Genomic DNA, 60,948 nt, shown 5'->3' on the forward strand with positions numbered 1-60,948 from the left:
AATGGGTGTGTTGGGGTATATGAATTTTAACTTCATAATTACCCTGTTATTTAAAGCTAATGAATAATTACTACAGCAACCTTGCTGTCATACAGCACACACCTACTCATCCACAGCTCAGGATGAAACCAGAGAATCACATCTGGGGCCCCAGTCCTCCAAACACATCTTCTTGAGTTTAACACCTGGCTTGCCAGCATCTCATGGCATTACTCTCCATTTACCCAACCAGATCCTTCAGTGGCATTCATTGGTCTCCAAACAGTTTCATATCATGGGTGTTATACTTCCAGATTACTCACATTCACGTTTACATTCATCTTTCACCTCTTCCTTGGAATTACTTCTAGCATTTAAAACTTTTCAAGTGCTGCACTCTCCCTCAGAGGGGCTGCTGACAAGGAAAGAACAAACCCAAGCCCCTTCCTTTAGTACATGTGATCCATAATAACTGAGGAATCCCAAAAGTGAAAATAAATTCAATCAAGCTGTGACAAGAACTTTTGTAACTCTTCTAACACTAGAACTTTGAAAAATTAAGGCACTAGAGGTCTATATTCTCCTCTGCAAATGCTACTATACAGCCAGTACTGAGGAAGTTAAAATTGCTCTCCTATAAGCAAGCTTTATTTGCATTTGCAGTAAAATAAAACAGATTTTCTGACTGCTGTGGGTTCCTGTATGGAAATCAGAGTAAAAACAATGTTTGAAGAAAAAAAAAAGGTTAGAAAACACTAACCTCAAATGTGCTTTCCCTCTATTATCCCCTCTCCATGGAAAATCCAGGAGAAAGGCTGACTCTGGTACAGAGTGGTGCAAAAACAGATGAAATCCTACTACAACTCTGGGTTTCCACAAAGAAATAAATGCTGTATTGCCCTAATGGAAAGCAGGTAGACTTTATTCAGCTGCCTTATCAACAGCAAAATCACTGTTTCATACACCACAAAACCAGAAATAGGCCTGCTTTAGGCAAATGTGGGGTTTTGTAGGGGGAAGGGTTGGGTTTTTGTTTCAGGTTGGTTGGGTTTTTTGTTTGTTTGAAAGACAACCATGGAAGAGTACAGGAAAAGAATGCAAGCTGTCTCACATAGCAAAGTACTGACCCTAGCTCCCTTCTGAGTAGAGGGAAAAGAATGTGGGCAATGTTTGTGTGTGTCAGGAGGGAGGAATAGGCCAGCCCTTCCTTAGCACAGGAAGAGATGAAGAGACACATCCTGAGGAGCAGAACCCAACACACCTAAATTCACCCCACCTTTGATGGTTCCTGTCATAACAGTTCCAGAGTGCTGGCAAAACATGCCTATTTGTGCATTATCACACAATATAATCAGGGTGTTATTACCACTAAAATTGAAATGTGGATATTAACTAGGACTACCTATACTGTAAAAGAATTTAGGACTAATTTCTCACACTCAACACTTAAAATCTGTGTTCAGTACTCATCCCTCTTCTCCTCATCAATACTGTTTTGATGATACTTTTCAGCTAAAGTTACTATCTGTTGGTGTAATGTAAAAGAAAAATGATCAGCCATATATACACTGTACCAACATAAAGCAGAGTCAGTTAAAAGATCTGAGATTATATTGTTTTCTCAGTCAATCTCAGAAATATTTTGATATTTCTAACGTAACAAGCTCTACAGAAGAGTTGCACAAAATAGCCATTATGGACATCATAGCAGCCTGCATCACCTGCAGGCCATCCTTTCCAAGGTGGTTTGCTTATTTTTAGCAATCTTTCTAGAATCACCTTGACACAGATATCAAATTTTACATTAAAAATAATGACATATGATCCCCATTTTAATGCTGAGAAAGAGACCTGAGATTTCCAGAGACCAGAAAGAGAATGAACAAAAATTGGGCAAAATTCCTGGACTACATTACTACCATTTAAACAATTCCCTTTAATGACCAAATGTAGATCCAAACCTCCTCAGCTCTATTTCTCCAGCAATTTGAAGTACAGACTAAACATTTGCCATCTTTGGAACTAAAACACTAAGCACGATTTGCTATGGACATTGAATTTATTTGGTTCGCATACAACCCAAGCCATAAGAAAACTTTACCCTCAGAAGGCATTTCTTCCCTGAAATAACCTACTATTATTTTAAACACCAGAAGTCTGTTTGACACTAAACAGAGTACGTGAAGACAGGAAACATGCATAATGTTAAGTCAACTGTCTGCTTTGAAACCTTTATTTTCTTATCCTCTGTGTTAGGGAGTTCCAGTTCTCCACAATAACCTGACTGTCCACTGCTTTGCAGTCTGAGCCCCAGGACAGGATTAGCCAGAATCAGCTGGACAGACACAGGCCTAAACTACTAAGGAATGATATGTATATGTTATTTCCAGAATGCATAGCAATAATTCTAAGTGAAGCATTTGTTCTTGCTGTCCTCCCTTGACAGCTTCATAAAGAGCACGAGCATGACCATCATCAGTTCTCAGTTATATAAACTAAAATAAACCAAATCCCCTCTTTGTTGATGTGAACCAAGCAACTTAAAATTCAGGAAAGGATTGAAGTCCCAGCCCTTTAACTGGTATCACTTGTGATACGCTGAGGATGGCAGACAGGTGCTAGCATGGAGATAGGCAAGAAGTCAGCCAAAGCCAAGCAACTTCACATGTAGGTAACAAAAAAGCACCAAAACTTCCAGGTAGGGATGGGACACTGCTCTAGTAAAAAAAAAAAAAAAAAAAAAAAAAAAATTCCACAGGAAGTTTTTCTCAGTGAGGGAAGTTTTACCACTCTGAGCTGTTTTGCTTTTCAGAGAGCAAACAGAGCAAAAAGTCATTATTAGGGTGGAAATTGTTCTGCTCTTGGCCTCCTTTTAGGAGTGCTTCTCCCCCTAGTCTAGGCATCATGCAGATGAGCAACAGGTCCAAATAAGAGTCTATCACACCACAGAGCCTCTGTGCTGCGTTCTGTGCTACCTCTTCCCTGGGAACTCTTGCAAAAAAACACTTGTTGCTCTGCAACAGGACAGCGGACCAACAAAAGGAAGACCCCAACAGTTGTTCTGCTGTGGGCTTCATGAGGGAAAACACTATGTATCTCTTCACATACAACCTGATTTATCATGGTGTTAGTAGCCTCTGGGTTTCACCACCTCCTCCTCCCTTCCTTGGCAGGAAGAGGATGGAAACCATGAAGCGAATAACAAATGTAAGTCACAAAGACAGCAAGAGAGCCTTTTCCACTGAAGAACAGCCTGGAGGTGTAAGGAGCAGTCTAGAGCTTGTTTGCAGGGGAAGAAGGGTGAACTAAATGGGGAGAGCCAGAGCAGAGCTCCCACTGACCATCGAATGCCTCTTGGAGATGCTGTCTCAGAATAAAGCAGCACTGGCGTTTGCCACCTGACAACACACGTTTGCTTCCATCTGCTTTGGGCCCTGACACCCTTTGCATGTTTGATTCTCAGTGTTAGTTCCATACACACTGGGGTATCTCCTGAGATACCCTGTGCAGACACGGGGAAAGAGAGGCAAAGAAAGAGCAGGCAACTGGAGACAGCGATTGTGAGTCACAAGCTCTGGTTCTTAATTCACTTATGAGGGAAAAAACAGACAGTTGGATAGTACAAACATTGCTGAATCTTTGCTATTAAATTATTTCTGCACCTGCCTTGTAATTGTGACAAGCAGGGTAAATGCAAATGCATTCTAGTTAATATTAGTTTTCTGAAACCATATAAAAAAGAAACAAAATTTAGATTTGGAATATCCTCCACATTGAAACAAAGCTTTTTAATACCTTTTGCAACAGCTGTAAAACTGTTGCTGCATATCTAAACAATAAAAAGACAGCCTGGTGTGCATTAATGTGGCAGTATTACAGTACATTACACCTCTTAGCTATTTTTATGGATTTATATAAGAACTGAATTTCCCAGTTATTCTATCTTCCCACAGGCCCTGCTGTCATGGACATAAGTCATTCACCTATTGACTGTATGCAAAGTGTTAGATAATGAGTGCTCAGGACCAGACCAATTACTCCCATGAAGAAAAGGACCATGAACAGCTTCCCTGTGGATAAACACCCAGATTCAAAGCTATCATTTACTTCCCTTGATTCACTTCTTCTCAGAAAGGCAGAAGCTCTGACAAACCACAGAAACAGAAAGAATGAAGCAGCCAGTATTTAATTTCATAATAGATCCTACAATAACTCAGTACCAAAGGAGGTGGGCCTTAGAACTTGGATGAACAGTTTCAGAAGGGCAGTAAGTGAAAGGGGCCTGTAACAAGCCTTATGTTTACAGTGAGCAAATCCATTATTCAATATGCTCCATAGAATATGCTAGATCTCATGGATTTGGAGTTTTTATGAAGTCTTTGTAACATGTTCCCCTCAGCTCCATTTCTATCATTACTTTTTGTTTCCATGGGAGCTTTCCAGACATCAGCCATAGAAAAGTCACCTGAATTATTGAGAAACAGGGAATAAAATACCTGCAGGGATTTTACAACTGTGTCCAGAGGTTTAAAACATCGTGTACATTATTTTCAGATGACTCTCAGTTTCCAGGCATTTGGTCCACATGGGGGTATTCTGTTGATCCAATGTGTCTTTCAAGAGCCAGTTCCTTGGTCTGTTGAGTTTTTTAATTATCTGACAGGAACTTCTATTTATTTCTTTGCTGTGAAGCAGAAAATATCTCATGATTTAATGAGTCTATGGGTAAAATAATTTTAAAACACATGCAATCCTTGGAGTCCAAATAGACTTGCCACTTAAGAGCCTGTGTGGTTTATTAAGCAGAGAATAATATATGTCTAAAAAGACATTCAGTAAAAGAGAAAAATGCTATTTTAATGATTTGTGGATGGTCCGTCAGGGAACATGTAATGCGTTTCTGATGATGGAGCATTATTTAATCCATGTTCAGAAACAGACAAAAGTAGGTCTATAAAAAATATACTGGGAAGTCATCTGCCACCACAAGTCCTCACCAACAGAGAATTCTTGGGTGTTCTATGAGTGGAAAGTTTGGTGGCAGCAGAGTTTTAGAGTAATAGAAGCCCATGTCATAAAAATATCTTTTTGGGTAGTGCCTCTACGATAAAATTCAGGAAAAAAGCTACAGCAAATCTGTAATGAAGATTTTAGCATCCTTTCCCTATAGAGCAAATAGGAAGCCACCTTCTGACTCACCTGCTGCATCAAACCTTCAGCTGTAATCTCTGAAGCACCTGTTTTTTGAAAAGCCAAAAGAAATTAAGATGACCTGGACAAATGTGTGACAGCAATGGCAGAAAGTCCTGCAACAGTGGCAGACCTTGAATATCAGACTATTCCTAGGGCACAGGCTAAGACTTGTGCTGTTGTCAGAGAAAGCAGAGATGGGAAGGAAAAGGAAAAAGGAAAGGAAAAGGAAAAGGGAAAGGAAAAGGAAAAGGAAAAGGGAAAGGAAAAGGAAAAGGAAAAGGAAAAGGAAAAGGAAAAGGAAAAGGAAAAGGAAAAGGAAAAGGAAAAGGAAAAGGAAAAGGAAAAGGAAAAGGAAAAGGAAAAGGAAAAGGAAAAGGAAAAGGAAAAGGAAAAGGAAAAGGAAAAGGAAAAGGAAAAGGAAAAGGAAAAGGAAAAGGAAAAGGAAAAGTTTGGGAAGCAGAGGGGAAGTTGGAAACTGTAGCCAGAAGTACACAAAGGAATTCTTTTAGTATGATGCCGGGCTCCAGTGGAGTATTGGGTCAGGACTCCGTTTCTGTACATTCAGCTCCATTTTAAGATGAGAGAAAATGGCACAGATTATGTGCGGTATTTTGAGCAAGGAGTCCTGGTACTGGTGTGATCAGCAGGTATGATATAAAATTGAAGATGAAAAGGAATTTCTCAAGCTTCAGTCAATATACAAATACTTTAATATACAAAACCCAAGAAAGAAAAGGGTTCCATCCATTTCCCCAATTTACAGAGCCCAAATACTTAACAAAAATATGATCTTGTAGAATATTTATTTTTAAATGGAAACAACCCACTTTTCTAATCAGTTAATATAAACAAGTCTTCTGCCTTTTACTGTCTTTTTCTTTCCCCTCCTTCAATCTCATCTTCTACTTCTTTGTGACTGAGTAAAACTTCTCACTTTGCTGGGGCAAAGCTGAAAACTGTTTATTTGCTTGAAAAAGGAGAGTAACTGTCTCAGGAGTACCTGGAAAAACAGACCAGAAGCTAGATATGGGACTCAAAGAGAACTTGATCTGCCCCCCTCTTCTGAGTTGTCTTCTGCAAACTTGCCTTGTCAATCCTCTCTGTAACCCAGCCTGCCCCAGAAGGCTCTTGTACAGCAGCTGTGGTAAAGACTGAGGAATACTGAGGACAAGGGAATGGATGCCAGCAAGGAACTGTTCTGTCTGTGCACTCTGTTCCTTTCCCTTCAAGTTAATAGGGACTAGAGCAAACCCTTTTGTAATGAACATAACAAAAGATGATGAGTTAGCCTCAAAGCAGTAATAAAAAAAAAAGAACTCTTATAATAAAAAATGCATTCATATAACTGGGTTTTATTATTTCCCACAGTTTTATTTTAATATATGACTCAGGGTGTGGAGATGAAGGTGTGATTCAGAGGAATAATGGGACTTTAAAAGCTTGTGCCACAGGGGTGGGCTAGGCCCTCTGGTTGCCATTTACAAGAAGCCTCTAGTCAAACAAAACTACTACCCAGGTCCACTTATACTTTGTCCATGTAAGATAAAATGCACATAAGGCATGGTGGGTATACTGGGAGGAACAGACAGGAGATATGTATATGAAGAAAGAAAATAGTCTGACTAGAAACTAGCAGAAATGAAAGCACTAGCCTTTAGATGTTGTTAAGTACTGGTAGCACATAACATCAGATTCCAGAAAGAACACCTAGATGCACATTGGTTCTTAGACCTTGCAAAGTGTTTAACCATGCCTGTTAGATTTTAGGAGCCTGCAATCCTGCACCACGTGGTGCCATCAGCAATCACTGCTGGGTAACCAAAGAGAAGTAGGCAAAGCATGCAGGTGTTCATCTTGGCTCTGGCCTTCTGCACACACCTGTGATTGCTCCACTGACAATCACCAGCACAGCAGGAAATTATGCTTGCTCCCTTTCCTTCAAGAGTTCACCTTAGGAGTTTTCTGTGGGAAGAAGGAGATGTTGTTTGTGAATTAAAGGAATATATCAAGCCTCAGAAGCAAGTGCAGCATTCAGCAACAACCAGCTTAAACAAGATTCTTTGACTTGTCACTGGTTTCCCCAAAGCCCCAAAGATCTGGTGTGAGCTCAGTTTGAATGGCCAGCAGCACAGCTGGAAAAACACCATTTTGTCTCAGTTGTCAGCAGCTTCCTGAGCTAGTCCTAAAACACTATGGGACTTGACTCAACAATTTGAGATTTTCCAGCTGAAAAAGTTCCATGTGCCACTGTATGGACCATGGTTCCAGTTCAACAAAGCACTTAGGTATATTTCATTAACACCACCTGCCGAATAGTCTGTTGTCCTACAGTTCCACAGTTAATACAAGGTCTAAATTATCAATATTTTCAACACTGTGCATCCTGTAGTACCAGATTCCTGCAGCTCAGTACTTTAGGACTAACTGCTCTTGAATACTTTTGAGCAAGATTTCCCAAGAAAATGAGGATTTGCAGCCATGCTATGTGTATGCCTGTCTGTCCACATCTTTCAAGTTTCAAAGGAGTATGAAGATGGTCAGGAGGCATGTAAGCACATATGCAGGGTATCCAGAAAGGAGTACTAAAGGCAGAATACTGAAGAAAGCAGAAAGAAGCCACTGAAATTATGATGAAAAAGCAGCAGTCTTTGCACTGTTAACATACAGAATACTGGAAGACAGATCTGTGAGATTACCAGTAAAGGAAGATCTCTAGATTCTAGTCCTCCTTTCTATTAGAGACACAATATTTCAGAGTTTAAAAATTCCCCTTCAATTTCCTTACTCTGATGTACCATTACCATATGAATACCAACACACAGCTGAAACTCCATATTTCCACGAGGCTGATGTGATCACATGAAGGATCCTTAGCCATGTGCACACACACACAGAGAACAGCCCAGCTGTTTCAAACATAATCTTCTTCTCTATTGCCGAGTTGCTCCAGAAAGAAGAAATGTGCTACCTTGGACAATCTTCTGATTCTACTTGCATTCAGGCATTCTTGTATTCAGCAAGAAGGATAAAAATCTAACAATCAAAAATGTTTGATGCACTCCACAGCAAATCCCCTACCCCTGCAATGATTCTGTCAAAGCCTAACACAAAGAAAAGGCGTCCTGTGCCTCCTCATCTTGAAAAGGCCTCCACTGATAATACCAAAGGATAATGTAGTACATACAGCTCTCCAGGCAGATTGCAACAGGAAGAAAACATCTGGTTTAGAGCTAGGCAACCAAGTCCAGAGAGGTAAGAAAGCAGATCACATTATGCACCAGTATCTGAGCTTCATTCACTGTTTTCTGGGCTGGTGCACGTAGCACATGTGAGTGAATGGGCTCACAGGCAATCCTACCTAACCACAGCATCCCTGCTCCCATGCAGCTTTTCCTCAAACCCAAATCCTTCTTACTGGGAAGCACTCACACTCAAGACTGACATTTAAAAATGGCCACCCAGAACTGACAGAAAACCAATAGTGCTGCAGCACTCTTGCAGTCCATATTCTTCCAGCATTGTGGGGAGAAAAAAAGCCTAGTGGTGCTGGTCTAGTGCACTTGAACAGGACAGGTGTATCACATTGTCTACATCTCACTCCTGCTCTGCTTTATGTGTTAGCAAAAAAAAAAGCAACAAAAAAGCTCAAAAGCAGCCCCAGTCCTTTTTGTCTGAGTGCACCCGTACCCTGCAGCAATCAGAAAGGAGGGGGAGGTGGATGACCCAATGTACTTGCGAGAGCCTGTCATCTCTGTCTCAGCAAATTCTGGGGCCTGAGTTTGTCATTAGTGGGGAAGCCAAGCCCAGGTTTTAACTTCCTTGCAGCTCTGTTTTCCCTCTTACCAGAGAAAATTATTTCATAAAAATTATTCCAGCAGCTTTACAGTGTAGTTTCTGTGAACTCATTTACTAAATAAGTACTGGAGGGGACATGTGTGAACTCTAAGTACAATGCACTTGTTATGATCTGATTTAAACCCAGAGGAACAAAGAAACCTAAGTCTCTATGTATAAAACCAAAACTTTGAAGGATCAAAATATTCCCAAAAACGAGATTAAAACCAAATGAGATTAAATGTTGATGCAAAAAAAAAAATTTAATATATTTTTATTTAATAGGAAGGGAAGCAAAGAAAAAGAAAGAGAAAAGCAGAGAGAAGTTTAGAAAAAGCCAATGTTATTTAAAAAGCATAGGATGGGTCACCACCACACTGTACTACTTTCGGTGCTGCTGAGACGGGGTGGGGGGAGCGGAGCAGTTTTGTTTTGTTTTGTTTTGTTTTCCTGCTGTTTGAAGCGTCTTATCTGCCGTCTCCGACCTCTGGAGCCGTTTGTCTGGAATGCGGCAGCTCTTCCTCCGAGACGCAGGAGCGGTGCCAGACGGCCGCAGCCGAACCTCGGGCGCTCTCCCGCAGGAGCAGGGGCAGGGGCAGGGGCAGGGGCAGGGGCAGGGGCAGGGGCAGGGGCAGGGGCAGGGTGGGGGTCCCAAAGCTCGCTCCTCACTTTGGTCCAGGCTGCAGGACCGGGGCTGTATCCTCAGGCGCTCCCGGAGGCCTCAGGGTAGCTTGCAGAAGGCCATGGTGGGGGGTGGGAAGGCAAAGGTCAGGGATTCCCTTCCACATTTTGCACCAGTTTCACCTTCCTTTCAATGGGTCTCAAGGCCACAGTCCATACCACACACAGCTTTCAGGTGTTCAAAAGTGTTTATGACAAGCAGACATAATGGCGAAGCATTTTTGGAAGCATTTTAGGTGTTGAACAGTCATAATGATGAAGCATGTTTTGGAGCCTTTCTCTTATTATTAGGCTCTTACGTCACTTAAACCAAATACAGATTTCTGTCTGTAAGACTCTTCATTTTGCAGACCAATTTGCTCCTGAACAACAGGGGAATCTGCTTTATTTGCAGTTCTCTGTGCACATATTCACCAATATTCACATTAAATAAAGAGCATGATACATGTTCTAACCTTTTCTTCTCAAAAATTATAATGTTGTACAGATAAAAAGTGTTATAATTTCCTTACTATTCCATGATCCAATGTGATCCATTATGTACCAGCATATTAACAGAAGTGGGAAAAAAAGCATTTTTGTATTTCAGAGGCTTTTAGAAAACCTAGTGTGCCAAACTGCCTTCCCCATTCTCTGAAGTACACAGCAAAATAAGGCTCTATAATGGAGCCTCCACCACAGGCAGCCCTGTAAAGCACATTGTGTGGCTCCACTGGACACCTTGGGTACAGGAATGTCATCTGTGCTGCACAGGTAAGGAACACACCTTTACAGGAAAGGTACAGCTGGGACATGACAGTTTTTTATTGACCTCCTCTGGTGGAACAAGCCATAGAAGCACACCTTATCTCACCCAGGGAAGTGAACAGGCTAATATAAATCCTCTCACCCAGGGCACACAGTTCACAGGCCTTTTAAAAAAAGCTCTTCCTTTCTGTTTCTCTGCTGCTAACATCTTACAGCTGAGTCCCAGTAACTGGCTGCGTAAGCACTTCTAGTCAGTTCTAGGGCAAAATCAAACAAGTTCATTCAAACCACTGTCAGGTGGCTCAGCTAACTTGTTTTATTTTGTCCTGGAAGACTCAGGAGTGTTCACAGGTCAGGAAGAGTTGAGAGGGAGCTCTAAAATCCTAGATGAATGAAGTTAACTTGGCATCCTAAGCATTGCCCTTTGAAGGAAAAGCCAAGACAGAGTTAAGTTAAGCAGCACTGACTTTGCCTTAACAAAATCAACTATCAGGAGACAGTATTCAAAAACGCAGGAGACAGCAGTGTACCCCATCGTATCTCAGTGGCAAACCATTGAAGCAGTCTGGAGATTTCCTCTGGCAGCTGAGTTGCCCCCTACATGCAGAAAGATGCCCTGCCCCAGTTTCTTGGCTACAGGCCCACAGCACAGCTGTGCCTTGGCCCCAGGGAAAGCAGGGTCCAGACTCCACTTCCCAAACCATTGCAGGAACCTACAGAGCACCCAGCATGAGCAGAGGCAATAGATCCGAGCTGTGGTCACATGATGCTATCAAAATGAAGCAGTAGGTATGGTTTCAGGCAACTTAAATACAATCAGAAACACAACTCCAGAGCTAATGTCATTAGCAAAACGAATGCTACTTAAAATCTTTAGCACAGACCTATAGATGGCAATAATGGCTGGTCTCATCAACCTTCATGCCTTCATTCAAATTATGTCTGAGACATACTCAGACTAGGAGAACACATTGCAGAATGATCCCCCATCCTCTGCTCCTCCTATTTTGCTTCTTCATGCATCAAACATGGATACAAAGGTGCACAGCCAACACTGGTACGTGTCCCAGCTGCCCTCACAGAGCTGGATTACTCCCTCAGTGGCATACATAAAACTGTATTTTAGAAATATATGTTGAAGGATTACTAGGGGTGGGGGAAGAAGTTAATGACAAGAAGAACCCGAACCCACTTACACAAGACTTTTACTGCTACAGTAATTTTAATCTTAAACTTAAGATGCCAAACTTCAAAAAGTACTTACAATAATTATCAGAGGAGGCAGTTGAGATCACATTCAGTGTAAAATACAGATCCAGAGTGCCATCTAGCGTGCTTCTGTGACAAGAGTTCACAGACAGGGCACTATGTGAGTCGTGGTTTCACGTCTGATAGGGAACTTCTTTCAGCAGATATGCAGGAAGTGGTAGAGATGAACTAGCTTCCTTTAAACTAGAGCTTTTAACTCTGCCAAATGTGTTATGTTCATAAGCAAGAAGATATTAAATAAGAGTCAAGTTTTAATTGTTATGTTACCTGTGTAACTAGTTTAAAAAAAATAATAATAAAACCCCTTTCCCCTCTTGATTTTATTATTCAAAATGCACTGGCAAGCCAGAAAGAAATTTCTGAGGGATTCACCTGGAATCTATCCAGGGACCAATACAATTCACTTTGAGTGACAAAACAGACTAAAAATTCATGGGTTCACCAAATGCAGACGTGAGGGATAAAATTCAGGACAATCTCAGCTAAGTGGTGAAATGGTGTAAAGTTTAGCTGCTGTTGTTTAGCTGAAAAAGGGATGCAAGAAGAAAGAAAGGATCTAGCATACATATGCAGAACAGGGAAGGACAGGGTAGGTAGTGATGAAGAGGAAAAGGACCTGGTGGTTCTCTTCCTTCTGTAAAAGAGATGAAAATTCCAGTGCACCTCAAGCTAAATGCCTGAGTCAACAGGCGCAATTTAGATTGGTGATTTAAGACAATCTTTTTCCTTCTTATAGTGGTGAAATGTTGAAATACTACAGTGTTGTCAAAGAGCTTTAAAAATTTGCATAAAATAAGTGCTTATTCTCTAATTGATCATCCTTTCATTCCCTTTTACTCTGCATTTCAAGGTACTCTCATAACACACCAAATAAACCAATGCTTAATTCAAACTAGGTTCTTTCAATAACTCTGCCTCCAAAAACCTCATTTATCAACAACCCACAAATAACTCTACACATAATTTACTTACACTCATCTACTTACAAGTTTGCATGAAATGCCTTGAAAGAAGGATAGAATTTGAACACTAAATGATCCATTTCATGTAGACAGAAATTTAGAAATAGTTTTTGCACAGATATCTATGTGTCTAATGGTATCTAAGTATCTAGCAGTTCATACCTGATGAATTATCTACTAAAGACAGCAAACACTCCAGTCACCACAATCTACAGATAAGAGCTTCAAAGGATGTGAAGCAGCTGGCCCTGAATTTTCTGCACATTGTCAAAATAGTGTCCTTTATAGAAGCTACGGAGTTATCAACACTAGGCAAGCCCCTGCTGTGTGTAAGACCAACACTCCTGCTAGAGGAGCACAAAGCACAGTGACACTGCCTATAGAATCTTCTGAGATTCCTGAATTACAGAATTAAAGTACCCAGATCCTGCAGAGGGTCATGGAACCACTGCACCAGTCAGCACAAACATTACCTGTGCCCCTTCCCAATGCCCAACAAATGCAGTACATAGTAAAATTCAGAAGGTATACACCAGTGCCTGCCCGAGTCCAAGCATTTGGACAATGCTCTCAGGCACATGGTGTGATTCTTGGAGGTGATCTGTGCAAGGCCAGGAGCTGGACTTCAATGATCCTTTGGAGTCCCTTCCAACTCAGCACAGTCTATGATTCCATGAGCCTCTTTAACATAATACCAGAACAGTTCCATAGTTGAGGGAACCTCTCTCCTGCTGCTACCCACAAATAAAAGCTACTCTGGACATTTTCCTTCTTTACTGAATTAAAGAAAAAGATTCTGCCTTTCCTTTTCAAACATACATCCCCCATTTTCTTGTGTAGGTACTAGGGAGTCACACAGGAGTCACATACTCATGCGTCGTCTTCTACTACAGCTTTCTGAAAACAGATGTACAATAGAAAATAGTCTTAGAAATACAAAGGAAACCATTTTCCACCTTTGTCTTACAGACTGAACAAAACAGACAAAGATGATGGAGAGTAGGATGCTTTCAACAAGTAACTGATCCACCTGCACCTGGGCTTGATTTAGAGTCACCTGTTGGAACTCAACCACATTAAAGTGGAAAGGCTTCCTATGAGTCCCTCCCGCTGATGTCACTCCCCACTAATGGGTGGCCTTCTCCCATTTGTGTTCTTGCTTAATCCTAATGCTCTACAAATTTCTAACCTGCTACAGAAGTGTGGTGAAACACAGAGCAACAATGACCCCACTGCAGTGGGACCCCCAAGGCCCGAATTGGCCACCAGCTGCAGGGGTGGCCAAACCCCTCTAACACACGCTTGTGCAGGGCACATCCAAAGGACAGTTAAGATCAGTCTCCTACATTTTGTATGAGACACAACATGGAAAACCTTATTCACAAGCTTATTACCAATTAAGAAATGCTTTACAATCCCATTACTCTCCAAATTTCCTTTTGGTAAACCAGCCAGCCCACTGTTTATTTAACAATATACAACAAACAGGTTATTCTGCCAAGTAACTATTTCCCAGCTGCTGTTCATGGACCCCATTAAGTACAAAGTTGAATTATGTTAATAACTATTGTAAGTTTTGGTTTTGTAAGGTTGGTTATATTTTAGGAAAACAGAAATTTGTGTAGATGGATACAAAAATGGAGTGAGACTGGTAAAAATATCTGCTATTAAGGAGAATCTTTATATTTCTTTAACCTTGCTTCTTTGTCATATATCAAAGATCACATTCATTTGAAAACCCAGTCACAACATCCCTTCACAAATAGCATATTAAATTTCCTTTTTTCTTCCTAAACCACAAAACTCAAATTGCCATTATTTGCTGCTTTTTTTTTTTTTTTTTTGAGCATAAGTAGCAATGAATGAAATAACTCATTCCAACAACTTCAAGAATTTCTGTACATTTCAGAACATGAAGAAAATAGGGACAAAAATAGCAACAAAAGAGAATACATGCAGGCTTCACTGCATCCTCTCTATGCAGTTGCTATGCAGCAATTGCCTTCCGACAAAGAACTTTGGCTTTTTTGCTTTCTAACGTTTTGTCACTCAAGTAGATACAGTATGTTCAAATCCAAAACAATTTAAATGAGTTTTCTGCTTCAAGAGTTGCCTCAGATAACTACTAATTAGAACCTGCATGGCCTCTGACTTGCTCATTTTGAAACTATATTAACAGTAGGACAAAATACACAGCCTAAATAAGCCAAACTACCACAAATAGAGAAAAGGCCTCTCTTCATCCTCAAGCAAAAAAAAACAGTGTAGCAGGCAGGCACTCAGCCTGAAAAAAAAAAAAAAATAGGAAGAAAATAAAAAAGAGCGATTTTTGGCAGTTAATGTGGGCAACCTTTGTCACTGCTGTCTTTTCCAACAGGTTTCTGGCTCACTGCTGGTATACACTCCAGTGTTCTGTTATGGATGTGGGCATATTGAAAACCTGTGTTGTAAACAGCCACCTGCTTAATCCATCACCAGTAGTAAAACACTTCAAATTTTGAAAAGGAAAGTAAATTATTATGCACACCCTAGGAAAAGAATCAGTAAATCAGTGTTCTTTATATGGATTTAGGGAAAGAATTTGTCCTGGGACAAGTGAGGAAAATTAAGTTCTCTACAGTGGTCCAGGACTACAATTCAAAATTAAGTTACTAGCACAGATTTCTTGGCTGCACCCTGTTGCCCTTAACCTATAATCCATAGGGCGTGAAGTCAGTCTCATGTGGCAGGAAGGGACTGTGCTGCTGCTGCTGCCTCCTTCCTCACCAACACAGCTGCACCCAAAAGCCCACGTGCCCACCAAGTAACCAGACTGAGCTGCCACAGGGTTCTGTACTTCTGCATTAGGAAGTACATTCTGGCAGAGATGCCACAAAGAAGCACCTATTAAATTAATGCTAAGCATCTGGAGAAACAGGCAAGTGTATAGCTTTAATTTCAGCTCTCAGGGCAAGGTCCCCTCACATGGACATTTTTAAGGTCCCTGCTTGGGCAGGCAGCTGAGCATTGGAGCTGCTGTGTCAGAAGCCCCTGGAAGCACAGCTGCCCAGGCAGCACAGCCTGCCCAGCCACAAAGGCTGTCTACTCCTCCTGGGAGAGCCCCACGCAAAGGCAGGGGCACAGTGCTGCCCTCAAGGACCAAACCAGGATCTGGTGCTGAAACTGTAAGGTGTAATAGACAATATCCTGCCATTCTAAGCCACAGGGAGATGTGGCAGTTCATTGATGTTTTTGCTGCAAAGGGTTTCACTGGGATGAAGCTGAGATTTCACCCCACGGTTCTCCAGTGCCAGCTCTTTTAGCCTTGTTCAAAATGCACAAAAGGCGAGACTGGATAATAAGACAACATGCTTTAAGGTTCCTCTGCTTTTCACAACTTTAGTGCTTTCTTGACTACCTCTCCTAAGGAGAGATTTCTGGTGCCTTTCAGTCAGGTTTTTCCTTCTTATTACCTGTTAAATCGGTATAGCCACCTAGTTTTTCCTCTTGGCTTTAAGTAAGGAAGAACAATTCCAGAACAAAATATTCTTATCAGCAGGCAGAGTACACACAGGTACAAATATCTAGCATTTTACCTGGCAAAGCCCTCAACACTGGCTAGAATATTTTTTTATAAATCCTACTGATCAGTTTATTTGAAGATTATTAGTGTTAATGGAATTGTAGCATTTATTTTCATCATCCACAGCCAGCATGCTCTGTTGCTCACTAATCAGTAGAAGAGGGCTGACTGGAATTTCTATCTTCCTCACAATACTACAAAGACAATACACATATTTCAGAGCAAACCAACATTTTTACCACAGCCAAAGAAAACAAGCATAGTGTTATCCTTCTAAGTGTCATTCATTTAACAGATTGTGTGGTTTTTCTGTAAAGGTTAATTAAGCCTAAATTTCATTAGGTTCTTGAAAGTAGAATTAGAAACACCATTCATTCACAAATTTCTTGACTTCTGTACTTTTTTTCATGATGTTCAAACTAATTTTTTTTAGCTTTTACAAAAGAAATAGACTATCATAGAAAACTTTCCTAAAATATATTATAATGTTCGTATAAGGCTAACACGTGGAGACTTTCAAGCGTATCTAGTAGAATATACATGAGTTGCTACAAAAGAAAGCCATGAGGCAATTAGGGCACCTAGAAGAAACACATAATAAATACATAAGGTTACTTTTGAATACCTGAAACTTTGTTTCCAGTCTTTGCATATATTTCATAGTCTTTGAAAGGAAAACAGTAGTAATGTTTAGATAGTCCAAAAAGTAACTCTTCTTGTAAACTTTCTTATAAAAATCACAGTCATTCAATAAAAGGACATTTTAGAAGTGGTTAGTGAGGTAGTTCATTCAGAAACAGAGCAGTAGATGAACTTAGGAAAGAAGCCTCAGCCTCTGAAAATCAGTAAGCCTTTCTATAAAAGCAGCATAATAAAGCAGCAATATAAAGTAAAATCACTTACAATTATCAAATTTCTAGGAATAATCCAAGGATTTTCTCAAAAGGCTTACCAGTTGTCAGGTCATACTTTTCATTGTAAAGACAAAGAAAATCAGATTGATGTCACCACAGAAACCTCCCACCTTCCTTCACTGAGGTGTAAAACCAGACATTCCCTGTTCCACCCCGCCACAACCCATTCCCACTGCCTCGCTGTTTGCCCCACCGATGCACGTTGTCAGTTACCACATCATCTTCTTAGGAAGTTTTTCTAACCTGTGCACTTTCAGAATAGGCCACCTACACGGGGGTCTTCTCATGTAGAAATGGTCTCAGGAAGGTGTTCATCTTATAAACAAGTAACGAACTAGGCACTTCCATCAATAAACCCTTGGCTGTTACAGCTTGAGGGAGGAGCCCCGGATCCTAAGCTACGATTTAGCTTTTTGGTATCATACGAGAGCAGACTTCATTCATTGACATTCTTCTGAAGACAGTTTGTTCACAGAGCAAAAGTTTTGCCGAACGCACATCCCAGCATTGAAGCTCCATCCCCTGTGTGAGGAAAGAAAACATTTCTTTCCTTGAGCTCCCCGGCAGATATCCGCAGCTACAGCTCGTCAGCAGCCGCTGCCGGCCGGCGAGCCCAGCGGGCGGTGGGGCACAGCCCCTCATCCCCTCGGCTCCTCAGCCCCTCATCCCCTCGGCTCCTCATCCCCTCGGCCCCTGAGCCCTTCATCCCCTCGGCTCCTCAGTCCCTCATCCCCTCATCCCCTCGGCTCCTCATCCCCTCGGCTCCTCAGCCCCTCGGCTCCTCAGCCCCTCATCCCCTCGGCTCCTCATCCTCTCATCCCCTCGGCTCCTCAGCCCCTCATCCCCTCGGCTCCTCAGCCCCTCATCCCCTCAGTCCCTCATCCCCTCGGCTCCTCAGTCCCTCAGCCCCTCATCCCCTCGGCTCCTCATCCCCTCATCCCCTCGGCTCCTCAGTCCCTCAGCCCCTCATCCCCTCGGCTCCTCAGCCCCTCATCCCCTCGGCTCCTCAGCCCCTCGGCTCCTCAGCCCCTCATCCCCTCGGCTCCTCATCCTCTCATCCCCTCGGCTCCTCAGCCCCTCATCCCCTCGGCTCCTCAGCCCCTCATCCCCTCAGTCCCTCATCCCCTCGGCTCCTCAGCCCCTCATCCCCTCAGCCCCTCATCCCCTCGGCTCCTCAGCCCCTCATCCCCTCAGTCCCTCATCCCCTCGGCTCCTCAGTCCCTCAGCCCCTCATCCCCTCGGCTCCTCAGCCCCTCATCCCCTCATCCCCTCAGTCCCTCATCCCCTCGGCTCCTCAGTCCCTCAGCCCCTCATCCCCTCGGCTCCTCAGCCCCTCATCCCCTCGGCTCCTCAGCCCCTCATCCCCTCGGCTCCTCAGCCCCTCATCCCCCGGCCCCTCGGCCCTTCGGCCCCCGCGGGTGCCAAGGAGCCGGTGGAGGATCCCTTCAGAAATGTCAAACAACGTGGGAAGAAAGCGCGGAGAAACTAAGGTAAAAAGTACGGAAAACAGCCAATATTGGGCATCCCGGTTTTAACTCTGGCAGTACCGATAGCAAGCAATAAAATGCCCTTTCTTTGCGTTCTCGCACCACCTCCGCTAACAGAGCCCAGGGGGCGGCGGTCGCCTCGGAGCCCGCGCGGGGCCGGCTCTGTCAGGGGCTCGGGCACGGCGCCAGGCTGGCTCGTGGCGCCGGCAGGACCCGCTGCCCGACACGCCGAACGTCGGAGCGCGGAGCCGCGGAGCCCCGCCGCCCCGCCGTCCCGGGCTCCCCGGGACGGCTCCCCGGGACGCCTCCCCGGGACGGCCCCGCAGGTGCCGAGGGCGGCCCGGGTGACGCGCGGCCCCGGCCCCGCCGCCCCTCAGGGGTCCCGCGGCCCCCCCGGCCCGGCCCGCGGGGCGGCGCATGCGCGCGGGGCGCGGGGCAGAGCAGCGCGGGCAGCGATGGCCGGCGGGGAGCAGCGCTTGCCCGGCGGCCCCGAGCGGGTGGCGCTGAAGAAGGAGATCGGGCTGGTGAGCGCCTGTGCCATCATCATCGGTAAGGGCAGCGCCGACAGCTCCTCCGCCCGGCTGCGCTGCCGCTGGGGCGGGGGCTCGGCACCGGCCGGCGCGGGGACAGGCGGCGTTGGCGATGCGCGGCTCCGCGGGCAGGTGTGCGGCAGCGGCGAGGGGACGGCGCGCAGCGCCCGGCGCGGCTCGGCCGGCGGCTGCAACACACGGTCTGTGCGAGGCGCCGCCAGGAGTAGCCCCCTCTGCCCACTCCTCCAGCTGAACGTGCGGTTTCCCAAAGTCTTTTCCCGGTGCGCGGTGAGCCGCTGAGGCTCCTGCGGCGCTTACTTATCGGCTAAAGCAGGTGGATTGGTTTGTCTGAGAGCGGGGCTCCTCAGAGCGGCGGCGTGCCGGGACCCGCCGGGGCCGCCGCGCCGGCTGGCAGCGGGGCTGTCCCGCACAGCCGTCCTGGCGCGGGGTCAGCCCGCCCGCGGGGTCAGCCCGCCCGCGGGGTCAGCCCGCTGCTCCCCGAGAGTCAGACCGGGAAACTGGGGCACGGCGTGCCCAGCGCTGCCCGCGGGGCTCCGACACCCTGCAGCTGTGGGGCAAGCCTGGGGAAGGAAGGTTTGTCCCGGCGGATGAAAGCAGCCGCTGCTAACCCAGTCAGCCTCAAAACCCCGCAGGAAGAGCCAGCCGTTCCTGTCGCCAAGACCTGGGGACAAGACTCGCAGGGACAGTTGTGTCAAGGTCCGTGGCAGCCCAGCAGGATCTGCCACATCCATGGGAATGCACTGTTCAGTAGCAGAATTGGCTGGGACCCCCCGATGTGTCTCTGTGATTGATGTCACCAAGCTTGAGGAAGAGGACTAAACTGCGTGCTTCCTATAGGTGATCATATTGCCCTACTGCAATTTTATGCTCTTTGTCATGTATGCCTTTATGTCCCGTGCAGGTGGATACGGGCTTGCAAAAAAAAAATTAAAAATTCAGTGCCATTGAACAGGATCATTGTGAGCAAGGCTGTTATATGAAAGGAAAACAGTCCATTCCCATAGTGAAACACTAAAACCTGTACCTGCAGTTTTTGGGGAGATGTGTTCTTCATATCCAAAGATACCTTTATTTTGAATCCCTCAGCATATTTAAGGAGAACATGACCTTGTGTTAGAGTGAAGTATTGAGTGCTGCACATTGCTGTAGGTAAGGCACCTCCAGGGTTAGGTATTCCCCGAGTTGCTCTTGGACATAGGGAAGATTTATGGCATCTCTATCACTTGTTAGGTATTAGAATGGTATCTTGAGACTGCTACCTTTCTCTCCCAGTCAACCTTTCATCAATCTTACTTGCAATATCCTGCAAGCAGAATTCATATATGTCATGCCTATCCAAAATAAATCTTGTGAGATAGCCTCTCATCTAATCAGGGACATTTGAGCAGGGAAAAGCACTGACATTTATGATAAACTGTAGTACTCTCAAGTGGTCTAAGTGTTAGAGAAGGTTATCTGCTTTGCCACATAAAGCCTAAAAATTCTTCTGCAAGTTTCCCTGTATTTTCATAGAAGACATTTGAAACACAACTGTAGGATCCTATTTTCGTTTCGATTTGTTTGTGTGCAGATGCATGAAATTACATCATGTATCTTCTGTAACAAAGTGGTATGTAGTAGGAATATAGTCTGGCTTTGTAGGTGTCACTGCATAAAACATGACAGCCTCAAATCAGAGGGCACTGTAAATTACATCAGATAGACTTGCAAGCCATTGGTGGAGTTAACTAAATGAAATAATATTTAAGATTCCTTTATAAAAAAATTAAGTAGTTGATCCAAGCTGATATTAGGCAACCAGTTAATTCACAAAATTTCTGTTTGATAGAATTTAACATAGGTGAAAGATTTATTTCCAAGTGATTCAATAGCATGGAAAAAGCAGATGCAGTCAGTGTGTCAGAGCCTGTGGAACAGACAAAAGGACAGACCAGGACTTTTATGTGAGCCATTATATTGGATTTCCTGGTTTTGAGTGGAGGAGGGAAACCCATTCAGATTCTGATGCATCCCACAGCAAAGTCATAATGAGAACATACTTGAGAACACCAAGAAAACCAGAAATGGCTTTTGAAAAAGACTCTTCTTGCTCTGTATGGACATAAGGATTATTTTGCTTATTTTTCTTTAAATGTTCTTGAAGGTACAGAAAATGTATGAGCATATTTTATATTATCAGATAGAAGTTTAATGTTCTGGTTTAGCTGACTGTTCTACAATTCTTATCAGCTGCAGAATGGTTATAGAGAATTATAATCTTCTAGTAATTAAGAAGAAAAAACATGAGGCAGTATTTGAAAAATACTGTAAAATATGAGTTTATAAATACATTATTAAGTTTATGGTTGCCTTCTATACACTAACTCTGCTTCTTTAAAATAAGGTATTATAGCTGGGGAGTCAGATTGTGCTAGGGAGCACTCAGAAAGCAACCTTGGGGCTGGGAGCACCTTTGTCACCATGACACTGTATTTGAGAGTATTCCACTAATGGCAGGATGTAGTGTGTAGAATTTGCAGTCTGTTAGTACTCCATCAGAGTCTCAGCCAAGAGAATAAAAACAACCTCTCTGGGTACCTCACACCATGCAGGTTAAGCATGCCATGGCTGGAGCTAAGGAGGGGCTCAGCCTGCCCTGGGGATATGGGGCACATCCTGGTCCAGGGAGCAGGGAGGGCACAGGCAGCCTGTATCCTGCCAGTTGTCCTGAACCTCCCATACCCTGTGCTAATTCCCTGGAAAACAGGTCTTCCTTCTCCATCTTCTTGATGTGTTTGGAATTGTAGGGCAATTTTCTTACTACTTTTGCAACAGAGGTATTCATCAACACAATAAATTGCTATGCTGTCTTAATGCACTCACAAAACTCATCCTTTCAAATTTTTATCCTCCTCTTAAAGAGGTTTGAAAAGTTTTGCCATAAGAAATACCATTCATGTGACAAAAAACTATGCAGGAAAAAAACCATAATAAACTATATCAAATTAGGAATATATCTTTCCTATGTCCACCCCATAGAACAGTCTCCTGATTTCTTCCAGCAGCCTAGCTTTTGTACAACAGAAGTCTTTCATTACTTCGTTTATATTTTTTAACTTGTTTACAAACAAGCCTGATTAGAGAAGAAGGCTACTTCCAAAGTTTATTTCACACTGAAGTAGAAGACGGTTCTTCTGAGCATCCTGATGTAAATACAGGTACTAAATACAAAACCTTTTAACTCTATTTAGAGACTGGTAGTTAATGACTGTAAAACTGAAGAGTGTTTAGTAGTAGTAGCAAATCATTCTGGCAATTAATCTCTGTCACAGAAAGAGCACTTTTGGAAAGTGCCTGAGAACTGCTGTAGAAGCACCCAAACTGCTCTGTCTCAAATGTGGTGGTTACGTACAGTGAAAACAAATCTCTCTTGGGCTCCAGACATTAATCAGCTAATGCATTCTCATACACTGCAAATCGAGCTTGCCAATACTTACATGAAGTGGTACAGCTTAAAAAGTAATGACATACATGTGTTATCATCTCCTAGATAATAACTTGTAGATAGTATATCATTGTTTGAAATCCACACTAGATTTTATTTAGTAGACACAGAAATCAATGCTGTATTTAATTGAATATTTATTTCATGCACATGCACATAGGTGGCTTTACATCTCATTTCTAGAACTGTGTATTTAATTAAGATTATTGCATGTATATTTTCTTAGAGCACAGGCTTCTTAGCTATACAGTGCCTTCCTTGGAGTCTTGCCTGTGTGGATAAAAAGTTAAGTAAGAAGTTCCATGACGATGTAATTTCTACCACATTCCATTGTTCTTTGGAAAAATACAAGAACTAGAAAGTGCAGGCTGATTAATGTCTTATACCAGCCTGGTTCTTTGGGTTTGAATAACAAACTTCACCATTCTTACATTAGAAATGTATATTTAACTGTATACACAAATTGTATATATAACACATGTAAAAAGGGTTGTTTGACTGTTTAATACAGACCAAGTACAAAACAAACAGTTAAACATCTCTTAAAACCTTTATTTGTGTGGTTGTAAAACTGCATGAAAGTAGCCATAGGGTCATACTAGCATTATGATGAAGTCTGTTGCATGCTCATGAATGATTTAATATCAGGTTATATGAGACCTACTAGAAGACTTACAAATTCAACTGCAATGAAATATGTCAGCTAAAGCTAAATACATCTTATTTTGCTGAGCACAGGCAGTCAAGTTATCTGCATCAGTTGACTTGGCATTGCTTAAAATATGCTTGTGGTACTCCACTCGCACACAAATTTGATGTAAGATCCCTTATAAACTAGTTCCTGCTTCAGGTCCAGTGATAGTAACAAAATTATATTGAGCTGACAAGTGAGCAGTATGTTCAGTTTTTGCTAGTTCTGAAAGTAACTTTCTGGAATTTATCTGTCCACACTGCCCAGAGAAGAGCACAGGCTTACTTCCAGCCACCCAGTGGATGGTCTCAGCAGAATGCCTACAGGCTGAAAAGCCTCCTTCCATCAGAGATGCTTCCTTAGTCAGAGTTGTCCTAGTATGGGGTGCAATTTCCTGCCCACACCATGGTAATCCATCAACAGCACAACTGAGCTGCCTTGGTTGTCATTATATCTGCCTGTCATCATACTTACATACAAATAATTGCATATGCATGTACATGGAAGCTTTTATTTGCATAAATAACACTTCCAAGTGCACCGCTCCAATGTGATTTTTCCTTCTTGTCAGTAACAAAAAACCATTTGCCAGCCTTCCTGTGTGTCAATTAGCTGTCTCCTTACTGCTGTGCCTCCTGCCATTCTGACACCCCTTAAAATCCCACAGATAGTCTTTGCTGGCAGAAATCTAGGATTCAGCAAGCTGCTAGCTTAACACTGGGGAGAGAGAACACGTGGAACTGGGAATACCCTTTATATTCCTCTTTTTCAAGTGGAAATGGATAGGTATTAATACACAGTGCTTGCTGTATCCTCTCTGGTCATGTTTCATGTGCCACCATTGTTAAGTGGACTGGGTTTTGGTCATTGAATCAGATCCAATTATTAATCAAGTAACATTTCAAATCATTAGGAGATTGTTACTAGTCAGACCCAAGTTGCAGGACTGCAGCAGAAAGAAAGATACATGAAAAAAAAACCACCATCTACATTACTGGGTGATTTTTCCTGATTTCTGTGATCCTGCCTGGAGTCACAGAAAACAGTGTTGTTGCAGCAAGAATTTTCTCCCTCTCTGAATCTGTGTGAGACCATTTCATTTTTATAGCTGACTGAAGTTTTAGGACACACTTTTGTTTGGTGACTTGTGAGAGTAATACAGATTACATTTCAATGCTTGTCTCTCAAAAAAAAAACCCAATTGTTTTGAAACACCTTAGAAAGGAGTCAGCCTTCCTTATCTGTTACACACCTTGCTAACTAATATTTTGAGCATTTAGTCCTACATGGCACTTTCTGATGTAACACACAAAGTTTACAAATGCACAACTGTTTTTTTTTTTTCAGGGCAGTCGTTCAGGATTGAGCTCTGGACTGTAGAGAACTGTAATTCAGTACCTTGTCCTCTCATAAATGCAAATTATGGTTTAGTAAAGTCAGTCAATCCTTGAGATAAATGGCACATATTCCTTATTAGTGAGAAACCACAAAGACTCTTTTGAGGGACTTGAGAATGTTTTTTCCATGTAGCCCAGAGGCTTAGGCTCAGATTCAGAACTACTGAAAATTACATGTCCACGTTCCATATGTACATTTAAGCTGATAAGTATCCATAATTTAGTACTGTAGCCAATAGGAAAAAAGGTTCATACTACTGAGAAAGATCCAGTAATGCATTTTGAAAAAAAGAAAGCTGGAGATCACAAAATCACCAGGTTGGAAGAGACCTTCAAGATCATCGAGTCCAACCCAGCCCCAATACCTCAACTCAACCCTGGCACCCAGTGCCACATCCAGGCTTTGTTAAACACATCCAGGGATGGTGACTCCAGCACCTCCATGGGCAGCCATTCCAGAACTTTATCACCCTTTCTGTAAAAAACTTTGTCCTAATATCCAACCTGTATTTCCCTTTGCCCAGCAGATGCCCATCCAAAATGCAAGTTACATTTATGGCATGATATTCTAAGGGTGATACCATATTCCCACGTTCTTCAAGACTGTTCCAACATACAGTTCTCCACCAGAATTGTTTGGGGTAGCCTTTTACTTGAGTTTAGGGAGCTGAAAACAAGCTGCAGTTTCAGTTGAAAGTAAAAATCATGGCAAAGTTCAAATTAAGGTTGGTTAAAATTCAGAGAGATTCTGCAGCTTCTCTGGGCTAGTGGCTTACCTCTGAGACTAAACTGACTTACAGAGGAAGTCTAAAAAAGAGCTGTAGTTAGAAATTCCTGGCAGAGGAGGAGGGGGAAAGAGCCCTAAAAGCCTTAACTTTATATTTTTCTTTGCTGAATATTTTTGGAGAAAGAAAAGGGTTTTATTTGTCCACATATGTGCCTTTCTGCTGCAGTCGGTATCAAGGAGAATTCAGCATGTGAAGTCCCACATGTACAATATGAAGAGAAAACAAACAAACAAACAAAAGCTAAATTTGTACTTTCCTGCAATTGCCACACAATTCTGTTTCCAGGTCATTAACTATCAAGTATTCATTGACTGATGGTTTTGGTTTGAATGGGTTTAGTTTGGGCGAGTTTTGCTAGTTTTGGGGGGTTTTTACCTTCCTACCTTGTAAAAAAGTAGAAAATTCTGATTGAGACACAGTGACTGATCACAAGGCTGAAGCAGTGAGCTCCGTGCAGTGAGTGCCAGGAGTTCAGATACCCTGCAACACAAACTCCTTCCTTGACAGATGAACTAACAAAGGTAGCATCCTTTGGTAAGTGTCTCACTCCTGATCTGGCAGTACAGTGCCTGCTTTCAGCAGTGCCATAAATCTCCACTCGTGTTCCCTTTTCCTGTGCCTTGCAGCTCATTTCCTTCTAGCATAATGTAGCCTTTTCTGTTGAGAAAGTCTGCTCTGCTTTGGCAGGCTCACAACAAGCAGAAATGGTTTGGTGGAGGTTTAGCTTTTTTTTTTTTTTGTTTGCAGCTTTTCATGTGCCAAACTTTTCCTTTTGAGACCCTGTTCTTTGTTGTACCGGAGTCTCTACTAGCTGCCACACTTTTGTCACCTTGATTGCAGCATGATAAAATGAGAAGGCATTTGTCAGTACTGAAGTGCCCCAAATATAAAACATCCTAACAGTGTTGTGTTATTCTGCTGGTCCTTAAAAACCCAGAACTCTCCCAAAGAGTTCTTTAGCAGATGTTCCATGGCAAAGAGCAGGGAGCCAGCAATCCAACATTGACTGAGCATCTCAACACCCTAATTCCTTGTAAAATGCTTGTATCCCTCTCTGTATAGTGAGAAGGCATAGAGAATATGCAAGCCCTGTTGTTCTGCAGAGGAGAGATATGTGTAGTGGTAAACACATTTATTCACATCATCCTCCACAAGATCTCTTTATGCAGTATTAGTTTATTCTCCTAATGTTTTCTCCTGGCCTTTGCAAGTCAGGAATGAAAAGTAAGATTTGAAAAGTGATTGTCTACAAACTGTTCCCATCTTCAGGAGCTTGCAGATGCTGTTTTTCTGATTGCAGGGTAATGGACAAACCAGTGAAGTGTTAGGCTGAGGTGTTTTAAGTTCTTTCTTCTAGACATGGTTCATCATCTCTTGCAGGCAATAGAGACAAATTCCACTGGATCTCAGAGCAAGGAAGGTGGTGAGGGCTATACTGGTGATGTTTAACTCTGAGGAATTTCTGTATCATTGAGTAATGGAATAACCCCTGGAGCTGAATTGCTCTGGTTCATTTAACACTTTCTTTAGAATGGTACCAAAACTTACAGAAAACTAACATCTTTTTGCATCTGAAAATTAAGTTGAATTCTTTTTTATCTGATCCTTAAATAATGGTGTAATCATACTTCAGATGTGGGACCAAAATATCAATAGTGTAAAACTAGCAAGGTTATTTCTAATTCCAAGAAATAGGTCAGTGATCTGGATGAGTGGAAGTTTTTCTGCTGTGAAAAACAATAGCTCTTTCATCAGTTATATGAAATATGCTGCTTAATCTGGATCAGGCCAAACATCTTAAAATAGTATACCACAAAAATTTATGTTTGAACAATATAAGGGCCTTATTTACATCCACAAATACCAGGAGAAATCAAGTTAAGGAAGAATCTCATTCTGTTGAATACACTGGGTCAGAAAGCTAAAATCCACAATATTAATGTGATCTGTGGCAATCAATGTCAAGGCTGCCCATCACAAAATTTCTAATTCACCTGTAGCACTGGCCAACACTCAGGCACATTAATTATTGTACATTAACTTTGGGTTAGAAAACCACACAGGGACAAGCAGTCAGTGTAAAAAGTTGTTGTCTTACAGAGATGCATCCAGACAGTGGAAGACAAATGTTGAGGTTTGAATATTGAAACGCCTTCTCTGTAACACAAGGAGTTTTGTGGAAAGGCCATTGAACATATATGACATTGTAAGCTACAGGTGTGACAAGAAAAAACATCCTTACTTGGCTAGTCTCCCAGTTCCTCAGTGTCTTCCTTCTTTTTGCTGTTAAATTGTGTAACTATCCTGAGAGAAGGAGAAAAAGCTATTAACAGGTGCCATATATTACAGGTTTTTAATGGTATTGTGCTGTGAGATTGCTCCTGGTCAGGCCCCACGAAGAAGGCTGATGAATCCAGAAGAGTGTTTCTTGCATCCCTGCCAATCTATGCCTTGGAAAGGATCAATATGTGTTTCTCCATAAACATGAAGATAATGATTGCCAAGGAATGAGGACTTACAGCTTTAAAGTGTGTGCTTTTATATCATAAAAATTCATCCTTTTCTACAAAACACACAGGGGATCATTTTTTCTTAGGGAGTTGCAAGAAAAGGACTGACAAGAATGAAAATGTGGGGTCAAGTTCATTATCTGGATTGTTCAAAATTCTTTAGCAGCTCTCCTGAGAGCTTAATAGGACAGGATTTACTTGTTTGTTTTAAGGGAGGTCACCTCTGACTATATTTCATTTCTATTTCCCCATGGCTTATATTTTTATCTGCCCAGATTTTGTCCTGTTTTGATAGCAGACTTATTATTTGGTATCTGGGGTTTCAAGCCTTGTTTTATCACTAATATAAAACAACTCAGATAGTTCTGATTTCCTGAAAGGAATAAGAAACTGTATCAAAAATGTCATTCTAGGTCTCCATAAATACAGGTTTCTTTTTTCTGATACTTCTAAATGCAATCTGAAAACTTGAAAAATTATACACTTTGGAAACATACATAATCAAGTCTTTTTATAAGAGTCTTGAAAATAGTAATAGCCTTAGTTAGTACAGAAGAGCAGAGAGTATCCAAGCTTGTTAAGCTTGCAAACACTGTACTTTGACTCAAGTAAATTTAAAAATAGCTGAATCAGTATTTTGAAGAATAAAGGAAAGAAGTGTTTGATTCTGGTGCTGTCCTCACATTCCTAGCCTTCAGCTTGAAAGGGATTTCCATGTGTGTGATAGAATTAAAATATTTGTAATTAAAAAAGCTGACAAAAAAGCTGACAAATCACATTTTTTTGTACTCCTGCTAGTAGATCTTGTTGCAATTAAGCCATTTCTTATGGTAAACTCTGCCAGAAACCAGTAGGACACAATGTCTCCATGTTTTTTGGTTGTGGACAGGGCCAGTTCCCTAGCAACACTGCAAGATTTAAGCAGACTTTACAAAAGGTGCCCAATCCTGTACATATTACAAGTGCATACAGAAGGAATAGCTCTCCTTCACATGTTTGTGCTCCTGACAGAAAATTAAAGACCCTTTTCTTAATTGGTCCCAAGTCCTTCAAATCCTACTGAAGGCAACAGGAGTGGAGGACTTCATTGCCTTATAGGCTTTAAATTAAATTAAAGCAGCTAGATGCAAAGCACACTAATCCTTTATTGCCCACATACCTGAGGGAGGTTGGCAGTCAGTTGAAAATGAACTTCACTGTGTCCAGCTTGCACAGCAGAGAGCAATGCCAGCAAGTGTCATCTGTTGGCGTTAATTGAACTTACAGGGGCCAGTCCCGTTCACTCATTTTACCACAAATCCAAAAATGAGCACCCTTGGCATTGACCAAACATAGCCAGGGGATAGGAGCAGCATCCTGACTGCCCTTCCCAGCAGGTGGGGATCAGCCTCTGTACTTCGGACAGGGAAAGGGCCACACAAAGGGCAAAAGGAACAAATTCACTTCTAGCCACCAACTCACAGACTTGAAGGGAGGGCTGTGAATATACCATCTATTGAAATCCCTTTGTTTCCCTTTGAGGCCTCCTGAAATACTCTGAGGAACTCTTGGCTGAGATTTAGCTGCTCTGAAGCACTAGAACTGAAAAACCAAAAAACAAGGAGAAAAATTCTGTGAAGTGACATTTATAAAGAGCATGCTTCAACAATAAGTCTGATACTTCAGGAAACCAGGGAAGAAGAAAACAAGGCAGATCTCCAGTCTCTTGCCAAACTAGAACAGGAGGTGTGGATTGTAACCAAGGTCCCATACACTGATGGCAGGGATGTTCAAGTCTGTGTAAACTTCTATTTTGCAGGATTAGCTAATTTAATTCTGTTTCTGTGTACTCAAACTATTCTGTGAACAAGTTTTTCTGTTCAGGGGGCAGGAGTGACATTCTTTTGATGAATTTTTTTATACAGGTGGTCAACTGCTTAGATAAGCCTGTTACATAAAGACATCAATGAGCAACATGAAGCCTCATAATTCTGAAGATACTTAATTTCAAAAGATTGTTGTGATATTTGCAAATACAAGATTCATACATGTGTAAGAATATTATATAGCAATGTTGCAAACTCCTGGTCATATTACAACAGGTCCTTAAATTCCCAGATCAAAGGTATTTAAGAACTGCAAGAAAAGCTGCCATTTCTTTTGGAAATCCAGGAGTTTCTAGTTTTCCACAGTAAACTTGTCTAAACTTGTTCTTTAAAATAAATTATGTATTTAAAAATAAAGTCAAGATACACTGTCAGCACAAGATACAAAGTCAGCACTGGTTCTAAATACATGAGGACAGCAACACATCATCATAAGTGGTGTCTGTCAAAGCATGTACTGATAGGTGTTTGTAAATCTCATTTAAATTCAGGTTGAGCTGTTTACCAAAGTGCATTTTGAGTTAAGTGCAAGCTTTAAGTCAGGTATCATTGTGCAATAGCTATGCACACCCCAGGAAGCATAAATACTTTTTTTTTTTTTGCTTTTAAATTCCACCTCAGTTCATTGACCATAGCCTATCTTTGCATTCCTTGATAAAACAGAGATAAAGCCACTTAGAGATGCAAATGCTGAGATTACCGTGCTGACAGGTAAAACTAACTACACAGAATATGCTAACACAGATTTACAGCCAGGAGAATGTAAACTTGAGAGCTTGAATGGTTTTCGTTTAAGGAGGTGTGAAATCTGCAACAACCCCAAGCTTTGCTAAGGAGTTCATGTCTTGTTTACATCTGCACCAAAATAAGGTTGTGTAAGATCCTAGGCAATGGCAGTTCTAAATCCATCTTTCTTCTCAATAACATAACATGAGCTACAACACAACAGCTGATGGATTTGGATGATTTGTTACTGCCATTTCCATATAGCTTTGTTTTAAATATGTATTGCCAGGAATTTCAATTCAGGAAGGCACTGTGACCATTTTAGCCTTTTACTGCTCAGGATACTACTGAAGAATAAGCTTTATATTAAAAGTTTAGCATTCTGAAGTTCCCATTATAGCCCTTCAGAAATCAAGGATTAACTGATGCCTGGTTTAGCTCTTAATGGATCCCAAGTTTGCAGAAGCTGTGTAAGCACAGTCAAAAATCCACCAACTAGCCTGAGTCTGAGGTCATTTTTGCAGGGCTCACCTTTATGGGAGCAAAGCAGAACACATAAAACCCAGTAATCTGAGAGAAAATCAGAGGCAAGAGTGGGAATTAGGTTTTGCTTTATTTGCAGTTGAGAATCAAGTTCAAGCTGTATCTTTTCTCCAGACCTGCTCATTCCTGTAATGCTGCCCCATAAATACCCACACTGTCCCTTGGTGATCCAGAGCACACACATGTTTTTGGCAGCCATAGCTGGGAGTTGCAAGGACACCAATACATGCAAACATAGTTTTTTATTTGAAAGGAGGAGCATTTTTCACAGCAGAAAGCTACAGAGGTAAGCAGGGAGTGTGGAGCAATGTGGGGGTCAGAGAGATGTGCCAACTTCCAGGCTGGTTTCTTCCTCTAGAGCCTAGACTTTAACAAAAAAAAATCCTTCTGTGTGCTGTGTAACTCTCCAAATTGCATACTGATGTTTTATTTAATCTTTCTGATTCGGGCAATGACACATCCATGAGGACTGACAGCTTTCAGGAATGGACAGCAAGAGGCTTTCCAACTGGGCAGCAGCTGCTGATGAATTTTCCAGACTGAATAATCTGTTCACCATGATCGATCACAATGAGCAAAAATAATAGAGTTAGGGGGAGAAAAAAGGAAAAAAATCCAGCATTTTCCATAAAACAAATTATGCTTCAAAGATGGTGCAGGGGTCCTTACCATTGGCGTGAGCAGGGCTGAAGAGCAGCCTGCTAAAAAGCTGTGTCTGTCATATTGTCCTTACCTGAGGCACAGCTGAACTCTTTGGCTGTTTTTACAGCTCAGTTGGTGAGCTTTACAGCAGCACTTTGGAACTGCTTTTCTTCTTGGTAAATACCAAAAATCATTGCAGGTGTAGAGGGCCCTGGCACAGTGCTCCCAGCGATGTAGCTGTCACTTGTGGGATTTCTCAGCTGAAGGACAAACATTAAATCAGCTGAATGAGCTGGCATCTGCCCCTTAAGCCACCACAGAAGGACTGAGAACCACTATCAGTTGCTTTCCTTAAAATCAGAATTCATCAGTCACACAGTGTCCTAGAGAAGACCCCATGTCCTCCAGCATGCTTGCAGGGCAGAGCTTTACACACTGCCCATTTCTACATCAGGGATTAAACAACACATTTCTGCCATTTGCAGGTAAAATTGTAAGTCAGGATATTGAGCTCCAGAGAGCAGAGAAACCAGATGTTGGACAGGTGACGAGGGCCAAAACAACATAAAGCTGCAGTGTTTATAGAGAGCAGTCAGTGTGCAGTGCTGCACTTTCTTACCAGGGCAATCCAGGCATTATCACAGGCATCCTCCATATCCCTCTCACAATACCAAGGTAGGTTTGGCATTCAGTTTCTCTGTGGAAATTAGTAGGAGGGTTGAAGCCTCTTTCCTTTGCTTCAAGGGTCACAGTAGCTCTTTTATGTGCTGAAGTCCCACAGTCAGGGAGGAACTTGGAGCCTCTGCTCCCCATAGCCCAGGTACCACTGCCAGTGGGAGTGCAGTGGGAACCACCAAAAAGGACTGCTCTGCAGTTGTCTGTGGGCTTCCCTCATCCTTACCTGGCAGCACTGCCCTGCAATAAATCCTGCTCAAGGTCCCTGGTGTCAAGGAATAAGGCAAAAGAGGAAGGTGCAATATGGAGGTCAGCAAAAGTAGCAGGTTGTAATCCCCTCCTGGCACAGCTGTACTGCTGCACAGGCTGCTTTGGGTGCAGCAGCACGTGGGAGCTCACAGTGGAAATATCCCACTGAAAAAGTCACCCAGTGCCCAGAAGGCTTTTCCTGATTTCTGCCTTATCATTGCAGCATACAGAGAAGGGCAAGGGAGGCTGAGGTTTCCTCCTCGTGGTAATGAAATGCAGCCCACATACCCCAACGCTGGCAAGAGAAGAGGAGAGCAAGTCAGAAGTTAAGGAAGTAGAGAAATCAGACCAAGTACAAGAGTCAGAACAGAGGAGCAGGAAATAAAGCAGTGGACTGTGTGCCTGAAAAGAGGAGACAGAGCCTGCAGCCTGTGAAAGGATTAGCAGAATAAAAGGAGTTTCAGTTTAGAACAACAACAAAATCCTATCATACAGGCTTTAACTTCTTCTTTGAAATAAACACACTGTAACAGTGTTTCTCAAATAAAACTGAATAAAACCATGCACTAGCAGACATCTGTCATCTTTATTATTTCACATGCTCCAACAGGCCTGATCTGCAGCACCTCCTGACCATTTATCTGCCTTAGTGCAGATCTGGGCTCTGCACACATCACTGAATGTTTGGTCTCCAGCGGGTCAGGACTGGCACTGACAGATAGGGACAACCCGGGTTCATTCTCAGTTGTAGGCCCTGCAATTTTGGACCAAAGGACAAAAGGATTTGTAAATTCTTCTATCATACCCAATGTATGCTCACTATGCTCACATTCATTCTCAGGAGAGCATGATGCTTGCAAGCCAGAGAACTGGATCAGAGCTTCCAATGCTGGTTTTGGTTTTTGGAACACCTGCATTTGACTTAAGTACTATAATGAGAATATCCCCACATTGTATCTCCTTTAGTGAGGTCTTTATGGTACAGATGTGCCCTTCCTACAAGTAGTCAACATGTGCCAAAGGAACCTCCTTTGAATGCTGTTGTATTTTGTGAATACCACGTTACCAAAACAGAGGCTGAAAAGTTTTCTTGATGAAGTTTGTCTTGGTTAACCTGCTCCTGTTGAAGAAAAGTAATTGACAAATTATCACTAATTTTACAAAAAGGTAGAACTTTTAAACCACCATGTTTTTGTGGGTTTAAAGTGTTGGGTACTTTGGCAGAGGTTGGATTACTAATGGCCTGAGCATGGTCAGTCTCCTGTGACAAGCAGAAGGTTTCAGGTGAATAGCAGAGCACTGCAGTGCCATAAATGCATCTTGCAGGATTAGAGTACTGCATTCCTTTAAGGCTGCCTTCCACTACCAGTGGAAAGGAAATCTAAACAAACCATCATAATTAAGCAGTTTATATACCTTAAGCCAGAGCCAAATGTGTGGCTTATACTTTTAAAGAACTATTCAAATGGCTCCAGATATATTAAAGGTCCTGTGAAGACTGAGGTTAGCACAAATTTACCTTGATTGCTGTTGTCTAGATTGTGATTTTTTCATCTAATTTCATCTAATTTTGTTAGCAACACAGCTGCCTAACACACTCCCAAAATCACAGCAGTGCAGATGGCATGCACAAGTTGTATCCAGTTGCTAGTTCTGTTTATTAGTGGTCTTTGCAATTTAACAAGTCTTATATTTTCTTAAAATTACAGTTGAGAAGGCAGAGGTTGTTCTCTCTCTGGGGAAGGATGCATGCCATCATCCTGCAGACTGGTTGATTATTAGGGAGAACAGCAAAAATTTGGCACCCACTGTAACCTTTGCTAAAATTCAGGATAAGAATGATATTCCATCCTTGCCACAGCTCTTCAGGTTCTCCAGATAAGATATTTCCAGCCCATTTCCCACTAGGTGGGCAAGTCTGCTTTTTCCCTGTCCTTCATGCAGCTGGACAGGGCACAGCTGTGCCTTGCTGGGCAGATATTCATTTTAATATATAGAAATTTAAATTATTTACACATCTCCACAGTACTTCATGCAACAGCAAAATCTAACCCTAATCACTGGAACAGACTGTTGCACACCTTGTAAGGCTGCATCAGGTATCATTAGTCAAGTTATACCTGAAATATTTACTCTGTTTAACTCAGTTTTCTGTTCTGTCCACACTGTCATTGTTAGAAAATTTTGGTTCTTCAGGCCCTCATGGACTACACATGCATATTAGTGCTCAGAAGGTAAATTATGTTCTTTATACATCTATCAGAAGTTAAGGAACACTCTTCTGTCAGTATCTAAAGCAGCCTGATTTTTAAAATCTTTAAAGTTGTGTGTAGTATAATCAGATTATAAATTCTTAACACAGTAAAATCCAGTTGGAATGTTAGAACAGCAGTTTATAGTGGCTGGTCATGTTCTTGCTTGCTAGGAATTTTAACATAAATATTTGAAGTCAGGTTTTAAGTTTGTTTAATTTTGTTAAATACTAATCCCTTTAGACATTAAATTATCACTGTTATTTTTACAACCATTTTTGAGGGGTTTTTTTTGCAAGCATTAGCAGAGCAGCCATAATTCATTTTCCACTAATACAGAAATTCCATTTTTTTACTTGCATATGATGTTAAATGGCTATTATTTTAATGCCAGGCTTTATAGATCCTTTTATTCTTTATTTGTTTTTCATTAAGAGTTTTCTTAATGCTATTTAAAAGCAAAAAACTCCAGGAAATTGCATCAAATACCTTAACTGCCACATAGCCTAAATTCACGTTTGACTAGAGGTCAAGAAAACACACTTGATGTGTTTGGTAGTTTTAATTCCATTGAGTCCCTACAGCCTAGCAATTTTTTATTGTCTTGATTCAGGATTTTATTTAGTCTTTGTAGTTCAGCAGGGGAGGAGGGGACACGTGCAGTCCTTGCATTGGATGCTGCACTGGTGTGGTGCAGGCAGCTCCTCTCCTGCGTGTGGCTGAGCCAGAGCTGCAGCTCAGCCAGGGCAGGGAGCAGCAGGTGGATTTACTGTGAACAAACAGAGTCACTGGGACTCTGTGCTGCCACAACATTTCCACTTTGCACCAAAATTAGGAGCTGTAAGTTTTTGCCTGGCTTTGGAGCTGTGTCGTGCCCCCAGTTCACAAACCAGAACCGGTCACTGACATCCTCAGCTGGGAGTGTTTAACTCCTGGCAGCCAATTAATGGCAATTAGCAGCACCAGACGCTGCTTCATTTAGCAGATTTCTGCTACATACATACATAAATACCCATGATGGGTTACATCGTCACCATTATTGACATAATCCACCTTATATTTAATTTGGATTTAAAGTTGGCGAAGCACAATTCCTTTTTATTAAATTTCTTTGTTGCTGTTGCCAAACAAGATTCTCAGTTCTTTACAATATTTTCTACTGAGAAAAGATATATTTATTTATAATTCCTAGGAAGGATGCAAAGCTTCAGCATTTGTTTATAAGAGAACTTTTTAAAGCAGTGACACAGACTGTCATCCTGTTGGCCTAGTCAGTGTCTACATAGATGTGGGAGTCCTGAGAGGATAGGAGAACTTTTTGATTATTATTCTATTCTCAGTGAAAACTGTCTGTATCTGCTGTTGAGGATACAATATACCAATATATCAAGAAAGAGCTGTACCCGAAATCAGGCTGGTGTCAAACATTACTTTAAGAGGAAAAGAAAAAATCCCATTTTCTACATCTTGCACACATTGACACCAAGTAAAGGGTGCCAGACTTGCCCTTCATAGTAAATATACCCAGACACATACTCAGCTCCTCTGTCACAACTGCAGCAATAAAACACCCACTCTGCAGTTGGGGATATCATCTTTGATGATGCTCACTACTGAGGCTGAGCTGTCTTACTGGTTCCTCTTGTGATTCAATAAGCATGGGATGCACCTCTATTGTAAATGCAGGTGAATCCAATAGGAAGAAATGATGATGTCTGACTCAATTCAGAAGGCTGAATGATTTCTTTATTATAACTATGCTAAAATACATTAATATACTATTTAAAAGGAGCATACTAAAACTACATACTACTTTCTCTGACTCTAACCCCAACACAACTCGTGACCCCCTCTGAGAGTCCAGCCCCAGGTGGGTTGGATTGGCCATCAGGCTCAAACAATCCTCACCAGAATCCAACCAAGCACTCACTCCAGGTAAACAATTCTCCAGACACATTCCACATAGGAAAAACAAGGAGCAGAAATAGAAATTGTTTTCTCTTTCATTTCTCTCTGTGCACCTCTGTGAAAAATCCTGAGAGGGAGAGAAATGTGCTTGCCACACACCTCCACAGCAGCACTGAGGGCAGCAGGACACCCAGCTAACACAGGCATTGCCCTGCCTGCCTTTGGGCATCACACCCCACCTCAGACGTGCCCTGGGTGTGGAGTGCCATCTCCTGAGGCCAGCCAGCAGCCCTGCATGAAAGCAGGAGGCTGGCAGGATGCACACTCACAGTTCTTTAGCCTGCTGTAATCCTTCACTGAACAACTAGTCACAAACTGATTTACCTGACTGTGGCCAGAAAGGAATAAAAAGGCACAGAATTTTTTTGTTGTTAATACTTCACTTTGTAAGGGAAAGAGCTGCTTAGACAAATTACTGATCCATTCAGAATTTCAGATGATCTTTAAAGAAACGTGCATGCAATAAAAGGGCGTGAGTGATATTTTTCTTTGCTAGCTATACAGGAAATTGCTTGGTTTTATCCAAGCAAGACCAAATATGGTCTCTACATATAATAAATCCATTCTTACAGAACTGATGGGTACTTTCAACAGGCTGCAAGATCCACTGTTTTTATAGTCTGTATTGTGTGCTGCAGATAAATAAAAGATGCCCTAAGGATTTTGCATACTAAGTGAATATGCTAAGTATTACCAAGCTCCTTTATTTTCTCACAAGCAAAGGGGTACTGTTTTCCTTCAAAGTGCAGTTCTTGAAGTGTTTTGGTGAGAATTCAGCTTTTGTTTAAGAAATGAGTTTTATATTAAAAGACATCAAAACCCCATACCCACATTCCCTCTCATACTTCAAAAGCCAAAGGCAAAATGAAAACACTGGATTTTTCAATAAGCCAAATGTCCTAATTTTCACATCATTACCACAGTTCCCAAATGGTTTAGCTCTGCATGAGCTGCTGACCTCAGAGCAAAACTACATGCTGCATGTGTGTGACTGGTCTGGGAAAGCCATTCCAGGGCCAGGTCACAAAAAATCCTAAACATAATTAGATAAACAACTGGAGATTTGAAAGGATGGGGGTTTGGCATTCTCTTCACAGAAAACCAGGTTTGGGACCCACTTCCACTGAGTCAGAGATGGAGTGTGGCTGACAGGAGAGGCTGGACCCACCTCACACCCACGTTCTAGCAGCTGCTTTGGGCTCACCTGACCCAGAGGTTTGGCCTCTTGGGCTGAGCATGCAGCTCACAGAGGACAGGCTGGGCTCCTCACTGCACCTCTGAGCTGGAAACAGCCACAACTTCCTCTGTTTGAGGAGAATACTTTCTGGCTGCAACTATCTGAAGGAGCAGGACAAGGACCACACAGCCTTCTGGATGGTTCTTCCATGCAAACATCCTGCTAATTTTACTACCAGCACTGCTGGATGTGTTACTTGACTTGAGAGATAAAAAGATACAGACATTTTTTCTTTTTTTTTTTTTTTCATTTCTTTTGTATTTCCCTCTCCTGTTTCCTATTTTTCTAGGATATGGAAACTGCTCTCAACATTGTCCCAAAAAAAAAAAAATAATGATGCTGGATAAGATTTCAGAAGTCATATATATATTTCAGGATATTTTGCTTGCCTTCAGATTTATAGGGGTTGGTAACATGATTTTTAAACAAAAGCTGAGGTTGTCATGGTATTTTTATACCAACGATTCCATATTATGTGAAAAGGAGGAAAAAAGGCAACAAACACCAAGAAACAAGAGATTACAAAATATCACGTTATGTATGGGAAAGAGTGCATATTGCATTTTCTCACACCTAAAGCTGCTCACCAAATTGCCTCCAGTTCCTGCTGACCGAGACATCCTTAAAACTGCTTCTCATCAGGCAGTTTCTGACATCTTAATTTCTGAAGCATTTCAGTATCTCCACCATACCTATTTTTAAACATGTCCTACACCAAGTGAAGTGAAGGTACTTTTTGGGCACATTTACCACATTCATGGCAGATTTTCATAAGAACATTTTGTTATCAGAAGGGGTGTAGCACTTCCACTCCTACTGATACAGCTTTTGCACATGTTGTGAGTGCAAAGTAATATGAAATACATCATGGCTTTGGAAGATAATTTTTAATTATTCTTTATTCATTCATTAATGATATGACATTTTTTAAAATATTATTCACTACTTAATTTACAAAAAAAAAAAAATAGTAGAATGTTTGTATGAAAGAACTATCCAGAAATCTGTCTGGTCTTTGTCCTGCTCCTTCAGATAGTTGCACCCAGAAAATGTTCTCCATAAACAAAAAAAATTCTGGCTGTTTCCAGCTCAGACAGGGTTGCAGATGAGGAGGACTGCTTTGGCAGACTTACCATAACAAGGCTCCATCATTCTAAGCCATGGACACCTGCTCCCTGAAGCCATTTGGATTTGAGAAAGAGCCCAGTGCCCCTCACTGCCCACCCCCCAGGCTGCCAGGGGCGAGCCATGCCCCTTCCTGGGGCAGAAACGTGGAACACAGGGAGCTCTGACAATGCCAAGTGCAAGCACTCAAAAACCACATCAGTGCCTGTTATTTTAGCCTGCACTGTGCCACATCACTGCCAGCACCCTCTCCCTGCAGTTCACCCCACCAGGACCCAGCTCTTCCCTGGGCTCATCACAGCATGGCCAGATCACACTGCTCCCCGTGCTGCTGCTGTTTGTCTCTCCATCCCCACCCTTCCCACCCTGCTGCAGGTCTGTCCATCCCCCAGGGCAGCTGCGTGGGTGCAGAAAGCCCAGCTCAGCCCCTGGCCAGCACAAAGGCTCAGGGAAGCACCTGCCAGCACCCCGAGCACAGCGCTGCAGAGATGCTGCAACGTTGGGTTTCTTGTCCACTACCAGTTTGAGGGATGCCAGGCTGTGTTTGGATTTCTTCATGTACAGACAACGTGGATAGGTGACCCAAGGGATAGGGGTGGAAACTGAGAGCCTGCTGAAGGGTGGGCATTTGCATCTGCTCTTTGCTGCCAAAAATAGCAGCAAACCTGAGCTAAAGTGAGCAAGGGTAGTGAGCAGGAGGAGATGGCATGGAAGGAGCCAGCAGACCCATTTAGGGGTTATTCTGTCTTTGGGCATTTGTTCAGTACTGGAGTGGCCAGAAAGGAATATGATTCCATCCCAAAGAGGCAATGGAAACCTACAGCTCTATCTTGGTAAAAAACAGTATGTCTGAACTTCAGCGTGCTCCCCAGAATACCACAGCTCCTCCCAGCAGTGCAGTGTTTCCAGGTACGTTGGTCTGTGAAAATGCAGGTACACAGGTAGGTAGGCTGGCAGGTAGCAGATCATTTTTCAGGGGCTTTTATCACTTAAGGTCTTTCTCCATATACACGAGTACAGCTGTTAAAACTGCAGCACACAGCAGTACCAAAGAGTCATAAGGCTTCCCCTGCAGACCCTTCCCCACCCTCAGGTCTCCTTGGGGCACTCCCCGGTGCCTTCCTGTCCTTCTTGTGCTGTGATGCCCCAAACTGCCCTGGCACTGAAGGTGAGGCCCCCGGCCCAGAGCAGGGCAGAGCAGTCCCCTCCTGGCCTGGCAGAGCCCCAGGACAGGGATGTCCCTCCTGGCTGCCAGGGCCCTGCTGGCTCAGCTGCAGCTGCCACGGAGCAGAGCCCCAGGTCCCTTCCTGCAGCTGCTCTCAGCCTCTCCCTGCCCAGAGCACCCCAGAGCCAGGGCTGCCCCGGCCCAGGGCAGAGCGCAGCCCTTGCCTGAGCTCAGCTTCCTTGGCTGGGGCTGCCCTTCTCTCCATGTGCCTGGGTCCCTCTGCAGGGCCCCTCTGCCCTCACAGGAGGCAACAGCTCCTCCTAATTCAGTGCCATCAGCAGCTCCTGGGGTTCCTTTGAGCCCTGGGTCCAGACCATGAATGAAGATGTTGAGCACAGGGCTGAGGATGGAGCCCTGCAGAACCCCAGTGGTGACGGGCCCCCATCTGATGTCACCCAGCCACTGTCACCCTTTGTGCCCAGCTGTGAGCCAGCTGCTCACACGTCCTGTAACACATGATGGCCCCAAAGAGCACCTGGTGGTTTCCAGCACTCCATTTCTATACCCAGCACTGCTTCAACTCACATTGTCTCAATTGTCTCATTCTGTCCAATATTTTAGCCATGCCACATTATAACTTTAAATTTTATGGCTGATTACTAAGCAGCACAGATAGTGCAAGTACAAAATGCTTATGGATTTTTAATATTTCAGACTTTGAGATTACTTTTTCAAGTACAATCTTAAATCCATCTTTGGTGGCAAGCACACCTTTTGGGCCCATCATTATAGACAATGCTACTTTTTTGTTTTTTGACCTCCCAAACTGGTTGAAAATTTGCCTTAACTTGTTGAAATTCCTCTTAGGAGTGGATGAAAAATCTTTGTTACAAAGTCACTTCTAACTCCTTTCAGGAATACGCTTGGGCATGGCAGGTGAGAGCAGGCACTTATGCAAGCTGAGGAAGTTCATGCCAGAAAACTCATGGAACCTCAGCTGAGACTTCAGCAGAGCTGAACACATATTTACCATCTTTGATTGCTGATAAATGGCAACACTTCTGCCAGGGCATAATCAGAAACAGTGCAGTCATGCAAAATGTGAAAGAGGGGCACAGGTGTGGCACTGCTGAGTTTTTTGTTTGAGTGGGGACTATGAGCTTATTTAGCTTGTTTTGAATAAATAAAAGCCAACGAGTTCCTTTCTTTTACCTGACTGCTAGCATGTTGTCCTTTCCAGGTAACATCATTGGCTCTGGGATCTTTATTTCCCCGAAAGGAGTTTTGGAGCATGCCGGCTCGGTGGGACTGGCTCTCATTATTTGGGTGCTTGGTGGCGGTGTGGCCGCCCTGGGCTCGCTGTGCTACGCTGAACTGGGAGTCACCATCCCCAAATCAGGAGGGGATTATTCCTATGTCACTGAGATTTTTGGTGGGTTAGCTGGGTAAGTACCCTATCTCTATAAACTCATTTGAAAACACATTTATGTTGTGTATTTGATGTGAGAAAGCCATCTGACTTGGAAGAGACAACACTTGTCAATAAAAATGCTTCAGCAAAATCAATCTTTCTGTTCTCTGTTAGAAATACCAAAATGTCCCTACACAGACCTCCCAGTGCTGTTTTCTAAGGGAGAGTGACAGATCCTTTCACTTCTCTCACTGCCTCAAAGTCCATGACAGAAAAGAGTGATGCCGTGTCCAAGTGATCTTCCTGTGTGCAAGTCATGAATGGTCAGTGCCTTGTGTTGAAGAGCTTTACCCATCAGGGAGGCCAGGCTGGAGCTGCTTACCAAAATAAAGCAAAGCTGCTTGACCTACTGCACAGAATCACCAAGTGCTGTAAACACAGAGAAAGGGGAATGCTAACTCAGGGAAGGATTTCTCTTTGAAAATAATACTAATGAATTGTGGCTAAGTGAGGAAGGGACAAGTGAGAGGAGGTTATGTTTTTTGTTTGAGTGTACACTTTTTCATGTATTCTATACAATAAATTAAGCTGCCAGCCTGTACTCATAGGCTACTAGAGAAGCACCAGAATGTTCTGACCAACTCTCTCATTGTGAGTAGAGAGGCCATACCACCATGCTGGTGGTTTAGTTAAGAAAAATAAGCACCAGTACAGAAAACTGGAGAAAGAGTAAGGAAAGAGCCCCCACCAAACCAGAGTATTCCTTCTCAGGTGAGATGGAAAACAAGCTTGTAAAAGCTGCGCTGGCTGCTGAGCAAGGCCAAATCAGAACAGGCACACCACAGGCAGTCTGTCCCCTGTCCGAAAGGCTGTCCTCTCATGTCTGTCTCAGCTCAGTGCCACACAGGCACTGGACACAGCCAGCACTCCAGGCATGCCTGCTCACAAAGTGCATTTCTGATGCTTGTCAAACTTCAGCCATTGCCCTGTGCTGGTTCATGAAGTCTGTGTTTCTTTAGTTGATGGAATCTCTCCTCTGATGCTGTCCTGCTTTGCACAAAAACTCACACTGACATCACAGAACAGATGGAGGCATTGGCTTGGCTAACCAAATCCCAGCTCCACTGAGGTTTGCTCTCTCATGGGGACCTCTGCCTCTCCAGGACACTGCAGCAGGCACTGCAGCTTCCCTACTGCCTCCTGACAGGAACAGTGCCGGAGCTCACCCTAGGTCACGGGTGGCTCCGTGTGGTGGAAAAATATCTCCTCCTCCAACCCGTGCTTTCAAAAAAGCTCAGAAGTCTTCTGTTTTTCAGTCTCAAGGCAGTTTATTGCAAGTTATCTAAAAGATTTTCTCCTTGGGCTGCTGTGGTTTGCTCAGAGCTCAGGCAGAGGCACACACACACCCTGACATCCTCTCTGACCCCGACTGCTTCTTCTCTCCCCACCCAGGGCTGCTGCTGTCTTTTATATGGTACATTACGTATTACATGGTTACAGTTTTTTCCCAATGCCTATTACCTATATTAAATGGTGCTTTTCTATCTTTTATATGGTACATTACGTGTTACATGTTTACAGTTTTTCCCCAATGCCCATTACCTATATTAAATGGTGCCTTTCTACTCTAAACCAATCTGTGAGTGCCAACATCACCAAGAACATGGAGGGAAGGAAGAAGAAAGAGGGAGGACAGGGCAGGCCCAAATCCCTCCAGCTTAAAATTTCTGACTCCCATGTACAAAACTAAACCCCCCTGTACAGGTGTTAAAACCCCCCTGGTACAGCACTCAAAAATTCTTCCCTTTCCTTTGTGACTACTTCTACTCTAATATCTAAACTTTTGTGACTCCTTGTTCTTCCTGCAAGGTTGGTAAATCATTCCATGGTTCAAACCCAAAATCACAGCTGTTTCCAGCTGCCTGCCAGGGTCTCAAATGCTTCTGACCTGGGCCCGGAACATCCAAAAATGTCTGAGGGACATTTTGAGTTCCGACAGAACAGTGTCTGCAAGCAGGCACAAGGAGCTGAGAGCGTAGAACCCCACAAACTGTCACAAGTCCCATCCCTGGGACATCACTGTGAAGGAGACCAGCAACATGACAGTTCCACAAAACCAAAGGAATTGTGCTTTCTAGGGGAGAAAATAAAACTACTTAAAATCAAGTACAACTAAAATTAAATTTAATTTAATTTAAATCAATTTAAATTGTTTCTCAGCTCCCTGTGCCACATTCAGAGAACTTGCCTGGTCTCTGCAAACACCAAGCTGTGCAGCTGCTGTAGCAAACCACACACCAGCTGATTGATCACTCCCCAGCATGGGGACAGTCTCACCTCCCAAGGCAGGAAATTCTGCTTGGGCAGCACTTACTTGGTGTCCAGGCTTATAATGCACAAGCAATATCAAAAAAGCACAACCTGTCACCTGAAGGGAAGTAGTGCTCCCATCCTTCCTGTATAGAGATGTTAGCTCTTCTCTCAAGAAAATAAATAGTCCCACTATTATGACAAAGGGTTGCATTAGGCAAAAGCCATCAGTAGGTTTTGGTGTAAAAAGGGGGACTTGGGTCTTATTTTCCAGTAAAACCAAGCTGGGATTGTGCCCTGCTGCACTTTGTTGAGGCATCACATAAAGGCTGCAGCCTTGGGAAGCTCTGACAAACATCTCCAGCTTCCCACCTGGGGAGCTTAAAGGGGCCTGCACTGTGCCTCCCTGAGATAAAAACCATTGCTGCTCTTTTGATTTAATCGTTCTGCAGCTGAGTACATCAAACTCAGCACACAAAGTTTTAATGCTCCTGCCTTTCCCATGCACCTGACTTTCCCAGTGACCAGTTGGATGTTTTGGTCTATTCATAAAAAGGTGTTTGTTGTAAGAGTACATGCTGTACCCACCCAGACCACAACAACTCCACTTCTGTCTCCCAAAATCCTCCCATTTATTATGTTTCCCTGCATGGAAAGGCACAAAGAAATACTATTTGGTTGTGACAGCCATGGGAGTGTTACATGCCCCAGCTTCTGTGTCTGGCAGTATTAACAGCTGGATGCATAACTTTTTATTTAAAAAGCCACATTGCTAGGTGTGATGTAAGGAGGTGAATGGGATGGCAGAGGCAGGGCCATCTCCTGAGCTGGCAGCAGCTGTGGCTGCAGAGCAGCAGCCCTGTCTCAGCATGAAACACTGCTGACATGGTGCTGATGGCAAACCTTGGCTGGAGACAAGCCTGAGCAGAGACACCCCCAGCTCCTCTGGCCAAGGGAGCAGGAAGAGGTGAGGAAGGGTTCCAGTATTACCAGGCTCTGGTCTGGTACCAGAGAAAGACTCCTGCTTTCCTCTCTATTTAAGAATCATTTTGGTTTTAAACAGCATTTGTGTGTGAGCAGACACAAACTCCAGGGAATGTGTCACAGCCTGTGCTGCAGCAGCCCTCTGAGCACAGCTCTCCTCACATGCCTGTGGGCCTGCGAGTCTGAGTCATAAAAACATTACCCCAAATGATAAATAAAGGCCTTAATAGGTATTCTTGCAGAAGACAGTGAATAAATTTACCTTCATGAAAAGCCCTCCAGTGAGTTTCTGATCAATACAAGTCCTCCTGAATGCTCAGCAGTGATGCTGCAGCTAGCACAGCTGCTTCACCAGCTGAGCCTGCTGACTGCACATATATACTTATCAAAATCAGTCAGTGCACAGTTTCCAGCCAAAGCTTTGAGAAGTGTCACTCTAAACTGCAAGTATAACATGCTTCAAATATACTTCTACAAATATGTTTCTTTTTCATTATCGTGAAGTTTTGAGTTTTCCAAAGGCAGCAAGTCTTTCAGCAATGTAGGATGGCATTAATAGTATTCAGACTGGCTCCAGCTTAAACCAGTTCAGTTTTTCCTGAACTGTACTAAGGTGAGTTGTAGCAGGGCTGTTTCAAACTGTTTTCTTTTGCCAATGGTGCACAAGTAGGGTACACTGGAATTTTATATTTTCACAGGCTGCTTTGAACCCATAATGCATCTAATTCAAGATCCTTGAGGAAGTACAGGCACATCTCAAATAGATACTTGAGAACCAATTTCACTAAGTCCACTAGACTATTTAGGACCCAGATGAAACCATGTTGTTTATTTCTTTCCACAGGTGAGGAAATTAGCATGCAAAGAAATTCCATTTTGGTGCAGGGATGACTGGCACTTCACATGAATGCCACACCTTCCCAGGAGTAGCAGATGGCACCACTAACCCCGGGCTGTTTCTAAGTAAAGGGGATGGGCTCTGAGTAGACATTATCTCGTTCATATACACACTGATGGGACTGTGTGCCATTAACTGCAGTGAGCTTTTGATCAGGTTCAACAACCAAACACAGCAGAGGCCATCCAGCCAGTAGCTAGAATACAGGCAGAGAGGCTATTTTACCAGCTCCTTCACCACCAGCACGTGCAGCAGCTCAGATTTCTCATGCAAACTGCAATGTTAAGGGAAAAAAAACCAAAACAACCAAAAACCAAAACTGACCAAATCCAACCAAAATCAAACAGTTACATCTTCCTTTTTATTTACATTAGCTGTCTCAAACCTGTTATAAAGATCTGATCACTTCTCAACCAGCAACAAGAGAAGATTTAACTTCTCTTATTTCTGTGAACACAGCTACTGAGTGACTGTGAAAGCCTGTAGGATGGAGCTCCATCTCCAGTGCTGTAGCTCAGCCCTTCAGGGCAATAATTCTGCCACTTTCCATCTGAAGAACAAAGTAATTCCTGGTGTGCCATGCTGTGTCATCTCTCCACAAGCCATTTTCCCCAGGAGCAGCCATTCCCAGCCAGCTGGGCCACCCTGCCCTGGCAGCTGCTGGCACTGGGAGGACATGGCATGTGCCAGCCCTGTCCTCTGGCCCTCACAGCTGGTTGTTCAGGGATGTAAATGTGATCTCAGTGACCAGCATGGAGATATTTTTCTCAGAAACAGGTTTTTATTAAAACTTACCTGGAGAAACACCATAAAAGTGGGCCTACACCTTAGACAAGTTTCCTTCTTGTTTTGCTGCCATCTCTCTTTTGAGCTTCACATTTGACAGTAAAACTTTGTCCTCCCCCACTAAAATTATGCATTTTCTTTAGCTTGTGTTACCAATCCTGCACTTCAGTTCCATGACTGTCATTAATCCATTCCCATTAAACCATGTTCTACCCAATACCAGCTACACCACACTCCATAATACAGCAGAGAAACAAGGGCAAATTTTGCCTGAAATCATCTTATCAGAGTCACTCTCCCCAGCAAGTTCTCCCCACAATTCTCAGCCTATGTAATTTGTATGGGTGAAGATAAACTTGACAGGGAAAATCTGCTGGTAGCTTCTGCAATGGCCCTGCCAGTCAACAGCCACACAAACCAGCCTGTCCTCAGGCAGCACCATCAGCATCCTAACCACATTCAGCAAATTGTTATTGTAGTCTTTAGGTTCTATTTTTTTCTTCAGTATGGACCAGCTGAGTTAACTCAGCAAGCAGGATCTGCAGAGCTGTCCCAAGCTGGGTCCATCATCAACAACACCAAATAGCACAAAGCAATCACTGGAGAAAACTGCTCTGAACCACAATGAAAAACATTAGAAACTGGTGGGGGAGGGAAAACCACCCCCAAAACGGAGTCACACAACAAAATAAAGAGAAATAAAAACCCTGCTGAGTTTATTGTAAAAAACTACAGTAGCAGTTGGGAAGGTATCCAGCTCTTACATTGGTCTGGTTTACCAAATTAACTGTGGCAGCTAATTAATTGCCCCATACTTCTCAGGAACAAGAAGGCAAAGTGAAGGATGTTACTGAGAAACATTTTCCACCTCAACTGAGGAGCAGCCAGCAAGCAGCACTCCCTCCAGGCACAAGAGAGAAGCTCCCTCAGCTGTGCCAGATTTACAGGGCTGGAAGCAGGGAGCACACTGGGTGGGTGCAGCCCCTTAAAGAGCAACCTATGTAATATAGAAATTATACTGTCTTATTTGGAAATACCATTTCAAATCCTCATTTGTGTCACACATCCCTGCAGACTGTATTTGTGCATGTATGTGAATGAATGACTGTGTGTGTCTGTGTGTGTATATAGATGGCAAGAAACTTTCACTATCTTCCAATGACTACTACAACGACTATATGGTTCTATACTTTCTCACTATAGAAATAATAATACTTCAAATATTTTTAAATACTAGATTGATCCACTGCTGCCTCTTTTTTTCATTTGCACAGAATGAAAAAATCAAAATATCTCACACTTTATATTTGCACAATACCTTGTTGGGTGCAATCACCTGAAGCCACATCTGGAGGCAGGCAGCCAGCCCAGCTGTGTGATCCATCACAAAACACTGCAGCACTAATCTGCCCTGGTCTGGGTCAGAGAGTCAACTCCAGCAGGGACAAGAAATCCCCCCAGTGACCAGCAGGGAGCTGGTAGCAGTCCCAAAAGTACAGCTGCTGCCTATGGCTGCAGCCAAAACCCTTTAGAGGTGCCTTCAGTGTAGGGACTGCTATCTGCTGTGGTGACATGTCAGTGCAGGGGCAACAGAGCTCCTTCATCTAGACACAGAGTTAAATCAAACCATGCCTGCTGGCCATAGTCCTCACTCTCCCACATATTCCTAAACCATGTTTCAAAGCCAGGCACCTCATAAAACAGGAAAGCTGGACAGGGCAGAACGCACATCCAGCCAATATGACTAATGCAACCTTCTCCCTTTATTCGTGAGAAGATGGCAGTTTATATACAATTCTACATAGTTTACAGTTTACAAAGGCACTCTGATTGGCAAGCTAACATTGTTTACCTTTGTCTTAAGGGGTCTAAACCTCGCACTATAAACCTATACTACTTCACACCCAGATAGCCCAGTGCTCCCCATCATACATTAATATAATTTCTAACTGCCCCACAAGCTCTTAATTTCCAACTGCGTCACAGGCTGGAAGGCCTCGCAAGGCCCAAATCTGAGGCCTAGACTGGAGCAGCTCAAATCTCATTCCAGACATAAATCATGCCCTCTGTCTCTCAGAAATGCTGCAAGAGTGTTTTGCTTTACCATGTTTCATTTAAAACAGAGCTTGTGCTGGGCAGTGGGGCAGGGCTGAGGAGCGTGCCGCTGGTGTGTGTGAGCAGCGTGAGGGTGCTCAGCCCTGACACGCTGTGCGCAGCTGAGCGTGCAACCTCCTCCAGCACAGCCCCAGCCCTGCTCTCTTCTGCTTTTCCTTGTCTTTCCAGGTTCCTGCTGCTCTGGAGCGCAGTGCTTATCATGTACCCAACTAGCCTGGCTGTCATTGCACTGACCTTCTCAAACTATGTCCTGCAGCCTGTCTTCCCTAACTGTATTCCCCCCTATAATGCCTCCAGGATCCTCTCCATGGTGTGTTTACGTAAGTATTGGCTTCTTGCACACACGCAGATCTTGCCCTGGTTTTCCAAGGGACCCCTTGAGGGGCTGCTCCAGGCAGGCTGGGGTCAGGCCCCAGCTCCACGGGCCGGTGGGGAGTGCCAGGAGCGGCACTGTGGCTGGTGTGGGATATTCCGTCCTTTCCACCAGCAACGCATGGCCTGCACGGAGGCACACGGGCACCCGAGTCCCTGTGGCTCACCAGGAAAAGGTGAGCCTGTGGCATGGGGCAGCTGCAGAACCGTGGGCACCCGGCACAGGTGACCACCACCCCCTGAACCCTTCCCCTTCCTCTTCTCTCACGTTCACAACCGGGAGCTGGCTTCTGCCAGCTCTGCATTAGCTACTTCTGGAGCTGGCAGAAGCAAACCTGAGCTGCAGAATGAACACTTTCACAGTTTCTGTGAGGAGGCACTGATCCTCGCACGCTGGGCACTGCCCAGGCACAGTTCAGAGCCCCAGCTGGCAGCACCCAGGGGGCTGGTGGCTGCCAGGGATGCCCCTGCAGCTGGAGTCTCCTTGGGAAAGGCAGTGCTCCTCCTCACCCTCATCACTGGCCACACTAGAGCTCCCTGCGGGAACATGAGTGTGCTTTTCTATGTTTTGACTGTATGTTCTTAAATAAACATAATTTCATTTCACTGAATTCAGTCTTTTGCTCTCCAGTCCTGCTGACGTGGGTGAACAGCTCCAGCGTGCGATGGGCAACGCGCATTCAGGACATATTTACAGCAGGAAAACTCTTAGCCCTGACCCTTATCATTATTGTGGGCTTCATACAGATCTTTAAAGGTACTCTGTGAGACACCTCTAACATTGGTATGGTACTGTTTTTAGACTTGATTTTTCCCACTTACTGCAATGTTTCCTCCTTACGAGCTGACCAGAAGGTGTGCTGGGTTTTGCCAAGCTGTGGGATTGCATTCTGACACAGCTGTGGAATTATGACACAAGGGAGAAATCAGCCATATCCCCTTAAAAAAAGTCTCTTTCCCGCCCACCTTGTACGATTTGATAGAATAAAGGAGAGTAGCTCACAATGTTTCGAATAGTTACTTAAAATTTTTAATCTGTTGTGCATTCCTGGAATTTGAAGTGCTCTGGATGTAAAATGAATAAATAATGCTTTGACTAGGGAAGGAAGATACATGCTTCATTTCAGGCACTAGTGCAGAAATTTCCTACAAAATTCCTACAAGTCTAATTTCCTACAAAAAGTCACCTATAAGATTAAACACAGGTGAAAAATGTCTCACTGGTTCACCAAGTTATTGAAAGGCTCTTAGCCCTTCAAATAACTTGGTGAACCAGTGAGACATTTTTCACCTATGTTTAAAAGACTTATAATATTTTTATCATGTATACGATGAGTCATATAAAGGAAGAAGAAATATGACATCTACAGAGAGCAGAAAACTGTTTTTCTCAGTGGTGCTAGTCCTACAGTCTTGACAAATCTTTCAGTCCCATAGACATTTTATTTTCACAGATATCTACTAAACAACACCAAACTCTTGTAGAAGAGAATGGCATTAAGAGCAGGTAGGAATTTGCAGTGCCAAGGATCCCCCTCAGCCGGTGCAGGTTGACACAGGGTCCCATGAGTTCTGGTGAAGGGTGCCAGGAGAGCAGGAGCCCTCACCAGGTCCTGCACAAAGCCCTGCAATTGCTGTGTCAGCCCATGGTGACATGAACAGCATGAAGTCTCAGTTCTAACAAAGAATAAAGAGCAAAAGCTCTTTATATAATAAAGAATAATAGAGAATAAAGAATATAAAGCAAAAGCTTACCTATTTTAAAGTGTGTGGAGGTAGGCATGGCCTAACATCTGGTTTGCACTCTCTATGCAGGAAACTACAAAGAGCTGACACCAAGCAATGCATTCAGATTTTGGATGACTCCATCCGTGGGGCATTTAGCATTAGCTTTCCTTCAAGGGTCCTTTGCATTCAGTGGCTGGAACTTCTTGAACTATGTAACAGAGGAGCTGGTGGATCCCCGCAGGCAAGTATCCACTTCCAGGATGCTCTCCTTGAAGTGCTGAGACACTGGAGCTGCGTGGTGGTATAACTCATTTCATAAGAGGTGCAATGGCATTCCGTGTCTGTGGGACTGCTCTTCCTAAAGGGGAGCTTGGTTTAGAACACATAGCAGGCAAGTTACAGAAACACTGAAATCAGGCATTAACTGAATCAAAGCAGCCTATAGACAAGGCAGGATCTTTATGTCACTATTCAATCATATTTAACCTTCCACAGCAGAATATTAACTGTGGATGAGATACCACACAAGTATCTACAGGAAGAATCCTCTTTGTCATAAAATAGTTGAATTATCTTGGAAGTTGCTTTGCTTTTTCACCCAAAGCTCCCCCACAGACACCTGAAAGGGATGATTAGTTGTGCAGTGGAAGTGGCACTCTCTGCCCCAGCAGAGCTGTGGGCACCAGCCTGCCAAGGCAACTTACCCTGGGTCACTGCTGATCCTGGCTATGGGAAGGGCTTGGAAAGGATTTATCACAAGCAGGCTGAGAGGGCTAGAGGGAAAGGGAATTTTAGTCCGGCAAAGCTCAAATGTTTCAACATTTCTGAGCTAATAAAGTGGAATGGCAAACGTCAAGAGCAGCTCTTGGAGCATTAGTTACTTCTGGGCATTCAGTGCACACTGCAATGAAAAAGGAAGAAATGTGAGTTATTAGAGCTTGGATGGGAATTAATTAAAGCTACTGTCTTATGAGCATCTCTGCACACCAGTGAGGGGCAAAGTGTGTGTCCAGAGATCTTGGCAGGAATGAAGAAAATGTGGTAATGTGCTTCCTTATTAAAAAAAATATCTTAATGGACCACCATGACTTCAAAGCTCAGTAATAAAAAAATTATTACTTAAATAAAGTAAATATCACCTTAGTTGAGAAATAAAGAGAGAATGGAGCAAATGGCCTTTCCCTTTTTTTTAATTATTGTAACAGCCTTAGTGGAGAAATTAAAGTATTTTAAAAGTTGGATAACCAAAACCACTTCCTACTTTTACTAAATCTATTCAAATTCACAAGGTTAAACATGCTTTCTAAAACCTTTTTTCCCCAAGTCTGACACACAGAGAAAAATGCATTATGTTAGATACAGAACAGTTCAGGTGTCCACCTCTAGGAAGGTCTCTGGGTTGGAGATCAAGTTCATCTCTACTACTGTAAACTGTATGACCAGACCAGGTCTGGGGTACACAACAGGCCAGGGCAGCAGGTGAACAACAGGATCCCCTTCCTTTTCAGAGCAGGTGAAGGTAAAGAAAAGCAAGACATTTTATTCCACCACCATTGCCTGTACCCAGGGCTTTTGGAAAATGGATGTTTCACTTTTCAGTAACAGTCTGTCCCAATCCCAATCAAGAGCCCAAGGGAGCTCATGGATTTTGTGTCCCCTGGAGTTCCCTGCAGACACAACATTCCATTTTAGCCTTCTCTAAGCTGCAGTGGGTCAGAGATCTGCTGGAAGCTCTGCTTCCCTCCAGAGAACAGCTGAGGAACCCACCCAGCTGAGTGCCCACCCCCGGGCCCTACACAGTTGTCGTGCTCTTGCTGTGCATGATTGTAATTTCTTATCTACCCTCCCAATTCTTTTATTAGGAACCTACCTCGTGCCATATTCATATCCATCCCATTGGTGACATTTGTGTATACGTTCACCAACATTGCATATTTCACTGCCATGTCTCCCCAAGAGCTCTTGTCCTCCAACGCTGTGGCTGTAGTAAGTAAAGCATTCCCTGCATGTACCAACACACTTTGATTTCAGTGCTGTGCTTTGCAGTGTATTTCAGTTTCTCTGCCTTCTGTTGCTTTAGACATTTGGTGAAAAGTTACTGGGCTATTTTTCCTGGGTTATGCCAGTCTCAGTGGCCCTATCTACATTTGGAGGAATAAATGGATACCTTTTTACCTCATCAAGGTTAGATGGAGTACAATTTTATGAACATTATCTAATTTGGGGAGGGGCTGTTTTAATTGCATTTGCTAGAGAAATGCTAGCTAGACATCTTGGATGTTGTAGAGCATGAGTTTTTTGTTGGGTGTGTTGGATACAATCAGTTATGAATTATTCTGTTTCAAATCAGCAAATGTAATATTGAATCATGAAATTTCTTGCAAATTAATCCTCATGAGTTATTGAAAGTGTTTGCAGATAGGGAATAATTCACAGTAAGAGCCAAACACAGTTTTAGCATGGAACCAAAATAATTTTATATCAATAAAGTTCAAGTAGCTTACAGCTAAACTGTGCTTTGCTCAAGGAGGAGCTTTAGGGCCTGGTGCTGTACTCAGTTACAGGCATTTTGATGCTGGAAAATCACCTTTCAAGCAAGATGCTTTGCATGCATACTGCTGATAGTTGGGCCAGAATCTGTAAAGTCTGTAAGGTTGTAATCAATAAAGTCTGTTTATAATAACTGATCTGTCTGAATTTAATTAAGAAATTATACAATTTTTGAGGAGACAGCTGAAGTACCTTGGGAAAAATTTATCTCAACCTTTTCATGGGTATGATGAAATGTAGCAAAACAGTGTGCATATGTAGCAGGCTATACACTTAAAAGTGAAAAGCTAAGGCATGTTAAACCTTATCCAAACCCCTTTTGCCGCTGTAAATACCCACAGAACCTTCAGAGTATTCATCCCTCACTGGCAAAGAGACAATGCTGGCCAGCAGATAGCCCTTGGAGGTATTTTGGCATCTCAGAGCAGGTGTGCTCCCAGGTGACATTAGCTGTTAAAGGCCTTGTACACTGCAGGGTTTAGTTTTAATGCCCTCCCCCAGGGGACACAGCCACCAGCTGTCTCTGCAGCTGCAGCCACAGCTCCTTCCCATGAGAAGACCAGAGCAGGTTCTTGAGATAAGAGGTGTTACATGACTAGGGACTGGAGGCTGTTGCACACCCAGTGGATTCATCATTACCCTTCTTATTTCCAGGTTGTGTTTCTCTGGTGCTCGGGAAGGTCACTTGCCAAGTTTGCTGGCCATGATCCATGTCAAGAACTGCACACCCATCCCTGCCCTTCTCATCTGTGTAAGTTACTATCCCTGCTCTGTCACCACATAACCTGCTTTTAGAAACACTAAACCACAGAGAGCTGAGCTGGAAAAGCCCTTGAGAGGTGGTTTTACCCCAGAAGAGGAGCAGGGATGGCAGCTGGTAGGTGCCAGCTGAGCAGCTCTATCTGCCCCAGAGAGAAGCAGCCTTCAGCCTCAGAAATTATTCCTCCTCCTCTCAGTCCCCTCAGCTTCTGAAGGGCTTCCTTCATAACCCAAATTGCAGTGTAAGTCCTGCAGCAAGAGACAGGGACTGGCTTTTGAAACAGAGATACTTCATTTAAGAAAAGACAAGTTCCTTAGACCTGCTTCCCACGAGCATTTGGAAACCTCCATGGAAACCTCACTAATCCCACTCCAGCAAGGCTGCTTTAGGTCCTGCCACCAAGGCCAGAGATATGGTGGGTCCCAGGGAAAGGACAAAGTGATCCTAAAATTACTTTCAACAACCAAGACAGCTTGTGAGGAGCACACAGGCAGTTCTCTGAGGCCCACAGGTATTTCTTTCCACAGGCCAAAAAATTAAGTAGGGACAATGATTACACAGTGAAGCACATTAGGCAGGTCACCTGCAGAGCCCAGCCAGAATGGGCCAGCTGTTGGGAGTGCTGGGGATCCAGTTCCTGCTGTGCTCCCACGGGAAAAAGATTCCCCTCACTTTTTAGACAATTCTAGTATCAATTTCCACACCACTAATGACTTAGGGAAGTTATTATTTGAAACAAAGAGCTTTGTATGCTTTTATTGATACTGCAGCTGGAATGTGTGAAGGGTTTTACAGCGGCATAGAGGATGACAAGGAGGAAAATGATTCCTGCTGCTGCTGTCCATGGCCACAGGGCCCAAGGAAAGGAATTCCCCAAAGGGCATTTGCTTGAGATCTTGGCTGCATCAATGGCTGCCAACTGCAGATTTGCCACTGATATCAAAACTCGAGGGTTTGACCCCAGATGCACTAGAAAGATGCATGTTCACATGTCTCCTGGCTCTAACAGTATTTCTGGCACAATCCACCCATACAAAATTTCACCAAATAAGTTTTTTTTCACCATAAAAGCTCATTTCGCTTTTATGACAAAATATGCATTTTGTTGAGGTTTTATGGCATTCCTGGGGCTTAGTGCCCCATCACAAACATCTTGTGTATTGCCCATTGAAGGTTTGGGGTAAACTGCCCTGAGCAGCCACCATGGCATGGGATCCTGCATTCTACAGGGGCAGAGCTCCTTTGTCCTTAACCATCCATCAGCTGAAAGAGCAGCTGAGTGTCAGAGGCTCTGTGGGACAGCCCCAGCAAGAGCAGCCTGCCTGTCCAGCTGGCTGATCCATGCCATGCCATCCCCCTTGAATCAGTGTGCAAATCACAGAACCAGCATGGCACATTGAATCATCATTTGGAGACGTTTTAATGCAGCTCAGTGCATATCAAATGCTGCTAGGAAATAGTTGTTTCTTAACAAATAGAAAGACACTAATAGTAAAGTGCAGGCAGCTACAACAGCAAACAGGGCCACACTTTAGGCAAATCTAATACATCAGGTTCCTTGTCTCTTCCATTGAATCACACCTCGCTCTCTGCAAGGAGAGAAGTTTGTACATCAAGAATGGCTGTTGCAACATTACCATTTATTTTTACTGATTTTTACTCCCAAAAACCAAGGGGCCAAGCTAAATGTAAAATTGGGACTGCAGGTTTTTTGCAGGATGGTGGGGAGTGGGTGGCCCCCCTGCCAGCCATGGGGCTGTGGCCAGGCCATCTGGAGGGCAGCACCCCCTCTTCAGCCCCCAGCCCCTGGGGGTGGCACCTGCCCTGTGAGTGGACATGGATATGTTATATGGCAGCAACACGAGATGCTCCCCAACTTTAAATCCATTTTGTAGTGAGACAGTTCAAAGTGTTGAAATCCCCCTGCCAAGCCTGCAAGGCTTTGAGTAAAGGAACAGAGGGACCAGCGGGGTGTTTGGCTGTGGTGGTGCTTAACTCCTGGTGCTGGAGGTGCAGACACCTTCCCTCCTGGGAGGAATTTACTATCAAAACAGCTAATTAAGGAAAAAGGGACAGAAGCACAAAGGGAGCCTGGATCAACACAACCCAAAATCCTGAGCAATCTCTGGAGGGATTTGGATATTTAATTTGCCTCAGGCTCTGGGCTCCAGCAGACTGGACTGGTATTTGTGCAGATGAGTGCTCAGTCCCTGTGGTACCAAAGAGTGGGAGAGGGGCTTGAGGAGCAGTGCCCTGGCCCCAGGTCAGTTCTCCTGGGTCCACAGTATTGATGTCTTTATGCTGGTCCTAAAATCACAAGCTAGCCACAGGTGCTAAGAAGGAGTGACCTTTATAAGGGTCCTTAGGTGCACAACTCGCTTGGTGGAGAGCAACAAAGATGCACACGTAACATAAAGTGCAAGCAATTTCTGTGTGTTCAGCAAATCAGCATAACTGACAAAAATCCCCAATTAGAGGCATAAATGATGAGGTAATTCCCCCTCAGTTCAATCCTTTCTGAATTCCTCCCCCACCCCACCCTCCAGTTAGATAGGACTTAAACTTTATTAATAAAATTGTGCCTCAGAGAGGTAGTTTCAACCTTGGCTTCCCAGATAATCTAAACAGGGACCCCCCAGCTTGGAGCCATGGGGGAAATTTATTTTGTCTATCTACTAGCATAAGTAAAAAGCTATCTATGAATACTATAATAGGCCACAGCACTACAAATGTATGTACACAGAATACAGAGAGAATATAAAAGCAAAAAAGGTGAAAATCAATTCCCTATCAGTATTAGGCAGACACAGAGTTCCAAAAAGCAAACAAAAACATGGAAATGTCCACCATCCATCTGCCAGTTTCCAAACATTAGTAATGCTCATAAAATTCATGATGCTGATCAGCTATGACATGAGGCAGCAGGAGGAAGGGCAAACCTCTAATTCTTTATAAAATACAGAGCACCTGCAACAGCACAGTGCCTGAAATACATGTTAAGTCTAAGAAACTCTTTCACCTGGAGTCCTCACCACAAGGTTCAATAGCTTTTTAAATTTTTATTTTATTTTTTTAATTTTTAAATTTTTTTTTATTTCACAGAGAAAGGTGGAGTGGGAGCTTTGCCAGCCTTCCCAGCCCTGCCTCCTTAGTCATGGGCACCAGAGACACCTTTTCCAGCATCCCAGGGTATTTTTAAACAGACCCTGTAGTCTCTGGCTTCAGCATGCCCCAAGTCACCCTAAATACCCATTTAGCTCTGGGATAAGGAACAGAGCCACAGGAAGCAGCACACACCCAGCAGGTGCCATAAACAAGGGGATTTTTAATACTTTAATGGGATTTGTGCTTGGCTTTGTTGGTTTGAAGCTACCTTTCCTAGTAATGGCTGAAGAAGGCTGTGCTCCTCTCTTTGCAGTGTTTGGCCACCCTTATCATCATGCTTGTTGGAGACACGTACACGCTGATCAACTACGTGTCCTTCATTAACTACCTCTGCTACGGAGTGACAATTATAGGCCTGATTGTTTTACGCTGGAAGAAACCCAAAATCTTCAGACCTATCAAGGTGACACTGCTAAAGCTAAATTTCTGGCAATAGGGTGGGGTGGGAATACCTCCCAGAGCATGTCCCAAAGTGCCATTAGTGCAAAAGAAGGACACACAGGCAGATGTCCTGTTGGGATGGGCAGAGAGGAGAGTGGTGGAGGGAAGGGGGACACTGGGGGACACCTGCAGTGCCTGCAGCCCACCACAGCCACTCACCACTGCTGCTGCTCTGCTTTGCTCTCTCCTGCTAGGTGAACCTCCTCATCCCCATCACTTACCTGGCATTTTGGGCATTTCTGCTGGTCTTCAGCTTGTACTCAGAGCCGATCGTCTGTGGGGTTGGACTAATTATCATTTTAACCGGAGTGCCAGTGTTTTTCCTTGGAGTCTACTGGAGAAATAAACCAAAGTGTGTAAATAGGCTAATAGGTAAGCCAGCACCGTGTGCCTGCCTGCCCTCCCTGCTTAAACTCTGACACACTGGCACCAAAACAGCCAGGAATGTGCTGTAGGAGGCTGGCCACCACTCAGCCAGGGCAGCCCCTGGGCACAGAGTGGCCAGGCACTGCTTTGCTTTGGGCAGATATTTTGCACACTCCTGGGTACATTTACCTCCTCTCACACCTCTGTGCCCATCCACTTGGCTTGCTGACAGCAGTCTGCCCCAGCAAATACACAGGGGCGACACTTTACACACACTGAGACTAAATGAGCAATCACAAAGACACTGAGGAGTTTTTGTGACCTTTGCCCTGCCTCCTTCCACTGTGCACCAAGCCCTGTGTGACATGATGAACTATCTCATACTCAAATGTTTAGTATAAAGACTTACACTACCCCTCATATAAAATTAAACAGCAAATAGTCTTCTATGATTTGGTTGTGCTTGATTTTTAATCACTTTGCTCCAAGGTGAGGACTTTCAAACAAGCACACTGCAGCCTTCTGCTCTCACTGGAGGGTTTCTGTCAGCTGCACTTGGCTCCGTGGCAGCAGCTCCCCAGGGCCAGTGGTCACTGCAGCTGGGCTGACACAGGGCCAGGAGGGCTGGCAGCCATCCCATCCCATCCCATCCCATCCCATCCCATCCCATCCCATCCCATCCCATCCCATCCCATCCCATCAGCCTGCTATGGGCAGCACTAGCAGCTCTGAAGGGCTGGGGAAAGGTGTCCCTAAAGCTGTCCCATCTTCAGGTGTCCCTAAAGCTGTCCCATCTCCATTTGCCCCTGCTCAGGAGCACTCTGGGGCCGGGCTGGAGGCAGAGGGTTGGAGGGGGCAGTCAGAGGGGCAGCAGGGCTGTGCAGCCTCCTGCCCACCTGGCATGGCTCCAGCACCACACATCTGCTAGAAGAGCTCAGCCCCCCCAGGAATCAGCCACTAACCCTGGTGATTTGCTCCTTGCAGAGTCCCTGACGTGCTGGGGGCAGAAGCTGTGTTTTGTGGTGTACCCTCAGTGTGGAAGTGCTGAGGAGGAGGCCCCCCCAGCCCACTCCTGGAGGCTGGTGAGCGAGACAGCACTGAGGAAATAACAACAGCGTGGCCTTTGAGGCTGAAGTGGCTTCTTGTTTACATGCTGATTTTTGAAAAAAGTTTTTCTGGAAAAAAAAAAAAATTGGTTTAGAGCACCAATAGTGAAGCTCATAAAATGAGCTACAACCTTTATGGTCTCTGTAGCTTTTAGTTATTCCCTAAGGAAAAAAAAAAAAAAAAAAAGGAAAAAAAAAAGAAAATAAATACATTGTAAAATAAGGAGCTGGCTGGGTTGTTTTTGTTTTTTTTTTTTCTGGCAGTGTCCTTGCTCAGCAGGGGAAAGCAGCACAGACACAGCTCTGGAATACTGATTTTAGTCACCATGAGGGTCCACCAGAGACACACAAATTTAGGCATTTCAAAACTAGGGCAGTTCTCAACACAAAATCAAAGTACTAAAATCAAGAGAAAGCAAGGAGACCTCTTGCTGTCCCTGGGTGGGGTGAATGCCCACGAAGGCACACCCCAAAGGATCACCCCTCCACATACCTGCAGGAGCACAGCATCCCCAGCCCAGCTCTGCACTGAGCACAGGCCACAGAGTAAAAGCCACAGCACCAGCAACCACCTGAACCACTCCAGCACCATTCTGTGACAGACAAAAGGATACAGAAGTAGTGATCTAAATCTCTAGTGTCTCAGCTTTGCAATGATCTAAATCTCAAGTCTCTCAGTTTTGTAGAGATCTAAATCTCAAGTGTCTCAGTTTTGATGTGATCTAAATCTCAAGTCTCTCAGTTTTGTAGAGATCTAAATCTCATTTCTAGTGATCTAAAGCTCAAGTGTCTCAGTTTTGATGTGATCTAAATCTCAAGTCTCTCAGTTCTGCTGTGATCTAAATCTCAAGTGTCTCAGTTTTGCAATGATCTAAATCTCAAGTGTCTCAGTTTTGATGTGATCTAAATCTCAAGTCTCTCAGTTCTGCTGTGATCTAAATCTCAGGTGTCTCAGCTTTGTAGAGATCTAAGTCTCATTTCCAGCGATGTGACTCTCAGGTGGCTCAGCTCTGAAGCAGTGCTGTAGGGGTGCAGGGCTCCCTGCAGCAGCCAGGAGCTCCTGCCTGAGGCTCAGCTGGTGCAGGTGCCAGCTGGGAGGATGCAGACACGGGAGGTTTGCAGCAGGCTCAGCGTGCAGCTCAGGAAACAGGAAAGGACCTGATGCTCCTCCTGTCTCAGGTGCTGTCACTTTGCTCCAGTTCCCCTTTTCGGCTGTGCTCAACCAAGTAACCAGCCTAAACCACTCACACTTCAGATGCTCCTTAGAAAGTGTTCTGCATATTTTATTTGTGCATACAGTAGGGAAAAAAAAAAATCTCATCCATGCACTTAATTAATATATAGAGATTTGCTGCTGTAGCAATATGGCCACTTTCACACTAGGGAATCTTCTGAAAATGCAAAATGTGAGAACAGCTCTGAGCTACTATTCTTTCAGAGTATTTGAAAACAAAACCTAT

At 43.6% G+C, this 60,948-nt stretch overlaps 1 protein-coding gene across 2 annotated transcripts; it reads left to right on the plus strand.

The window, feature by feature from the left end:
• Positions 1-19,053: 19,053 nt before the first annotated feature.
• SLC7A10 (solute carrier family 7 member 10) lies at positions 19,054-59,593 on the plus strand. 2 transcript variants are annotated; one of them, XM_021550386.2, is made up of 11 exons: positions 19,054-19,177; positions 41,737-41,941; positions 49,169-49,320; positions 50,004-50,129; positions 51,188-51,341; positions 52,963-53,086; positions 53,181-53,284; positions 54,305-54,401; positions 57,829-57,978; positions 58,211-58,388; positions 59,367-59,593. In XM_021550386.2, exons 1-11 carry the CDS (start codon positions 19,084-19,086, stop codon positions 59,489-59,491), a joined length of 1,509 nt encoding a protein of 502 aa, XP_021406061.1. In that variant the 5' UTR covers positions 19,054-19,083; the 3' UTR covers positions 59,492-59,593. The 2 variants fall into 2 exon arrangements, with proteins under 2 accessions (XP_021406061.1, XP_021406062.1); XM_021550387.2 differs by lacking the exons at positions 52,963-53,086; positions 53,181-53,284 and having other exon boundaries at positions 19,081-19,177.
• The last annotated feature ends 1,355 nt before the right edge of the window (positions 59,594-60,948 follow it).

The sequence above is a fragment of the Lonchura striata genome, chromosome 13 (genome assembly GCF_046129695.1).
Source record: "Lonchura striata isolate bLonStr1 chromosome 13, bLonStr1.mat, whole genome shotgun sequence".
Classification (NCBI taxonomy): domain Eukaryota; kingdom Metazoa; phylum Chordata; class Aves; order Passeriformes; family Estrildidae; genus Lonchura; species Lonchura striata.

Bases quoted from the DNA above. Each gene is read 5' to 3' on its own strand.
- SLC7A10 (XM_021550386.2), top strand. From the start codon at position 19,084: ATGGCCGGCGGGGAGCAGCGCTTGCCCGGCGGCCCCGAGCGGGTGGCG. The intron at 19,178-41,736 runs GTAAGGGCAGCG...TGTCCTTTCCAG, and splicing joins CGCCTGTGCCATCATCATCG to GTAACATCATTGGCTCTGGG. The intron at 54,402-57,828 runs GTAAGTTACTAT...CTCTCTTTGCAG, and splicing joins TCCCTGCCCTTCTCATCTGT to TGTTTGGCCACCCTTATCAT.